This window comes from Eucyclogobius newberryi, unplaced genomic scaffold, assembly GCF_026437365.1.
Source record: "Eucyclogobius newberryi isolate DKJ021-1_F unplaced genomic scaffold, fEucNew1.0.hap1 SCAF_21, whole genome shotgun sequence".
Lineage (NCBI taxonomy): Eukaryota > Metazoa > Chordata > Actinopteri > Gobiiformes > Gobiidae > Eucyclogobius > Eucyclogobius newberryi.
The window spans coordinates 2,876,495-2,946,284 of record NW_027315846.1 but is presented as its reverse complement, the minus strand read 5'-3'; the positions used below and the strand labels follow the sequence as shown (position 1 = coordinate 2,946,284).

The window sequence follows — 69,790 nt, the reverse complement described above, 5'->3', positions numbered from 1 at the left end:
CCAGCAGGAGGCCGGTCCATGTTTAGTCCTGACTCTGGCACCAGCAGGAGGCCGGTCCATGTTTAGTCCTGACTCTGGCACCAGCAGGAGGCCGGTCCATGTTTAGTCTTGACTCTGGCACCAGCAGGAGGCCGGTCCATGTTTAGTCCTGACTCTGGCACCAGCAGGAGGCCAGTCCATGTTTAGTCCTGACTCTGGCACCAGCAGGAGGCCGGCCCATGTTTAGTCCTGACTCTGGCACCAGCAGGAGGCCGGTCCATGTTTAGTCCTGACTCTGGCACCAGCAGGAGGCCGGTCCATGTTTAGTCCTGACTCTGGCACCAGCAGGAGGCCGGTCCATGTTTAGTCTTGACTCTGGCACCAGCAGGAGGCCGGTCCATGTTTAGTCCTGACTCTGGCACCAGCAGGAGGCCGGTCCATGTTTAGTCCTGACTCTGGCACCAGCAGGAGGCCGGCCCATGTTTAGTCCTGACTCTGGGCACCAGCAGGAGGCCGGTCCATGTTTAGTCCTGACTCTGGGCACCAGCAGGAGGCCGGTCCCTGAGATCCTCAGAGTCTGAGATGGTTCATATGGCACTAACATATCCAAGATGTACTTTGGTGCTAGGCCATGGAGAGACTTGTACACAAGCAGAGCTGCTTTAAAGTCTATTCTCTGAGCCACAGGGGGCAGTGCAGAGACCTGAGCACAGGACTAATGTGATCATACTTCCTGGTTCTAGTCAGGACCCGAGCAGCAGCGTCCTGGATGAACTGCAGCTGTTTTACTGCTCGTTTGGAGAGACCAGTGAGCAGGCCGTTACAGTAGTCTAATCTACTGGAGACAAACGCATGGATAAGTCTCTCTAAATCTGGTTTAGACACTATATTTTTGATTTTGGCAATGTTTTTTAGATGGTAAAAAGCTGCTGATGTTATTGATTTGACGTGGCTATTAAAGTTCAAGTCTGAGTCCATTATTACCCCCAGATTTCTAACTTGGTTTGTAGGTTTTAGAGCGAGACTCTGGAGGTGACGCTAACACTTTCTCTTTGTTTCTGTGGGACAAAGATGATGATTTCAGTCTTGTCTGAGTTCAGCTGGAGAAAGTTGTTTTGCCTCCACACACTGACTCTGGCACCAGCAGGAGGCCGGTCCACACACTGATCTGTTGGATGCAGTGACAGAGTGAATCCACTGGTCCATATTCACCTGCCGACAGTGAAACATAGATCTGAGTGTCGTCTGCATAATTGTGATAGGACACATTTTCGCTGCGTATCAGCTGACCTAACGGCAGCATGTAGAGGTTGAACAGAAGGGGACCCAGGACTGACCCTTGGGGCACCCCACTGGTCAGGGGCATGTGGGCTGAGACACAGTTACCAATTTCAACAAAGTACTTCCTGTCTTCCACATAGGACCTTTACCAGTTTAGGGCGGGGCCAGTGATACCCACCCAGTCCTCTAGTCTCTGTAAGAGGATCCCATGATCGACAGTGTCAAAAGCAGCACTCAGATCTAACAGAATTAAGACTGAGGCTTTGCCCGTGTCAGTGTTCAGGCGGATGTCATTTGTCACCTTGACAAGAGCAGTCTCAGTGCTGTGATGAGGTCTAAAACCTGACTGAAAAACATCAAATGAGTTGTTTATTAAGAGGAAATCTATGAGCTGTTGTAAACAGACAGAGCAGCATCGACCACATTGACATTTGAAATATTTACCCCCTTTGTAATTATGAGATCTAGAGTGTGTCCTTTGCTGTGGGTGGGGCCTCTCACATGCTGAGTAAGACTGAAGGTTTCAAGGACAGCATCAAGCTCTTTAGCGTTTCTGTCACAAATGTTATCCACATGCACATTGAAATCACCTGTAATGACCAAACCATCAAAGTCTGTGCATATGACTGAAACATCTCAGTAAAATCATCAATAAAACTTTGGCAGTGCTGGGAGGCTTGTATAAAACAATGAAGAGAATGGATGAAGACTGTTTTAGCTCCATTTTAAAGGATACATACTCAAATGATGAAAACACCCCAAAAGACAACCTGCGGGTCATTATTGCATCCCTAAAGACAGCACAGACTCCACCCCCTTTTTTGTTTTCTTGTGTTTCAGATTCAAACTTGAAGTTAGGTGGAGCAGATTCTATCAGAACTACATTTCCTGTGTTTTTGTCAAGCCATGTTTCAGTTAAAAACATAAAATCAAGATTATAAGAAGAAATAAAATGATTAATTAAGAGTGATTTGTTACATATGGATCTGACATTTAGCACAGCAAGTTTCAGACTAGTTTCAGTGGGAGTTTCAGTGGGACTGGGCTTTATCTTTTCACAGGGAATATGAATCAAATTTGTTCCCAAGTTTGTTCCAAGAAACAGCCTGGTCTTTCTGGTTTTTAGACAGTTTTGGAAACGACACAGAGTCACTGCGGTTTAGGTTGAAAGTAGCAGTTTTTCTTGTAAAAGTGTGGACTTCTTACCACCGGTTGACACAGGAATTGTATCGTGAAGAACTTTTTCAGATTCCAAAATAAATATCCGTGTTTTCAGCTCAATCATTTCTTGTCATTTCCGACAGCGTTCACAGTCCTTCTCCCTTCTTCTCCCGGACATGTCGCTGGCATCAGATATGTCGTTAAAACTGTAAAAATGTTCTTAAAATCCTTGGTTGACTTGAAAAAGTCATAAGCAAAAATGTTTGGAATACAAAAAATGATTAAAAAGCGAAATAAAGAAAGAATGCAGCGATAGCAAGCTGGAGCGAGCAAGAAAGTGTCTGCACTCTTCGGAAGCAGGAAGTTAAATAGCTCTGACGACATTATTAAACAACACTTAATTCTAGTTTCATGTCCAACAACAGAAATTGTAAAAAAAATCATCTTAGAACCCTCTCTTTTGTTTCAGGCTCTCACATTCACCAGAAGATGTCCGGCTGTGAATGGGACGATGAGACTAATGAGACAAATGGATATTATCAGTTTGGTTTTGATGGAGAAGACTTTATCGCCTTTGACCTGAAGACTGAGACTTTTGTGGCTCCGAGATCAGAAGCCATCGCCACTAAACTCAAGTGGGAGAAGTTTGGAGAAGCTGCTCGAGTGAAAAACTACATTGAAAACCAGTGTGTCCAGTATTTGAAGAAACACCTGCGAAATGGCCAGAGCGTTCTCCTGAGGAAAGGTGACATGTTACAAACATCAACTTAAACAAAACAACTGCTTTGACAGGTTCAATAAAACAATCTATATGTTTTTCATATTTAAAACTATAATTGAAAATAATTGCATTCACTAAATTGACTTTAATCATATTTTTTAAACGTCAGTATAAATATGTGTAACCCCTCATTCGTCCAGGAGTGTTCCATTGTAGAAAAAAGATTCAGTTTCATCTGGACTCTTGGATGAGAGTCATTCTCAATCTGCAAATCAAGACCGAGAACTCAGATATTTATCCTACTCTGAGTAGGCCCTGCCCACTGGGCGGGACCTCCTGATAAATGGTGTTATTGGTTTCACCAGAAACTAGCCTCTACTATCTGTCCTTTAATGGGCCATTAGCCTCCCATTGTCCCTGGCTCACTCTCTCCTCACTGTGTAACTGATTAGCATCTGAATGCTCTGGGCGTCGACCTCTCCAGGGATTCAAAATGCCATTATGAACATCTTAACTCAATCTTAACCCCTTGTTTTTTGATGATGATTTAATGATGGTCTTTCTTTTTGAACACAGTTTTCCTCTTTAACTCTTTCTCTTCATCTTTTGTCCTGCTCAGAATCTCCTCCTCACTGTCTTTGATCGAGTGGTTTGTGTCTTTAAGATGCAGATGCACGGCGCTCTGTGGTCCTGAACTCCAGTGTCTTCTGCTGATAAAGCCTCTTGTGCAGTGGCTGTTTAGTCTCACTAGGTGGCGCTCAGTATAAATAATCATATGTATTTAATTACACAGTCAACATCAATATTTTATAAATTCTAGATGTTATTGTTTAATGATTGAGCTGCAGTTTAGAAGTGAGTGATATAAAATCAGAAAATAGATCTGATAATATTTATTGAAAGTGTTTTGTTATTTTAAAAAAGATAAGTGTCATATTTACTTTTACAGTTTATAATAAATTTTTTGTGCTTGACTTAAATCTCTACCAAGATTTTTACAAAGACATTTTAAGAAACTTGTCGTTAAACAGATGTTTTTTATGAATGTTACCAACCGTTTTCAGTTTATTATTGCTGTAAAATAAACTTTAAAATCAATTTACCTGATAAAAAAAGAAATGGAACGATTGCTCAATGGAAGTAGAAAAGAAGAATATAAAAGTTTGTGAACAAAAACAGACTAAACTCAGGAACAGAGGCAAATGTGAAGTGGAACATAATGTGATTTTAATGGAGAAACTGGGATTAAGCTCAGAATATCACAAAATATGAAAAATCATGGTGGTTTTGGCAAATGAAAACCACAATTTGGGATTATGACACTCATTTTGGACAAGTTACAAAATCCTTATTTTTGTGTTTTAATTTTGAGTTTTTTTGATTTTATCTTCAGATATAGTTCACATTTTACAGCAGATTATATGTTTTGTGAAGCTTAAATACAATTTTGAGGCTAGAAAACAACATCCTATAGTAAAAATAAAAATCTGACCCTGACAATTCGACACAAAATAAAGACTTAAAATCATGTTTGGATCTGAAGTCTGTTACTGTGTTTAGGGCTTCTTCATTTCACCTGCACTGAGCTTTTGAAGACTGATGATAATACTTTGAACTTGAGCATTAAAAACCAGGTGAACTCTGTGATTGAGCCTGTGTCTTGTGCCTGCTCCAGAGCTCCCCCTGGTGTCCTTCCTGCAGAAGTCTCCCTCGGCCCCCGTCACCTGCCACGCCACAGGCTTCTACCCCGACAGAGCTATGCTGTTCTGGACCAAAGACGGAGACGAGCTGTACGAGGACGTGGACCCCGGGGAGATACTGCCCAACCACGACGGGACTTTCCAGATGAGTGTGGACCTGGACGTGTCCTCTGTCCCACCTGAGGACTGGGGCCGCTACGAGTGCATATTTCAGATGTCTGGAGTGGAAGACATCCCCAACACGCTGCACCCGGACAAGATCAGGACCAACGGTGTCAACGGTGTCAACGGTGTCAACGGTGAGCACTTTAATGTCACTCACAGTGAGGTCAGGGCATTAATCACATCTGTGTCTTTTTAATCTCCTGTAGCGTTTGAGGATCTTTGTTTTCAGCAGCTTCAGTTTGTTCTGCAAATCCTTAATTTTTTTCTGCCTTTCTTTTTGGCCGAGGCAACAGCAATTATAATTTTTACATATTGTGGTCCATTAATAGTTCCTTTGACCAGAACAAATCTGCCATCTTTATCTTTGTGTTCAAAACTCTGATCAACATACAACACACAAACATATGAACTACAACAACTGAACACAATAGAACAAACAAAATGTAGAAAAAGAGCTCATGCCAGAGCCCACAGACCGATCCAATAAGAGATCAGAGGGAGGAGGGATGATCATCCTCTAGCTAAAAAAGGCCCTCATTTTTCACTTGGACATTCACAAACCAATGTTGGAACACACTGGCCCACATTGGTCAGATACTCACACGTCTCCAGTAAAGTCCAGGTCACTTTCATTGCAATAAAGAAAAATAAAGGGGGAGAATGTCAGACCAAATCCAGTCTTTAAGTGGAAAATGCCAACTCCTCTTCTGCTGTAGTGAATCTTTTTATTTTTCCATTCACATTGACCCTCAGTGTATTCCACGTTCTTCTCTCTCAGGCCGAGCTTCACCGGATCAAAAGCTTTATGTTTCTTGACCACTTGTGCTGTAGTAGTTGTTAAAGACAGAGACCTGGGGTTTGGATGATCCAAATTGTCCCACGGTGAGACGTCTGGATGTCAAATGGTTTGTCAATTCTGCCACTTTGGTTTGTAAAGTAGAGACGTGTCCCTCAGGTCAGAGACCTCCTCCTCGACCGCTGTGGCTCGGGTGTCCAGCTCGCCATTCTTGGATTTCAAATCATGTATTTCCACCATCTTTGTGTCCACTCTTTGTAATCTTGTCAGTAATCTCCTGTAAAGCCGCCATAATCACCAGGTCTATCCTGCACCGAGTCTCCTCCACAGATGAATCTGATCTGGAGCTGGAGCCATGGCGTGGTATAGTCTGAGTGGCAGTGGAGCCTGAGCGTGCGGTGGCTGGTGCCACAATAGCAGTGCTAGCCTGGTTCTCTTGTCATTTCATTCTTGTTTTTCTTAGACAATAAAGACTGACACGTCATCATCCCGGAAGTCCTAGTTTTAATCTCAAATGTTTGATACTTTTGACAACTTTAACACTGTGACCGATCCTTTTCCAGCAAACAAACAAATAAATGTGTTGTGTCTAGATATTTAAGTCTGCATTTCAGTAGTTTTATAGTTTGATCTTGTTCTTTATTTTAACAGTTAAGAAGCTCACAGGCCTCATCGCAGCTGCAGTGTCAGGTCTTGTTGTAGTTCTTCTTTCGGTCGCTGTTGTATTTGTTGTGTACAAAAGGTCCAAAGGTAAGATGAAATGTCATTTGTATAAAAATGGTTTTAAATTCGGCCCTAAAATGAAACTTAACATTTCATTGTCTTCTTTTTCAGCCATGTCTGTCCCTCCTCGTAAGTAACACATTTTAACATCTTTTACTGTACAACAATAAGACATAATATTTCAACTTCCTGTTTTATCGTACATAAAGTCACACGAGACGTTTAGTTTTAAAACCAGTCGACAGGAGCCAACATCACAACTCTCTTTAAATCTCTTGGTCTGTTCATCACTGAGTCGACTTTGCAGCACTTTTTACAGTGTTGGAGTCCAAACTGTTCAAATACTCATCAATATCAACTTCAAGACTAAATATTCACTTCATGAAAATAACAGATACTTTGATTAAGAGATCATTTGTACTTCACAGCAGTTGTTATATGTGATAAAATGTAAATATATGATTATATTTGTGTGTTAAAAGTTATCTGCATCATTAGCCTGGGGGGAGGGAAAGGCATGTTTTTCTAATAACATGTGCGAAGATGTGTAGAAGCAGCCGTGAGGAATGTTCCTCCCATCCTGGGGACCAGATGGGTAGAACATTCACCAAGGTTTTTATCTCTAAAGATAATACCAAAGAGTCGTAAAAGACAAGTGCCTTAATGTGAAGCTGACCAATGAGAAATGTGACCCGCCTTCTTTTCTATGTGTGATTTTAATAAAATGACTTGTAAGAGGGAGGAACGCTGAGAGTGATTTTGGAAAGTGGTTCAGGTTGCTTACAACATCTTGACTCGGCTAAGCCTTCCTCTCCCTTGCAAGCCACACAAAAGACTGACGTTTCTGTGCCGTTTAATATTCTAAGTTGAATTATGTTCTCTGACTGTTAAGTAATAGCATTGATTCATGTGTAATTTCTTGACATTATATTAATGTGCCTGATCTGTATTTATTACTCAATGGATCAATGTAACTGTGAAATGTCCATCTTCATTTCAGCTCCAGATGAAGCAGAGCCTGAAACTCAAGGTGAGAAATTATAACTTCACTTTGATCTGCTTTGAGTGACAGAAGAGATGGGGCTGTGATTAGATCAGGATTTTGGAGTTTAATCTTAACCGTTGGAAACAAAAGGAGAAACCTGTATAAATGTACACACAGAGGCCATCACACTTATAATTAACATGAATATGACAAAACAGGTCCTTTTGATGTGAGTGTGTTCATGGGTTTACACTGTTCACTCTCCAACACTGAAGAGGATCATTATTGTAAAGTAGTTGTGCAATATTCTAGTTGTACATTGAGACTATTTTAACATTATGAGTCAAATAAAGGTTGAAGAATTGTGACTGAACGTGTCTAGAAAGAGAATGTTGTGTGTTTTATTGTTGAAAATCAGAAATAGTTTGACATTTTATTGCAGTCATGTGTTTTAAAGTCTTTAGTCCAGAAAAAGATGAACAAAACACGACTCTGATTTTAATAAAGTTCCGTTTTTAGAACAACCACTGAATCCTGATCCAAAGTGACACGTGAGACGCTTTGAATGATCTGAAGAGACGAGCATTTTGTCTCAAGATTCATAATATTTTTGGCGTTTTTCCTGAACAGTTTATGACTTGTTTTCCAGTTTTAGCGTTGCAACACAAACAACAAAACATTGAACACTGAATACAAAATGGCATGATATGTACATAATATAGGGTAAAAATAGGCTTTATGTACACAAAATGTACAGTTGAGTTACAGATGTAGAAAGTGAACAGTGAGAGATAAAATGATGGTTAAAGTGTTTAAGAAGTGTTCATGAGTCCAGTAACAGAGGAAAGAAACTGTTCTTGTGGAGCAGGTTCTGGTCCAGATGGATGAAAGTATTTTCTTGATTATTATTGAATAATTAGATGTATTAATACATCTAATCAACTTTTAAAGAACATTTAAGTTAAGGAACAAAAGCAGCGTTTGATTCATTTAAAGCAGAAAATTATAAAATATATTTTTGTATTATTTATGTATTATTATATATATCTTTTTTATTATGTTATTTGTTGTTGTTATTGAAAAATCTATTTTGTTATTTTGTGATATGTCGGATTAGTTTTATTCAGAATTTTCAACCAAAATGACAATGTTTTTATTTCGCAGTGACTCACTCTCAAGTATTTTCAAACGAATGACACCGACAAAGTATTAATAGTTACATTTGTCTCATTGTATGTATAAATGTGTTTGTGTATTTATTCATTTTATGGTTTTATTTGTGTTTTGTTTCCCATGAGAAAGAAAAGTATTTGAATTTGTTCCTCAAATTTAATACAACACTTATGTTTTTTGGCTAATGCTACATTAATATCTCTTTCTGAAGTTAATTTGTAATTCATCACTTTTGAATCAATCAAATCAATGAAAGAAAGATGTATTAGTTTAATGTGTTTAATGAAATTGTGAATTACAGTATTGCACATAAAGTATTTTTCTATTACAAATATTAATCTAAAACTGCTGCCTTAATCTACTGCTGCCTAGAGTTAGAGAATACTTAATACTCTGTGGATGTATTTTGGATTTACTTTCAAATAAAAATAAGATAAGATAAGATATTCCTTTATTGTCCCACATGGGAAAATTTCATTGGTGCAACGCAGGTAGATACAGAGGTAGATACAGAAGAACAGATCACTTATAGGAAGTCTGAAAAACACTCTCAGTAGAAGATCTCCTATAAATAAATAAAAACTCCCATAGACAAATAAATACATAAATACATAAATACCATTGCATGTGATCACGACAGTAATTGCACATGAATATGTGTCACGACAGCACATAGATTGCACATGAATTGCACATGAATTCCAACAGCAATTGCACATATGACAGAATTGCACATCAGTATTAGGTCAGGTCAGTATTGCGAGTGTTCAGTACTAACAGTTTTTGTTATAAAGTCTGACAGCAGCAGGAAGGAAAGCCCTACGGAACCTTTCCTTCACTCATCGAGGGTGGATCAGTCTCTCACTGAAGCTGCTCTCCAGAGCGGACAGAGTGTCCTGCAGGGGGCGACACTCATGGTCCAGCATAGATGTGAATCTAGCCAGGACCCTCCTGTCCCCCACCTCCTGCACCGAGTCCAGAGCACAGCCCAGGACGGAGCTGGACTTCTTGATGACTCTGTCCAGCCTCTTCCTCTCCCTCTCTGTGATGCTGCTGCTCCAGCAGGCCACACCGTACAGGAGCTGATGCCACCACAGAGTCATAGAAGGTCTTCAGGAGTGGCCCTGTCACTCCAAAAGACCTGAGTCTCCTCAGGAGGTAGAGCCGACTCTGGCTCTTCCTGTATAGTGCGTCTGTGTTATGAGTCCAGTCCAGTTTGTGGTTCAGATGAACACCCAGGTACTTGTATGAGTCACTCTCTCAATGTCCCGTCCCTGGATGTTCACTGGTGAGGGGGCAGTGGGGTGGCGTCTGCGGAAATCCACCACCATCTCCTTGGTCTTCCCCGCGTTGATGAGGAGGTGGTTCCGCTGACACCAGTCCACAAAGTCCTGCGCCAGTCCTCTGTACTCCGCGTCATCGTCGTCCGTGATGAGTCCGATGATGGCAGAGTCGTCAGAGAACTTCTGCAGGACACAGCTGTCCGTGTCATGTCTGAAGTCTGCAGTGTAAAGGGTGAAGAGAAAGGGCGCGAGGACAGTGCCCTGGGGCGCCCCCACACTGCAGGTCCGAGTGTCAGACACACAGTCCCGTGCTCTCACAAACTGGGGTCGGTCTGTGAGGTAGTCCAGGATCCACTCTGCCAGGTCATACTCCACACCAGCCGTCTCCAGCTTGTCCCTCAGGAGCAGCGGCTGGATGGTGTTGAAGGCGCTGGAAAGATCGAAGAACAGAATCCTCACAGAGCTGCCAGGCTTTTCCAGGTGAGAGAGAGAGCAGTGCAGCAGGGAGATGACGGCGTCCTCCACTCCGATGCCAGACCGATATGCAAACTGCAGCGGGTCCATGGCTGAGCTCACGGTGGAGCGGAGGTGGTCCAGGACTAGCCGCTCCAGTGTCTTCATCAGGTGGGACGTGAGAGCCACTGGCCTGAAGCTGTTGAGGTCTTTGGGGCGCGGTGTCTTAGGCACAGGTACCAGACAGGAGGTCTTCCAGACCTGTGGTACCACCCTCAGCTTCAGGCTCATGTTGAAGACATGCTCCATAACTCCACACAGTTCATCTGCGCAGGACTTAAGGAGCCTGGGGCTGATGCCATCAGGTCCTGCTGCCTTCCTCACTTTAATCCTCTTCAGCTCACTCCTCACCTGTGCTGCTGTGACAGTCAGTGGTTGGCAGGGGGAATGTGTGCTGGGGGGATGGGTGAGTCCAGGCGAAGTGGGGAGCCGATGGTCCGGGACAGATAAGCGAAGAGGAACAGATGCAGGGCATTGTCCAGCTGTGGAAGAGGGAGCATGCAGCTGTGCAGGGGGAGGGGCGGGTGACCGATCAAACCTCAAGAAGTGAGCATTTAAATCATTCACCCACTGTAGATCCCCCTCTGTCTGGGCAGGGGGGATTTTGAAGCCCGAGATGGTTTTCAGGCTCCTCCACACTCCCTGAATGTTCTTTTGCTGCAGCTGCTCCTCCATCCTCCTCTTGTAGCCGGCCTCAGCCTGCCTGATCTTCCTCCTCAGCTCCTTCTGCACAGTCCTCAGCTCCTCCTTGTTCCCTGACCTGAAGGCTCTCTTCTTCTCCTTCAGCAGAGCCTTCAGTTCACGGTTAATCCATGGCTTGTTGTTTGGAAAACACCGCACCGTCCGGGAGGGAACAATGTTCTCAAAACAGAAGTTGATGTAGTCCGTGATGCACTCTGTGATGGTGTTGATGTCCTCCCCATGTGGGTCATAAAGCTCAGTCCCTCAGAGCCTCCTCGCTCTCAGCAGACCACATCCTCACCTCACGGGACACCACAGTTGGTAGAACAGAAGAGGGAGAAGCGTGGTTAAAGTCACCAGAGATGAGGAAGAGAGCCTGTGGATGCGGTGTTTGCAGCCTACAAGTGCAGGAGAGCAGTGCTTCACAAGCATTTTCAGCATTGGCAGACGGGGCCACATAGACTGCGATCAAAATCACATGTGAGAACTCCCGGGGCAGATAGTATGGCCTCATGCCAATAGCCAATAGTTCAATATCCTTGCTACATAGCTGCTCCTTCACTGTGCAGTGTTCGGGTTTGGACCAGCTCGTGTTCACATACACCGCCAGACCGCCTCCTCTTTTCTTCAAGCATTCTCTCGTTCTGTCCGCCCGCAGCAGATGAAAATTGTCCAAACCTACAATAGAGTCTGGCATTTCTGCTGTTAACCAGGTCTCTGTGAAAATCAAGACGCTGCTGTCCCTATAAATCCTCTGGGACCGCATGAGGCTCGCTATTTCCGTCATTTTATTTTGAAGGGACCTCACGTTACCCATGACTACGGCGGGAACCAACTTCCTGTTTGTCCCTCTCTTCTCTCGGAGTTTACGTCCAGCCCGTCTGCCTCGTTGCGTTTTCCTTAGGATGTCCGCCGGGATAACGTGACGATCTCCGGGTAAGACGACTGTTCTCCGCAGTTTCATGAGTTTCTCCTTTGTGTAAACGCGGTACGGCGCCGGCCGGGGGGCGGGGCCGGAGATGGGGGACTCAGAGCCAAGACACATCGCAACGACACGACGAAAACACTCAATCCAGCCGAATAAAGTCAAAACAAGTTAATTTAAAGCGATTCCAGTGCGTGTCCCGATCGTTGGTGAAGTTCCTCTTTCATATAAACGTGTACATAAACGTGTACCAACGACACGCCGTACTTTAGCGCGGCCGGAGGGCGCGGGGGGGGGGGGGGGGGCTGGTGGGCTCGCTCGGAGCTAGCTCACGTCACAACAACACAACGAACGCAACGAAAAACGCTACAAAATATAGGAGATAAAGCACAATAAGTGTGAGAAAGAAGAGAGAGCGTTTACACCGGGCTGCCAGCTGTACCAGCGCCTTATGACGTATTATATGTAAATGTGTAACATGTACATTTGATAGTAATAGTGTTTTTTCCACATTTGAGCTCAGAATGTTCACATCAGTTCACGACAACTGGATCAACAGAGGCTTTTGAGGACGAGCTGCTGGACAAACGTGAAAAGTTGTTGGTTCAATTCCTGTTCAGGTCATTTGGCAAAGCACAGCGTTCACAATAACATCCTGAACGTGTCAGAACTTTATGTCTGGATAAGAGTCTCAACAAATCATCCATCCATCCATCCATCTTCTGCCGCTTTATCCGGGGCCGGGTCGCGGGGGCAGCAGTCTGAGCAGGGACTCCCAGACTTCCTTCTCCCCAGACACTTCCTCTAACTCCTCCGGGGGGATCCCGAGGCGTTCCCAGGCCAGCCGAGAGACATAGTCTCTCCAGCGTGTCCTGGGTCTTCCCCGGGGCCTCTTCCCGGTGGGACATGCCTGAAACACCTCCCGAGGGAGGCGCCCAGGAGGCATCCGGAACAGATGCCCGAGCCACCTCAGCTGGCTCCTCTCGACGTGGAGGAGCAGCGGCTCTACTCCGAGCTCCCCCCGTGTGGCCGAGCTCCTCACCTTATCTCTAAGGGAGCGCCCAGCCACCCGGCGGAGGAAACTCATTTCGACCGCTTGTATCCGCGATCTTGTTCTTTCGGTCACTACCCAAAGCTCATGACCATAGGTGAGGGTAGGAACGTAGACCGACCGGTAAATAGAGAGCTTTGCCTTTCGGCTCAGCTCCCTCTTTACCACAACGGTCCGATGCAGCGACTGCATCACTGCAGCCGCTGCACCGATCCGCCTGTCGATCTCACGCTCCATCCTTCCCTCACTCGTGAACAAGACCCCGAGATACTTGAACTCCTCCACTTGGGGCAAGGACACCCCACCCACCTGGAGAGGGCAACCCACCTTTTTCCGGTCGAGAACCATGGCCTCGGATTTGGAGGTGCTGATTCTCATCCCAGCCGCTTCACACTCGGCTGCAAACCGTCCCAGTGCATGTTGCAGGTCCGGGTTTGATGGAGCCATCAGGACAACATCGTCTGCAAACAGCAGAGATGAGATCCTGTGGTCCCCAAACCGGACCCCCTCCGACCCCTGACTGCGCCTAGAAATTCTGTCCATAAAAATTATGAACAGAACCGGTGACACAGGGCAGCCCTGGCGGAGTCCAACATGCACTGGGAACAGGTCTGACTTACTGCCGGCAATGCGAACACAGCTCCTGCTCCGGTCATACAGGGACCGGACAGCCCTGAGCAAAGGGCCCCGGACCCCGTACTCCCGGAGCACCCCCCAAAGGACACCCCGAGGGACACGGTCAAAAGCCTTCTCCAGATCCACAAAGCACATGTGGACTGGTTGGGCAAACTCCCATGAACCCTCGAGCACCCGATGGAGGGTATAGAGCTGGTCCAGTGTTCCACGACCGGGACGAAAACCACTCTGCTCCTCCTGAATACGAGGTTCGACTATCGGTCGGATTCTCCTCTCCAGTACCTTGGAATAGACCTTACCCGGGAGGCTGAGGAGTGTGATCCCTCTGTAGTTGGAACACACCCTCCGGTCCCCCTTCTTGAACAGAGGGACCACCACCCCGGTCTGCCAGTCCAGAGGCACGGTGCCCGAACGCCACGCGATGTTGCAGAGACGTGTCAACCAAGACAGTCCTACAACATCCAGATACTTTAGGTACTCAGGGCGGATCTCATCCACCCCCGGAGCCCTGCCACCGAGGAGTTTGCGGACAACCTCAGTGACTTCAGCTTGGGTGATGGATGAGCCAGCCTCCGAGTCCCCGGTCTCTACTTCCTCTTCAGAAGACGTGACTGAGGGATTAAGGAGATCCTCAAAGTATTCCTTCCACCGTCCGACGACATCCCCAGTCGAGGTCAGCAGGCCTCCACCCGCACCGTAAACGGTGTTTGTGAGACACTGCTTCCCCTTCCTGAGGCGCCGGACGGTTTGCCAGAATTTCTTTGGTGCCGACCGATAGTCCTCCTCCATGGCCTCCCCGATCTCCTCCCAGGCCCGGGTTTTTGCCTCTGCGACAGCACGAGCCGCGGCTCGCTTGGCCTGCCGATACCCGTCGATGACCTCCGGAGACCTACAAGCCAGAGTGGCCTGATAGGCCTCCTTCTTTAGTCTGACGGCATCCCTTACTTCCGGTGTCCACCACCGGGTTCGGGGGTTGCCGCCACGACAGGCACCGGAGACCTTGCGACCACAGCTCCGAGCAGCCGCATCAACAATGGAGGCGGAGAACATGGTCCACTCGGACTCAATGTCCCCAGCCTCCCCCGGGACATGGGAGAAGCTCTCCCGGAGGTGCGAGTTGAATACCCTACTGACAGAGGGCTCCACTAGACGTTCCCAACAGACCCTCACAATGCGCTTGGGTCTGCCAAGTCTGTCCGGCTTCCTCCTCCGCCAGCGGATCCAACTCACCACCAGGTGGTGATCGGTTGACAACTCTGCCCCTCTCTTCACCCGAGTGTCCAAGACACGCGGCCGGAGGTCTGATGACACAACTAAGTCGATCATTGACCTCCGGCCTAGGGTGTCCTGGTGCCACGTGCACTGATGGACACCCTTGTGCTTGAACATGGTGTTCGTTATGGACAATCCGTGGCTAGCACAGAAGTCCAATAACTGAACACCGCTCGGGTTCAGATCGGGGAAGCCGTTCTTCCCGATCACCCCTCTCCAGGTGTCACTGTCATTGCCCACGTGGGCGTTGAAGTCCCCCAGTAGAACAACGGAGTCCCCGGTCGGTGCACTGTCCAGTACCCCTCCCAAGGACTCCAAGAAGGCCGGGTACTCTGCACTGCTGTTCGGCCCGTAGGCCGCCACAACAGTGAGAGACCTGTCCCCCACCCGAAGGCGGAGGGACGCGACCCTCTCGTTCACCGGGGTAAACTCCAACACGTGGCGGCTGAGCTGAGGGGCTATCAGCAAGCCCACACCAGCCCGCCGCCTCTCCCCGCGGGCAACACCAGAGAAGTGGAGCGTCCAGCCCCTCTCGAGGAGATGGGTTCCAGAGCCCAAACTGTGCGTGGAGGTGAGGCCGACTATATCTAGTCGGTATCGCTCAACCTCCCGCACAAGCTCAGGCTCTTTCCCCCCCAGCGAGGTGACATTCCATGTCCCCAGAGTTAGTCTCTGTGTCTGGAGATCTGGTCGCCGAGGCCCCTGCCGTCGACTGCCGCCCAGATCTCTCTGCACCGGCCCCTTATGGATCCTCCTGCGGGTGGTGGGCCCACGGGAGGGCGGCCCCACGTCGCTCTTTCGGGCTGTGCCCGGCCGGGCCCCGTGGGGTAAGACCCGGCCACCAGGCGCTCGCCATGGAGCACCCATCCCAGGCCTGGCTCCAGGATGGGGCCCCGGTGACGCCGATCCGGGCGACGTGAACTGCCTTGATTGTGTCGTCGTCATAAGAGGCTTCTGAACCGATCTTTGTCTGACCCGTCACCTAGGACCTGTTTGCCTTGGGAGACCCTACCAGGGGCATGAAGCCCCCGACAACATAGCTCCCGGGATCATTCGGGCACTCAAACCCCTCCACCACGTTAAGGTGTCGGTTCAAGGAGGAGTCAACAACAAATCATGTCATATTAATGTGTTCAGTGCATCCATAAATCATCAACATTTACCTCTTAATAATTCAAACCTTTTAGGCCCATAATTTGTTACAACATCTAGAAAATAACCTTTAATTGAGTTACATCAGATTAAAACAACAGTCAAGTTTAGTAAATAAGCGCTTCATGTCAAACAGAGTCAGTTATTGAAATGACACTGATGTAACTCCTAAAACACACAAAGAACACACACTTTAAGACAGTTTCTCACGGCTATAAGTTCAAAACTCTCAAAAGCAGAAGAACCAAATGGAGAAAACAATGATAAACTGACTCTTGTTTGAATATTAAAAGAAGATGTGACTCATTTTGTACTAATTTGATGACGTGACCACACACTGAGAGACATTATATCACTAGTGTAGTCTAAATGTATTCTTTGCTTTTCCATTTCCATTGAAACGATCACATTTAAAACGGTGTGTGGCCAGGTACAGGTCAGAACAGATTCATGGCTCTGTAATATTGCATTGTAGTAATAATAATAAAGTTGGTCCGATGACTAGAGTCAGAAAGAGGAGAAAACAGCACGAGCTGGAGAAGCCAGAAGAACGACTGGAGCCACAGGTCAAGTTTACTTTGTTTATTGAACTCAATATTCAGTAGAAAACACAATGAAACCCCAATGTCCCATCTGAGCTCAGACGATGTCCTCTTCAGTCCCGCTCTGTGTCGTTCGTCCAATCAGAACTCCTGGACGTGTGGTTGGCTCCTCCCACACTCGTCTGTCCTCTTCTTCAGGTCAAATGTGAAGTCCAGATCCAAGGGCCACTAAAGCTGCCTCTGACTTACTTTATGGCCATATTATTATTATTATTATTCATGTTTGTGCTTTCACAACATCAACAATCATTTCTATCAATCATGTTCTTCAAAACATTTTTACAGTGCAGCTCATAATCATGGAATATGAAAGAAATAAAAGCAATTATCACAGTTCATATGTTCAACAACCGTCATGAAATAAAGCTCAATATGTCGAGTGCAGCAGCTTTAGATTGTTCCATTGATATGAAGCAGCAGCAAGAGAAAATCATATTCACATTTATTCATGTAAGAGTCAAGTTTGGAAAAAATAAAGCTTTGGAATAAACTCAAAACTATTAAATCTCTCACTCTTTTCCAGTGTAATATAACTAAGGACAGCGGTGATGTCACATTTTGAATTAAAACACTTTAGTGCAAAATAAGTTGAATTAAAATAGTTTTGCTTCAATGTTGCATTTAGTCTGTTTCCTGTCTTAAGTTCTCATGTCGCAGAGTTAAATAGTCTCTAAACTCACAGTAAGATGGGCCCCTGCTACATCACGGAGGGAAACCCTGTGCAATAACTCTTATGGAGTCTTAAAATATACTTTTGGTCTTATTTTGTCATCAGCCTGGTGTAACTTTAGTACTTTGGCAGCATCTAGAGGAGACTTTGAGAACTGCAGCTTTGTCAGGACAAACAGCTCCATTTGAATCTTTACACGTTTATCACGTTTGTTTGTAACGATGTTGGTCGTGTGAGTGTTAAACGTGGAGTTGTAGAAGGTGTTTCCTCCACAAAGTGTTAAAACTGTTAAACGCACAGATCCGAGTGGTTTCACGCACTTTTACCACAGCCACAAACTGAATCTGACAAGCCTGTTCACTGTGGTAAATGTCTAAGATAGGAGTTATTTCTGTGTTTTACATGAAGCTAGTCCCTCACATTTGTTTACTCGTTGCTATGGTGATGGCCACAGCGCAGTGACATAGCTGCGTTTTAACTGTCGCTGGAACTACTGCAAAACCAACACACGACAGTTAGTGTCAAACTCGTCATCGAGCGCGGCGTAAAGAACATTCACGCTCCGTATGCGCACGCTTACGGATTTTCATTACATTTGATGAATTTGTCTGACTGCTCAGGTGCGCCAGGACGACGGTGGTTATTCACCTGGGACGTCCCCAGGACACTTCGGCTGAGCCTGTCCAGAGCCTCCCTCTTGGTGCTGCTGTAGGTGCACAGGTTCTCCCCCCTCACAGCCTCCTCATCAGGCCGTCCAGGAGATAGGCCTGGAAGTGCACGTCACTGGCACTTGTCCCTGGTTAAAACAAACAAAGAACATTTACATCATCAATTCAGATTGAAAATAAGAGAAAACTTTGCCTAAAAGTGATGACCCACCGGGAATGAAGCGGTTAAGGTGGAGGTGGAAGGACTCCAGGGAGGTGCAGCCGCGGGCGCAGCGATAGGTGCTGAGCTCCACACCTCCCTTCTTCAGGCTGCCTGTCCTCATGTACAGGGAGACGCCCTGAGGGTCCTGGATACAGGCAATGTGCCTCTGCTGGTCCTTCCAGATCTGCTGGATGTGCTCATGGTCCAGCAGTGGAACACCCAGCATGTCCCGCCCTGCATCACTGTCCAGCTCATCGATGAGCGCCTTGATCTCCCTGGTGGTCACCTCCACTCCCCTCGTCCTCCTCTTGCAGTGCAGCGCCAGCTCCCTCCTGCTGATCCGCTTATTGATGGCCGCCTCCGCCACAGCTCCCATCCCCGCGGCCAGGAGCTCCTCCTGCTTTGCCCGGCGCAGAGCTGCCACATCCTCCTGGTCCCACTCGAAGATGCAGCTCGAGAGCCGAGCCATGAAAAGTCCGTAGAGCGGATGAGCCTCCGAGTTGACTCCAGCGGCGAAACGCTGCATGAAGTGCCAGATGTCGAGGCGAACTTGGAGCTCATCCCACTCTAGGAACATGGCTCTGACCTGGGACTGACCGTGGGGGCTGCAGCAGTGTCTGTCCACGTACATGACGGCAGGTGGAGCCAGCGGGAGGAGCAGAAGTGGAGGTCTCTCTGGCTGCATCAGAAGTCGTCCTCTGCAGCACATACTGACTGAAGAGGGCCATGTTGGTGCTGAACCTGTTTCAAGTGATGAGGTCCTGGTCCTCACACACCTCCTTCATGGACCTGAAGGCCCCTGACCTCCTCCAGCAGACCCCCGGTCTCCTCTGAGCCTCCAGCCACAAACCATCTGGAGCTCGCAGTGGTCCAGCTCCAGGAACAGAAGCTCGGCTGTAAACAGGCTCTGCACATGATCTGAGAGAAACACAAACAGAGAAGTGCATTTAGAGACTTTTACAAGACCATCATCACAATGCTTCATATAAAAACTCACCTTTGTCATTTTACTGTTTATTTCATCTGGTTTTGTATAAAAGACTGATTTAAAATTATGACATTTGTACTTTTTACTTTTACTTAAGTACAATTTTGGCAGCAGAACTTGTACTTGTGACTGAGTACACTTTTAGCCATGTAACAGTGTTTTTACTTCAGTACAAATACTCAGGACTCTTACTCTTTCCACCACAACTTTGCTTCTGAAGTATTTGAATTGGCCGTGGCTACAGAATACAGAAAATAATCAAAAGTAGCCTCATGGCTAACCTAACCCTAACCGTGACCTTAACCCGGCGCGGTCAAATAGCGCAGCAGTTTCACGAGCCGCGGCACAACCACCACAACTAGTTCCGTGCGTCCCAGCGTCCCCACCACGCCCCGCCCCCCGTCCCCGTCCCGTCCCCGCCCCCCGACCCCGCCCCCCGTCCCCGTCCCGTCCCCGCCCCCCGACCCCGCCCCCCGTCCCCGTCCCGACCCCGCCCCCCGTAGATCCAGACCGTGTGGCACTCACCTCATTCTTTTATTGCTCGTGCAAGTGAAAACCTCATTATTCTGCCTCCGTTTTTACAGAAAGAAACACCTCTGAAAACTTCTACAATGGATTTGGTCTCTTTTCTTGTAGCAGTCTGGTTTATACCCGGCGCAGAATCAGGTGAGGAAACTCATTTATCTTGTAGAAAAAGGTTCAGTTGTATCATTTTTTTTACTGGGTCCAGATGATACAACTGAACTTTTTCCTACAATAGAACACTTCAGGACGAATAACTGATTACACCGACTGTAACATGCCTCGTAATAAATACACATGAATGATCTGTGTTTAGCACCAACTAATAACATGAGCTTTGGTTACACAAAACGCAACAATTGTGCTTTAATGCAACGTAAAACCTCTTGTGCCTCTTCAGAGGGGCAGCTACTACAAGAAACCGATCGCGTTGATTGTGCTCAGTGATAACTTTCTTTTCCTCCCGTTTGACCGTCTTTTTCTGTCTTGTCTGCCCTAACGCATCACGCTAATGGACAGGACAAGTCCATTATTTTGAAGAGTTTGCACTCGCTAAAACTCTCTAAAAATGTGACTTCCAAATTTACATTGAAATGTTTTGTCAAAAGAAAATACACAATTGGTTCTTTACACAGTCATTTATCTTGTGTTTTTACACGTCACGTGGGTCAGTTTAAATGTAATTTAATTGTATGAAAGTTCTGTTACTTTGTTTTTTCAGTTGTCGAGTTAAACTGCGTTGCACACCAGGTACATTCACATCTGTGGCACACGCCCGCAACGCGGAAAACTAGCACGGAGCGGAACCGACCAAACGTGGACGAGGCGGGACACAGCGGGACACAGCGGGACACAGCGAGACACAGCGGGACACAGCGGGACACAGGAGCTACAATAAGACTCGTATCAATATAACGGAAACATGGGTCGAATAAAGCTAACATGGGATATCATAGTTTAACACGAAAATCACCGCAATAAACGAAATGTCCGCGCGAAACGTCGCCTGTGTGAGGCCCTCGAAGCGACGGTTTAGGCAAGGAACCAATGGGATACTTGCATAATGTTATACTTTACGGTGCTGCATCCATAGTAATCAATTCAAATAGTCCAATATAAGCGAATATTTACCCCTCATATCTGTGAAGGACGGAGAGCCCAACCAGACCAACGCAGCACAAACCCGGAAACTGCAACAGTGTCGACACTAGATCATACACTTCCAACTCACGGAAGTCCCAATTTGGAAGTTACAGAATCCAATATGTGAGGTATATTTTCTGTCTTGCAGCGGTAAATTTTCAGATCTAATGGCCCAGCTCCATTTTAGAGGTTTTTGGTTCGACTCCCGCTCCTTTAATTTTTTTGTGTTTAACTTTTTTTATCTTATAGATTGCACAGTCTAGTTTGTTACATTTGTTTCACTCGTCTCGTAACTACTATAACAACGTGGGGTTAAGGGTTAAATACACTACGTGTGAAGTGGAACAGACTGACAATGAAAAAAAGCTTTTTAGAGAGAGAAAATTATTGCCTGAGCTGTATCAGTGGGACCGAATTCGTCACTTCCGTGAGTTATGAGTGTATGATCTAGTGCTGATCATCGTGGACGTCGTTGTCTAATGGCAGTTGGCCCCGCTCTCAGGGAACGAGCAGATGGCGCACGCGCACTGCCACATTATGGCAGAATCAGAAAAGGTTTAATGTCATTTGTCAATGAAGAGAATTCACAGACATAAGAACTTGTCCTGGTGATTCGGTGCAACACAAACAACAAAACATTGAACACTGAATACAAAATGCCATGATATGTACATAATATAGGGTACAACTAAAAATAGGCTTTATGTACACAAAATGTACAGTTGAGTTACAGATGTAGAAAGTGAACAGTGAGAGATAAAATGATGGTTAAAGTGTTTAAGAAGTGTTCATGAGTCCAGTAACAGAGGAAAGAAACTGTTCTTGTGGAGGAGGTTCTGCTCCAGATGGATGGAAGTATTTTCTTGATTATTATTGAATAATTAGATGTATTAATACATCTAATCAACTTTGAAAGAACATTAAAGTTAAGGAGCAAAAGCAGCGTTTGATTCATTTAAAGCAGAAAATTATAAAACCTACATTTGTTATTATTTGTTGTTATTGAAAAATCTATGTTCTTTTGTGATGTGTAAGATTAGTTTAATTCTGTATTTTCAACTAAAATGACAATGTTTTTCTTTCGCAGTGACTCACTCTCTGATGTATTTTCAAACTTTTTCAAATGGTGTGAAAAACTTCCCAGAATACATTTCTGCTGGTTATGTGGATGGGCTCCAGATCGATCATTATGACAGTGACACAAAAAGAGCAGAGCCTAAACAGGAGTGGATGAAGAAGATCACAGAGTATGATCCTCAGTACTGGAAGAAAGAGACTCGGATCGGTTTAATTAATTATCATTTGTTCAAAGACAACACTGAAATAGTAAAACGCCGCCTCAACCAGACTGAAGGTTTGTCTGATTTCACTTTTTACTCCTCATCTTAGGAAGTTTCCTGTTTTATTAAACATATTGTATTAACATTAGTTTTATCAGTACAGTATTATATGATAAAAATCATCTTAAACCCTCTCTTTTGTTTCAGGCTCTCACATTCACCAGAAGATGTCCGGCTGTGAATGGAACGATGAGACTAATGAGATAAATGGATATTATCAGTTTGGTTTTGATGGAGACGACTTTATCACCTTTGACCTGGAGACTGAGACTTTTGTGGCTCCGAGACCAGAAGCTTTCATCACTAAACACAAGTGGGAGAAGAATGGAGAAGTTTATCGAGTGAAACACTACATCATCCACCAGTGTGTCCAGTATCTGAAGAAACACCTGCGAAATGGCCAGAGCGTTCTCCTGAGGAAAGGTGACATGTTACAAACATCAACTTAAACAAAACAACTGCTTTGACAGGTTCAATAGAACAATCTATATGTTTATCATGGTTAAAACTGTCATTTAAAATAGTGTTTTATTACAAACACATTCAACATCAATGTTTTCTAAATTCTAGATGTTATCGTTGAATGTTTGAGCTGCAGTTTAGAAGTGATATAAATATAATAATGTTGTAAAAGTTGTTTTGGAGTTTTGCAAAATTAAGTATGTTTCAAATAACAAGGATAAACAGAAAATAGATCTGATCATATTTATTGAAAGTGTTATGTTAATATTAAAAAAGATTTAAAAAGTGACATTTTTTACTTTTATCATTTATTTATTGTGCAATATTTGAACCTCTACCAAGATTTTTCTGAATACATTTTTAGACACTTATTATTGTTAGAAAACTGAGAGGTTTTTTAAAATCAATGTTACCAACTCTTTTCAGTTTATTATTTACCTGATAAAAAAAGTAATCAATGGAAGTAGAAAAGAGCAATATAAAAGTTTGGATAAAACTAAGCTGGGATTAACCTCATGTTTTTGAAGCGTAAATAACATTTTGAGGCTAGAAAACAACATCCTTTGTAAAAATAAATATAAAGCAAATTAACTGACCCTGACAATTCGACTCAAAATAAAGACTTAAAACCATGTTTGGATCTGAAGTCTGTTACTGTGTTTAGGGCTTCTTCATTTCACCTGCACTGAGCTTTTGAAGACTGATGATAATACTTTGAACTTGAGCATTATAATCCAGGTGAACTCTGTGATTGAGCCTGTGTCTTGTGCCTGCTCTAGAGCTCCCCCTGGTGTCCTTCCTGCAGAAGTCTCCCTCGGCCCCCGTCACCTGCCACGCCACAGGCTTCTACCCCGACAGAGCTATGCTGTTCTGGACCAAAGACGGAGACGAGCTGCACGAGGACGTGGACCCCGGGGAGATACTGCCCAACCACGACGGGACTTTCCAGATGAGTGTGGACCTGGACGTGTCCTCTGTCCCACCTGAGGACTGGGGCCGCTACGAGTGCATATTTCAGATGTCCGGAGTGGAAGACATCCCCAACACGCTGCACCCGGACAAGATCAGGACCAACGGTGTCAACGGTGTCAACGGTGTCAACGGTGTCAACGGTGTCAACGGTGAGCACTTTAATGTCACTCACAGTGAGGTCAGGGCATTAATCACATCTGTGTCTTTTTAATCTCCTGTAGCGTTTGAGGATCTTTGTTTTCAGCAGCTTTAGTTTGTTCTACAAATCATACATTTTTTTCTGCCTTTGTTTTTGGCCGAGGCGACAGCAATTATAATTTTTTATAATCTTAACATATTGTGGTCCATTAATAGTTCCTTTGACCAGAACAAATCTGCCATCTTTATCTTTGTGTTCAAAACTCTGATCAACATACAACACACAAACATATGAACTACAACAGCTGAACACAATAGAACAAACAAAATGTAGAAAAAGAGCTCATGCCAGAGCCCACAGACCGATCCAATAAGAGATCAGAGGGAGGAGGGATGATCATCCTCTAGCTAAAAAAGGCCCTCATTTTTCACTTGGACATTCACAAACCAATGTTGGAACACACTGGCCCACATTGGTCAGATACTCACACGTCTCCAGTAAAGTCCAGGTCACTTTCATTGCAATAAAGAAAAATAAAGGGGGAGAATGTCAGACCAAATCCAGTCTTTAAGTGGCAAATGCCAACTCCTCTTCTGTTGTAGTGAATCTTTTTATTTTTCCATTCACATTGACCCTCAGTGTATTCCACGTTCTTCTCTCTCAGGCCGAGCTTCACCGGATCAAAAGCTTTATGTTTCTTGACCACTTGTGCTGTAGTAGTTGTTAAAGAAAGAGACCTGGGGTTTGGATGATCCAAATTGTCCCACGGTGAGACGTCTGGATGTCAAATGGTTTGTCAATTCTGCCACTTTGGTTTGTAAAGTAGAGACGTGTCCCTCAGGTCAGAGACCTCCTCCTCGACCGCTGTGGCTCGGGTGTCCAGCTCGCCATTCTTGGATTTCAAATCATGTATTTCCACCATCTTTGTGTCCACTCTTTGTAATCTTGTCAGTAATCTCCTGTAAAGCCGCCATAATCACCAGGTCTATCCTGCACCGAGTCTCCTCCACAGATGAATCTGATCTGGAGCTGGAGCCATGGCGTGGTATAGTCTGAGTGGCAGTGGAGCCTGAGCGTGCGGTGGCTGGTGCCACAATAGCAGTGCTAGCCTGGTTCTCTTGTCATTTCATTCTTGTTTTTCTTAGACAATAAAGACTGACACGTCATCATCCCGGAAGTCCTAGTTTTAATCTCAAATGTTTGATACTTTTGACAACTTTAACACTGTGACCGATCCTTTTCCAGCAAACAAACAAATAAATGTGTTGTGTCTAGATATTTAAGTCTGCATTTCAGTAGTTTTATAGTTTGATCTTGTTCTTTATTTTAACAGCCAAGAAGCTCACAGGCCTCATCGCTGGTGCAGTGACAGGTCTTGGTGTAGTTCTTCTTTCGGTCGCTGTTGTATTTGTTGTGTACAAAAGGTCCAAAGGTAAGATGAAATGTCATTTGTATAAAAATGGTTTTAAATTCGGCCCTAAAATGAAACTTAACATTTCATTGTCTTCTTTTTCAGCCATGTCTGTCCCTCCTCGTAAGTAACACATTTTAACATCTTTTACTGTACAACAATAAGACATAATATTTCAACTTCCTGTTTTATCGTACATAAAGTCACACGACACGTTTAGTTTTAAAACCAGTCGACAGGAGCCAACATCACAACTCTCTTTAAATCTCTTGGTCTGTTCATCACTGAGTCGACTTTGCAGCACTTTTTACAGTGTTGGAGTCCAAACTGTTCAAATACTCATCAATATCAACTTCAAGACTAAATATTCACTTCATGAAAATAACAGATACTTTGATTAAGAGATCATTTGTACTTCACAACAGTTGTTATATGTGATAAAATGTAAATATATGATTATATTTGTGTGTTAAAAGTTATCTGCATCATTAGCCTGGGGGGAGGGAAAGGCATGTTTTTCTAATAACATGTGCGAAGATGTGTAGAAGCAGCCGTGAGGAATGTTCCTCCCATCCTGGGGACCAGATGGGTAGAACATTCACCAAGGTTTTTATCTCTAAAGATAATACCAAAGAGTCGTAAAAGACAAGTGCCTTAATGTGAAGCTGACCAATGAGAAATGTGACCCGCCTTCTTTTCTATGTGTGATTTTAATAAAATGACTTGTAAGAGGGAGGAACGCTGAGAGTGATTTTGGAAAGTCGTTCAGGTTGCTTACAACATCTTGACTCGGCTAAGCCTTCCTCTCCCTTGCAAGCCACACAAAAGACTGACGTTTCTGTGCCGTTTAATATTCTAAGTTGAATTATTTTCTCTGACTGTTAAGTAATAGCATTGATTCATGTGTAATTTCTTGACATTATATTAATGTGCCTGATCTGTATTTATTACTCAATGGATCAATGTAACTGTGAAATGTTCATCTTCATTTCAGCTCCAGATGAAGCAGAGCCTGAAACTCAAGGTGAGAAATTATAACTTCACTTTGATCTGCTTTGAGTGACAGGAGAGATGGGGCTGTGATTAGATCAGGATTTTGGAGTTTAATCTTAACCGTTGGAAACAAAAGGAGAAACCTGTATAAATGTACACACAGAGGCCATCACACTTATAATTAACATGAATATGACAAAACAGGTCCTTTTGATGTGAGTGTGTTCATGGGTTTACACTGTTCACTCTCCAACACTGAAGAGGATCATTATTGTAAAGTAGTTGTGCAATATTCTAGTTGTACATTGAGACTATTTTAACATTATGAGTCAAATAAAGGTTGAAGAATTGTGACTGAACGTGTCTAGAAAGAGAATGTTGTGTGTATTATTGTTGAAAATCAGAAATAGTTTGACATTTTATTGCAGTCATGTGTTTTAAAGTCTGTTTAGTCCAGAAAAAGATGAACAAAACACGACTCTGATTTTAATAAAGTTCCGTTTTTAGAACAACCACTGAATCCTGATCCAAAGTGACACGTGAGACGCTTTGAATGATCTGAAGAGACGAGCATTTTGTCTCAAGATTCATAATATTTTTGGCGTTTTTCCTGAACAGTTTATGACTTGTTTTCCAGTTTTAGCGTTGCAACACAAACAACAAAACATTGAACACTGAATACAAAATGGCATGATATGTACATAATATAGGGTAAAAATAGGCTTTATGTACACAAAATGTACAGTTGAGTTACAGATGTAGAAAGTGAACAGTGAGAGATAAAATGATGGTTAAAGTGTTTAAGAAGTGTTCATGAGTCCAGTAACAGAGGAAAGAAACTGTTCTTGTGGAGCAGGTTCTGGTCCAGATGGATGGAAGTATTTTCTTGATTATTATTGAATAATTAGATGTATTAATACATCTAATCAACTTTTAAAGAACATTTAAGTTAAGGAACAAAAGCAGCGTTTGATTCATTTAAAGCAGAAAATTATAAAATATATTTTTGTATTATTTATGTATTATTATATATATCTTTTTTATTATGTTATTTGTTGTTGTTATTGAAAAATCTATTTTGTTATTTTGTGATATGTCGGATTAGTTTTATTCAGAATTTTCAACCAAAATGACAATGTTTTTATTTCGCAGTGACTCACTCTCAAGTATTTTCAAACGAATGACACCGACAAAGTATTAATAGTTACATTTGTCTCATTGTATGTATAAATGTGTTTGTGTATTTATTCATTTTATGGTTTTATTTGTGTTTTGTTTCCCATGAGAAAGAAAAGTATTTGAATTTGTTCCTCAAATTTAATACAACACTTATGTTTTTTGGCTAATGCTACATTAATATCTCTTTCTGAAGTTAATTTGTAATTCATCACTTTTGAATCAATCAAATCAATGAAAGAAAGATGTATTAGTTTAATGTGTTTAATGAAATTGTGAATTACAGTATTGCACATAAAGTATTTTTCTATTACAAATATTAATCTAAAACTGCTGCCTTAATCTACTGCTGCCTAGAGTTAGAGAATACTTAATACTCTGTGGATGTATTTTGGATTTACTTTCAAATAAAAATAAGATAAGATAAGATATTCCTTTATTGTCCCACATGGGAAAATTTCATTGGTGCAACGCAGGTAGATACAGAGGTAGATACAGAAGAACAGATCACTTATAGGAAGTCTGAAAAACACTCTCAGTAGAAGATCTCCTATAAATAAATAAAAACTCCCATAGACAAATAAATACATAAATACATAAATACCATTGCATGTGATCACGACAGTAATTGCACATGAATATGTGTCACGACAGCACATAGATTGCACATGAATTGCACATGAATTCCAACAGCAATTGCACATATGACAGAATTGCACATCAGTATTAGGTCAGGTCAGTATTGCGAGTGTTCAGTACTAACAGTTTTTGTTATAAAGTCTGACAGCAGCAGGAAGGAAAGCCCTACGGAACCTTTCCTTCACTCATCGAGGGTGGATCAGTCTCTCACTGAAGCTGCTCTCCAGAGCGGACAGAGTGTCCTGCAGGGGGCGACACTCATGGTCCAGCATAGATGTGAATCTAGCCAGGACCCTCCTGTCCCCCACCTCCTGCACCGAGTCCAGAGCACAGCCCAGGACGGAGCTGGACTTCTTGATGACTCTGTCCAGCCTCTTCCTCTCCCTCTCTGTGATGCTGCTGCTCCAGCAGGCCACACCGTACAGGAGCTGATGCCACCACAGAGTCATAGAAGGTCTTCAGGAGTGGCCCTGTCACTCCAAAAGACCTGAGTCTCCTCAGGAGGTAGAGCCGACTCTGGCTCTTCCTGTATAGTGCGTCTGTGTTATGAGTCCAGTCCAGTTTGTGGTTCAGATGAACACCCAGGTACTTGTATGAGTCACTCTCTCAATGTCCCGTCCCTGGATGTTCACTGGTGAGGGGGCAGTGGGGTGGCGTCTGCGGAAATCCACCACCATCTCCTTGGTCTTCCCCGCGTTGATGAGGAGGTGGTTCCGCTGACACCAGTCCACAAAGTCCTGCGCCAGTCCTCTGTACTCCGCGTCATCGTCGTCCGTGATGAGTCCGATGATGGCAGAGTCGTCAGAGAACTTCTGCAGGACACAGCTGTCCGTGTCATGTCTGAAGTCTGCAGTGTAAAGGGTGAAGAGAAAGGGCGCGAGGACAGTGCCCTGGGGCGCCCCCACACTGCAGGTCCGAGTGTCAGACACACAGTCCCGTGCTCTCACAAACTGGGGTCGGTCTGTGAGGTAGTCCAGGATCCACTCTGCCAGGTCATACTCCACACCAGCCGTCTCCAGCTTGTCCCTCAGGAGCAGCGGCTGGATGGTGTTGAAGGCGCTGGAAAGATCGAAGAACAGAATCCTCACAGAGCTGCCAGGCTTTTCCAGGTGAGAGAGAGAGCAGTGCAGCAGGGAGATGACGGCGTCCTCCACTCCGATGCCAGACCGATATGCAAACTGCAGCGGGTCCATGGCTGAGCTCACGGTGGAGCGGAGGTGGTCCAGGACTAGCCGCTCCAGTGTCTTCATCAGGTGGGACGTGAGAGCCACTGGCCTGAAGCTGTTGAGGTCTTTGGGGCGCGGTGTCTTAGGCACAGGTACCAGACAGGAGGTCTTCCAGACCTGTGGTACCACCCTCAGCTTCAGGCTCATGTTGAAGACATGCTCCATAACTCCACACAGTTCATCTGCGCAGGACTTAAGGAGCCTGGGGCTGATGCCATCAGGTCCTGCTGCCTTCCTCACTTTAATCCTCTTCAGCTCACTCCTCACCTGTGCTGCTGTGACAGTCAGTGGTTGGCAGGGGGAATGTGTGCTGGGGGGATGGGTGAGTCCAGGCGAAGTGGGGAGCCGATGGTCCGGGACAGATAAGCGAAGAGGAACAGATGCAGGGCATTGTCCAGCTGTGGAAGAGGGAGCATGCAGCTGTGCAGGGGGAGGGGCGGGTGACCGATCAAACCTCAAGAAGTGAGCATTTAAATCATTCACCCACTGTAGATCCCCCTCTGTCTGGGCAGGGGGGATTTTGAAGCCCGAGATGGTTTTCAGGCTCCTCCACACTCCCTGAATGTTCTTTTGCTGCAGCTGCTCCTCCATCCTCCTCTTGTAGCCGGCCTCAGCCTGCCTGATCTTCCTCCTCAGCTCCTTCTGCACAGTCCTCAGCTCCTCCTTGTTCCCTGACCTGAAGGCTCTCTTCTTCTCCTTCAGCAGAGCCTTCAGTTCACGGTTAATCCATGGCTTGTTGTTTGGAAAACACCGCACCGTCCGGGAGGGAACAATGTTCTCAAAACAGAAGTTGATGTAGTCCGTGATGCACTCTGTGATGGTGTTGATGTCCTCCCCATGTGGGTCATAAAGCTCAGTCCCTCAGAGCCTCCTCGCTCTCAGCAGACCACATCCTCACCTCACGGGACACCACAGTTGGTAGAACAGAAGAGGGAGAAGCGTGGTTAAAGTCACCAGAGATGAGGAAGAGAGCCTGTGGATGCGGTGTTTGCAGCCTACAAGTGCAGGAGAGCAGTGCTTCACAAGCATTTTCAGCATTGGCAGACGGGGCCACATAGACTGCGATCAAAATCACATGTGAGAACTCCCGGGGCAGATAGTATGGCCTCATGCCAATAGCCAATAGTTCAATATCCTTGCTACATAGCTGCTCCTTCACTGTGCAGTGTTCGGGTTTGGACCAGCTCGTGTTCACATACACCGCCAGACCGCCTCCTCTTTTCTTCAAGCATTCTCTCGTTCTGTCCGCCCGCAGCAGATGAAAATTGTCCAAACCTACAATAGAGTCTGGCATTTCTGCTGTTAACCAGGTCTCTGTGAAAATCAAGACGCTGCTGTCCCTATAAATCCTCTGGGACCGCATGAGGCTCGCTATTTCCGTCATTTTATTTTGAAGGGACCTCACGTTACCCATGACTACGGCGGGAACCAACTTCCTGTTTGTCCCTCTCTTCTCTCGGAGTTACGTCCAGCCCGTCTGCCTCGTTGCGTTTTCCTTAGGATGTCCGCCGGGATAACGTGACGATCTCCGGGTAAGACGACTGTTCTCCGCAGTTTCATGAGTTCCTCCTTTGTGTAAACGCGGTACGGCGCCGGCCGGGGGGCGGGGCCGGAGATGGGGGACTCAGAGCCAAGACACATCGCAACGACACGACGAAAACACTCAATCCAGCCGAATAAAGTCAAAACAAGTTAATTTAAAGCGATTCCAGTGCGTGTCCCGATCGTTGGTGAAGTTCCTCTTTCATATAAACGTGTACATAAACGTGTACCAACGACACGCCGTACTTTAGCGCGGCCGGAGGGCGCGGGGGGGGGGGGGGGGCTGGTGGGCTCGCTCGGAGCTAGCTCACGTCACAACAACACAACGAACGCAACGAAAAACGCTACAAAATATAGGAGATAAAGCACAATAAGTGTGAGAAAGAAGAGAGAGCGTTTACACCGGGCTGCCAGCTGTACCAGCAGCGCCTTATGACGTATTATATGTAAATGTGTAACATGTACATTTGATAGTAATAGTGTTTTTTCCACATTTGAGCTCAGAATGTTCACATCAGTTCACGACAACTGGATCAACAGAGGCTTTTGAGGACGAGCTGCTGGACAAACGTGAAAAGTTGTTGGTTCAATTCCTGTTCAGGTCATTTGGCAAAGCACAGCGTTCACAATAACATCCTGAACGTGTCAGAACTTTATGTCTGGATAAGAGTCTCAACAAATCATGTCATATTAAATGTGTTCAGTGCATCCATAAATCATCAACATTTACCTCTTAATAATTCAAACCTTTTAGGCCCATAATTTGTTACAACATCTAGAAAATAACCTTTAATTGAGTTACATCAGATTAAAACAACAGTCAAGTTTAGTAAATAAGCGCTTCATGTCAAACAGAGTCAGTTATTGAAATGACACTGATGTAACTCCTAAAACACACAAAGAACACACACTTTAAGACAGTTTCTCACGGCTATAAGTTCAAAACTCTCAAAAGCAGAAGAACCAAATGGAGAAAACAATGATAAACTGACTCTTGTTTGAATATTAAAAGAAGATGTGACTCATTTTGTACTAATTTGATGACGTGACCACACACTGAGAGACATTATATCACTAGTGTAGTCTAAATGTATTCTTTGCTTTTCCATTTCCATTGAAACGATCACATTTAAAACGGTGTGTGGCCAGGTACAGGTCAGAACAGATTCATGGCTCTGTAATATTGCATTGTAGTAATAATAATAAAGTTGGTCCGATGACTAGAGTCAGAAAGAGGAGAAAACAGCACGAGCTGGAGAAGCCAGAAGAACGACTGGAGCCACAGGTCAAGTTTACTTTGTTTTATTGAACTCAATATTCAGTAGAAAACACAATGAAACCCCAATGTCCCATCTGAGCTCAGACGATGTCCTCTTCAGTCCCGCTCTGTGTCGTTCGTCCAATCAGAACTCCTGGACGTGTGGTTGGCTCCTCCCACACTCGTCTGTCCTCTTCTTCAGGTCAAATGTGAAGTCCAGATCCAAGGGCCACTAAAGCTGCCTCTGACTTACTTTATGGCCATATTATTATTATTATTATTCATGTTTGTGCTTTCACAACATCAACAATCATTTCTATCAATCATGTTCTTCAAAACATTTTTACAGTGCAGCTTATAATCATGGAATGTGAAAGAAATAAAAGCAATTATCACAGTTCATATGTTCAACAACCGTCATGAAATAAAGCTCAATATGTCGAGTGCAGCAGCTTTAGATTGTTCCATTGATATGAAGCAGCAGCAAGAGAAAATCATATTCACATTTATTCATGTAAGAGTCAAGTTTTGAAAAAATAAAGCTTTGGAATAAACCATAAACTATTAAATCTCTCACTCTTTTACAGTGTAATATAACTAAGGACAGCGGTGATGTCACATTTTGAATTAAAACACTTTAGTGCAAAATAAGTTGAATTAAAATAGTTTAGCTGATGTAGCTTTGCTTCAATGTTGCATTTAGTCTGTTTCCTGTCTTAAGTTCTCATGTCGCAGAGTTAAATAGTCTCTAAACTCACAGTAAGATGGGCCCCTGCTACATCACGGAGGGAAACCCTGTGCAATAACTCTTATGGAGTCTTAAAATATACTTTTAGTCTTATTTTGTCATCAGCCTGTTGTAACTTTAGTACTTTGGCAGCATCTAGAGGAGACTTTGAGAACTGCAGCTTTGTCAGGACAAACAGCTCCATTTGAATCTTTACACGTTTATCACGTTTGTTTGTAACGATGTTGGTCGTGTGAGTGTTAAACGTGGAGTTGTAGAAGGTGTTTCCTCCACAAAGTGTTAAAACTGTTAAACGCACAGATCCGAGTGGTTTCACGCACTTTTACCACAGCCACAAACTGAATCTGACAAGCCTGTTCACTGTGGTAAATGTCTAAGATAGGAGTTATTTCTGTGTTTTACATGAAGCTAGTCCCTCACATTTGTTTACTCGTTGCTATGGTGATGGCCACAGCGCAGTGACATAGCTGCGTTTTAACTGTCGCTGGAACTACTGCAAAACCAACACACGACAGTTAGTGTCAAACTCGTCATCGAGCGCGGCGTAAAGAACATTCACGCTCCGTATGCGTACGCTTACGGATTTAGTTTACATTTGACAAATTTGTCTGACTGCTCAGGTGCGCCAGGACGACGGTGGTTATTCACCAGGGACGTCCCCAGGACACTTCGGCTGAGCCTGTCCAGAGCCTCCCTCTTGGTGCTGCTGTAGGTGCACAGGTTCTCCCCCCTCACAGCCTCCTCATCAGGCCGTCCAGGAGATAGGCCTGGAAGTGCACGTCACTGGCACTTGTCCCTGGTTAAAACAAACAAAGAACATTTACATCATCAATTCAGACTGAAAATAAGAGAAAACTTTGCCTAAAAGTGATGACCCACCGGGAATGAAGCGGTTCAGGTGGAGGTGGAAGGACTCCAGGGAGGTGCAGCCGCGGGCGCAGCGATAGGTGCTGAGCTCCACACCTCCCTTCTTCAGGCTGCCTGTCCTCATGTACAGGGAGACGCCCTGAGGGTCCTGGATACAGGCAATGTGCCTCTGCTGGTCCTTCCAGATCTGCTGGATGTGCTCATGGTCCAGCAGTGGAACACCCAGCATGTCCCGCCCTGCATCACTGTCCAGCTCATCGATGAGCGCCTTGATCTCCCTGGTGGTCACCTCCACTCCCCTCGTCCTCCTCTTGCAGTGCAGCGCCAGCTCCCTCCTGCTGATCCGCTTATTGATGGCCGCCTCCGCCACAGCTCCCATCCCCGCGGCCAGGAGCTCCTCCTGCTTTGCCCGGCGCAGAGCTGCCACATCCTCCTGGTCCCACTCGAAGATGCAGCTCGAGAGCCGAGCCATGAAAAGTCCGTAGAGCGGATGAGCCTCCGAGTTGACTCCAGCGGCGAAACGCTGCATGAAGTGCCAGATGTCGAGGCGAACTTGGAGCTCATCCCACTCTAGGAACATGGCTCTGACCTGGGACTGACCGTGGGGGCTGCAGCAGTGTCTGTCCACGTACATGACGGCAGGTGGAGCCAGCGGGAGGAGCAGAAGTGGAGGTCTCTCTGGCTGCATCAGAAGTCGTCCTCTGCAGCACATACTGACTGAAGAGGGCCATGTTGGTGCTGAACCTGTTTCAAGTGATGAGGTCCTGGTCCTCACACACCTCCTTCATGGACCTGAAGGCCCCTGACCTCCTCCAGCAGACCCCCGGTCTCCTCTGAGCCTCCAGCCACAAACCATCTGGAGCTCGCAGTGGTCCAGCTCCAGGAACAGAAGCTCGGCTGTAAACAGGCTCTGCACATGATCTGAGAGAAACACAAACAGAGAAGTGCATTTAGAGACTTTTACAAGACCATCATCACAATGCTTCATATAAAAACTCACCTTTGTCATTTTACTGTTTATTTCATCTGGTTTTGTATAAAAGACTGATTTAAAATTATGACATTTGTACTTTTTACTTTTACTTAAGTACAATTTTGGCAGCAGAACTTGTACTTGTGACTGAGTACACTTTTAGCCATGTAACAGTGTTTTTACTTCAGTACAAATACTCAGGACTCTTACTCTTTCCACCACAACTTTGCTTCTGAAGTATTTGAATTGGCCGTGGCTACAGAATACAGAAAATAATCAAAAGTAGCCTCATGACTAACCTAACCCTAACCGTGACCTTAACCCGGCGCGGTCAAATAGCGCAGCAGTTTCACGAGCCGCGGCACAACCACCACAACTAGTTCCGTGCGTCCCAGCGTCCCCACCACGCCCCGTCCCCGCCCCCCGACCCCGCCCCCCGTCCCCGCCCCCCGACCCCGCCCCCCGTCCCCGTCCCGACCCCGCCCCCCGTCCCCGTCCCGACCCCGCCCCCCGTAGATCCAGACCGTGTGGCACTCACCTCATTCTTTTATTGCTCGTGCAAGTGAAAACCTCATTATTCTGCCTCCGTTTTTACAGAAAGAAACACCTCTGAAAACTTCTACAATGGATTTGGTCTCTTTTCTTGTAGCAGTCTGGTTTATACCCGGCGCAGAATCAGGTGAGGAAACTCATTTATCTTGTAGAAAAAGGTTCAGTTGTATCATCTGTTTTACTGGGTCCAGATGATACAACTGAACTTTTTCCTACAATAGAACACTTCAGGACGAATAACTGATTACACCGACTGTAACATGCCTCGTAATAAATACACATGAATGATCTGTGTTTAGCACCAACTAATAACATGAGCTTTGGTTACACAAAACGCAACAATTGTGCTTTAATGCAACGTAAAACCTCTTGTGCCTCTTCAGAGGGGCAGCTACTACAAGAAACCGATCGCGTTGATTGTCTCAGTGATAACTTTCTTTTTCTCCCGTTTGACCGTCTTTTTCTGTCTTGTCTGCCCTAACGCATCACGCTAATGGACAGGACAAGTCCATTATTTTGAAGAGTTTGCACTCGCTAAAACTCTCTAAAAATGTGACTTCCAAATTTACATTGAAATGTTTTGTCAAAAGAAAATACACAATTGGTTCTTTACACAGTCATTTATCTTGTGTTTTTACACGTCACGTGGGTCAGTTTAAATGTAATTTAATTGTATGAAAGTTCTGTTACTTTGTTTTTTCAGTTGTCGAGTTAAACTGCGTTGCACACCAGGTACATTCACATCTGTGGCACACGCCCGCAACGCGGAAAACTAGCACGGAGCGGAACCGACCAAACGTGGACGAGGCGGGACACAGCGGGACACAGCGGGACACAGCGAGACACAGCGGGACACAGCGGGACACAGCGGGACACAGGAGCTACAATAAGACTCGTATCAATATAACGGAAACATGGGTCGAATAAAGCTAACATGGGATATCATAGTTTAACACGAAAATCACCGCAATAAACGAAATGTCCGCGCGAAACGTCGCCTGTGTGAGGCCCTCGAAGCGACGGTTTAGGCAAGGAACCAATGGGATACTTGCATAATGTTATACTTTACGGTGCTGCATCCATAGTAATCAATTCAAATAGTCCAATATAAGCGAATATTTACCCCTCATATCTGTGAAGGACGGAGAGCCCAACCAGACCAACGCAGCACAAACCCGGAAACTGCAACAGTGTCGACACTAGATCATACACCTCCAACTCACGGAAGTCCCAATTTGGAAGTTACAGAATCCAATATGTGAGGTATATTTTCTGTCTTGCAGCGGTAAATTTTCAGATCTAATGGCCCAGCTCCATTTTAGAGGTTTTTGGTTCGACTCCCGCTCCTTTAATTTTTTTGTGTTTAACTTTTTTTATCTTATAGATTGCACAGTCTAGTTTGTTACATTTGTTTCACTCGTCTCGTAACTACTATAACAACGTGGGGTTAAGGGTTAAATACACTACGTGTGAAGTGGAACAGACTGACAATGAAAAAAAGCTTTTTAGAGAGAGAAAATTATTGCCTGAGCTGTATCAGTGGGACCGAATTCGTCACTTCCGTGAGTTATGAGTGTATGATCTAGTGCTGATCATCGTGGACGTCGTTGTCTAATGGCAGTTGGCCCCGCTCTCAGGGAACGAGCAGATGGCGCACGCGCACTGCCACATTATGGCAGAATCAGAAAAGGTTTAATGTCATTTGTCAATGAAGAGAATTCACAGACATAAGAACTTGTCCTGGTGATTCGGTGCAACACAAACAACAAAACATTGAACACTGAATACAAAATGCCATGATATGTACATAATATAGGGTACAACTAAAAATAAGCTTTATGTACACAAAATGTACAGTTGAGTTACAGATGTAGAACGTGAACAGTGAGAGATAAAATGATGGTTAAAGTGTTTAAGAAGTGTTCATGAGTCCAGTAACAGAGGAAAGAAACTGTTCTTGTGGAGGAGGTTCTGCTCCAGATGGATGGAAGTATTTTCTTGATTATTATTGAATAATTAGATGTATTAATACATCTAATCAACTTTGAAAGAACATTAAAGTTAAGGAGCAAAAGCAGCGTTTGATTCATTTAAAGCAGAAAATTATAAAACCTACATTTGTTATTATTTGTTGTTATTGAAAAATCTATGTTCTTTTGTGATGTGTAAGATTAGTTTAATTCTGTATTTTCAACTAAAATGACAATGTTTCTCTTTCGCAGTGACTCACTCTCTGAAGTATTTTCAAACTTTTTCAAATGGTGTGAAAAACTTCCCAGAATACATTTCTGCTGGTTATGTGGATGGGCTCCAGATCGATCATTATGACAGTGACACAAAAAGAGCAGAGCCTAAACAGGAGTGGATGAAGAAGATCACAGAGGACGACCCTCAGTACTGGAAGAAAGAGACTCGGATCGGTTTAATTAATTATCATTTGTTCAAAGACAACACTGAAATAGTAAAACGCCGCCTCAACCAGACTGAAGGTTTGTCTGATTTCACTTTTTACTCCTCATCTTAGGAAGTTTCCTGTTTTATTAAACATATTGTATTAACATTAGTTTTATCAGTACAGTATTATATGATAAAAATCATCTTAAACCCTCTCTTTTGTTTCAGGCTCTCACATTCACCAGAAGATGTCCGGCTGTGAATGGAACGATGAGACTAATGAGATAAATGGATATTATCAGTTTGGTTTTGATGGAGACGACTTTATCACCTTTGACCTGGAGACTGAGACTTTTGTGGCTCCGAGACCAGAAGCTTTCATCACTAAACACAAGTGGGAGAAGAATGGAGAAGTTTATCGAGTGAAACACTACATCATCCACCAGTGTGTCCAGTATCTGAAGAAACATGTGCGAAATGGCCAGAGCGTTCTCCTGAGGAAAGGTGACATGTTACAAACATCAACTTAAACAAAACAACTGCTTTGACAGGTTAAATAGAACAATCTATATGTTTATCATGGTTAAAACTGTCATTTAAAATAGTGTTTTATTACAAACACATTCAACATCAATGTTTTCTAAATTCTAGATGTTATCGTTGAATGTTTGAGCTGCAGTTTAGAAGTGATATAAATATAATAATGTTGTAAAAGTTGTTTTGGAGTTTTGCAAAATTAAGTATGTTTCAAATAACAAGGATAAACAGAAAATAGATCTGATCATATTTATTGAAAGTGTTATGTTAATATTAAAAAAGATTTAAAAAGTGACATTTTTTACTTTTATCATTTATTTATTGTGCAATATTTGAACCTCTACCAAGATTTTTCTGAATACATTTTTAGACACTTATTATTGTTAGAAAACTGAGAGGTTTTTTAAAATCAATGTTACCAACTCTTTTCAGTTTATTATTTACCTGATAAAAAAAGTAATCAATGGAAGTAGAAAAGAGCAATATAAAAGTTTGGATAAAACTAAGCTGGGATTAACCTCATGTTTTTGAAGCGTAAATAACATTTTGAGGCTAGAAAACAACATCCTTTGTAAAAATAAATATAAAGCAAATTAACTGACCCTGACAATTCGACACAAAATAAAGACTTAAAACCATGTTTGGATCTGAAGTCTGTTACTGTGTTTAGGGCTTCTTCATTTCACCTGCACTGAGCTTTTGAAGACTGATGATAATACTTTGAACTTGAGCATTAAAAACCAGGTGAACTCTGTGATTGAGCCTGTGTCTTGTGCCTGCTCCAGAGCTCCCCCTGGTGTCCTTCCTGCAGAAGTCTCCCTCGGCCCCCGTCACCTGCCACGCCACAGGCTTCTACCCCGACAGAGCTATGCTGTTCTGGACCAAAGACGGAGACGAGCTGCACGAGGACGTGGCCCCCGGGGAGATACTGCCCAACCACGACGGGACTTTCCAGATGAGTGTGGACCTGGACGTGTCCTCTGTCCCACCTGAGGACTGGGGCCGCTACAAGTGCATATTTCAGATGTCCGGAGTGGAAGACATCCCCAACACGCTGCACCCGGACAAGATCAGGACCAACGGTGTCAACGGTGTCAACGGTGAGCACTTTAATGTCACTCACAGTGAGGTCAGGGCATTAATCACATCTGTGTCTTTTTAATCTCCTGTAGCGTTTGAGGATCTTTGTTTTCAGCAGCTTCAGTTTGTTCTACAAATCATACATTTTTTCTGCCTTTCTTTTTTATTATAATTTTTACATATTGTGGTCCATTAATAGTTCCTTTGACCAGAACAAATCTGCCATCTTTATCTTTGTGTTCAAAACTCTGATCAACATACAACACACAAACATATGAACTACAACAACTGAACACAATAGAACAAACAAAATGTAGAAAAAGAGCTCATGCCAGAGCCCACAGACCGATCCAATAAGAGATCAGAGGGAGGAGGGATGATCATCCTCTGGGTAAAAAAGGCTCTCCTTTTTTACTTGGACATTCTCAAACCAATGTTGGAACACACTGGCCCACATTGGTCAGATACTCACACGTCTCCAGTAAAGTTGTAACAATCTGCTCCTCAGAGCCCCAGTCACCATTATCTGTTTAGGGTGAAATAGTGATGCCCAATGCTTTTGTGCCTGTTTACGCTGACCATAATGTTAGGAAATGTATAACTTATAACATAAAATGTTCACGTCCAAAATCTTGCGTTGTGGCCTCGTGCCTTTTACTTTAACCAAACATAAATCAAAGTCACATGTAACACAACTGATAACTTAAGTCTACAGTTTTGAGGGTCCCAAACCTTCACGGCGTTCCCGGAGATGAGTCATTAAATCCAAATATGAAAACATATTCCATCAAGCCGGGTAATTCACATGGAAAAAGTCTTATCAAATGTCTTGTTAATATGATCCAGGCGTGCTGCACTCTCAGGTGCGCGCTTCCACCTGCCCGTGCGAGCGCGTTCTCCGCCGCTAAATAAACGCCTGTATCCGAATTGGCAGCAAGGTTCGCTACGCGGGTTTCGCCCCGGTGGTCCTCACAGTCCGGTTCCACTGACTTTAGTCTCACGGGGAGTTTAGGCGGCCGCCGCTCGTCTCTCACGATCCGGCCCGAGCGGTGCCAAATTCCCAAAACGGAGGCTCCACCCCCACCTGTAGTAACTGTTGGCGTGCTCGTTTATGAAAGAAAGGGCAAGAATCAAAAAGAGTTAGAATGAATGAAATGTTTAACAATATGTGTACATGTACAATAATAATACAAATAAACAGAGCGCTTACCTAAAATGTCATACCTAAAAAATGTCAAATCCAGTCTTTAGGTGGCAAATGCCAACTCCTCTTCTGCTGTAGTGAATCTTTTTATTTTTCCATTCACATTGACCCTCAGTGTATTCCACGTTCTTCTCTCTCAGGCCGAGCTTCACCGGATCAAAAGCTTTATGTTTCTTGACCACTTGTGCTGTAGTAGTTGTTAAAGAAAGAGACCTGGGGTTTGGATGATCCAAATTGTCCCGCGGTGAGACGTCTGGATGCAGCCATGACACGCTATTTATCACTGAAGTTGTTTCTTCAGTGATAAAGGGTCTTGGACGCTGGTTCGGAGCTGGTTTGGCTCCAGAGAGCCAGCTTTTGTTGGAAGTTTGAGATTGAGGATCTAGGTCTGCATTAACTTGACCACATCTTTACCTTCAGTGTCTCTGGAATGCAGTCTGCATATCACATCTGTGCTCTCGGTTCTCCAGGTCGTCCAATTCTGCCACTTTGGTTTGTAAAGACGGGTTATTTCCACGGGTACGACCGCAGACAGACACGGTCGCAAATGTTTTATTCTTTTGACAACTTTAACTTTAACAATCTTTTCCCATCAAATCATAACAAATAAATGTGTTGTGTCTAGATATTTAAGTCTGCATTTCAGTAGTTTTATAGTTTGATCTTGTTCTTTATTTTAACAGCCAAGAAGCTCACAGGCCTCTTCGCAGGTGTAGTGACACTTGTTGGTGTAGCTCTTTTGGTCGTTGTCGGATTTGCTGTGTACAAATGGCGCAAAGGTAAGATGAAATGTAATTTATATTAAAATGTTTTTAAAATAAAGAATAAAACTTAACATTTTACTGTCTTCTTTTTCAGCCAAGTCTGTCCCACCTCGTAAGTAACACATTTTAACGTCTTTTACTGCTCAGTGGTCCCTCGCTATAACGCGCTTCACATTCCGCTGCCTCCCAGTTTCACAGACTTTTTTCATTGCGCTTTATTTTTTCCAGCACATTATTTTCTGCGTCCTGATTGGCTAAGAGACTGTAGACTATTGTCAATCAATCCCCTCCATACCGTGTCTCTTGTACAGTAGCTACAGAATGCGTTCAGCTTGCCAGATTCATGGCTTGCAGTTTGACTGAAATGCTGTATGTCTAAGTTTTCGCTCACCCACGATGTCGACGAAGCGTTCTGCACCGCTCTTCGCCCTTCGCCTGTGTACATTATCGTTGTAAGCAGGCGAAGAGCGCTTTACATGGAGGAAAAGCGATTGTTTGTGCTAAGTAGCTCACTAGTGCGTTCCCCAAAGCATCCTCACGACGCATGTGAGGGAATGTTAACGCCTGTCTGAGAAAAGTGTATAAAGTGTGTAGTGGGGGGTTTTGCAACCTTAAAACACTTATAATTGTAAAAAAAATAATAATAATGCTGACTACTTTGTGGATTTTGCTTAGTGCAGTTTATTTTTAGAATGTAACTCCTGCGATAAAATCAACTTCAAGACACTTCATGAAAATAACAGATGCTTTCATTAAGAGATCATTTGTATTTCACAACAGTTGTTATATTAATGTGCCTCATCTGTATTTATGACTGAATGGATCAATGTAACTGTGAAATGTTCATCTTCATTTCAGCTCCAGATGAAGCAGAAAGACCCACTGTTCAAGGTGAGAAAATATAACTTCACTTTGATCTGCTTTGAGTGACAGAAGAGCTGATGCTGTGATTAGATCAGGGTTTTAGAGTTTAATCTTAACCTTTGAAATGCAAAAGGAGAAACCTGTATAAATGTACACACAGAGGCCATCACACTTTTAATTAACTTGTAACCATAAACTTGTTACACTTTTTTACTGAACCCAATTCTAGCTTTTAAAACATGAATATGACAAAACAGGTCCTTTTGATGTGAGTGTGTTCATGGGTTTACACTGTTCACTCTCCAACACTGAAGAGGATCATTATTGTAAAGTAGTTGTGCAATATTCTAGTTGTACATTGAGACTATTTTAACATTATGAGTCAAATAAAGGTTGAAGAATTGTGACTGAACGTGTCTAGAAAGAGAATGTTGTGTGTTTTATTGTTGAAAATCAGAAATAGTTTGACATGTTATTGCAGTCATGTGTTTTAAAGTCTGTTTGAACTGTTTAGTCCGGTAAACGATGAAGAAAATATTCCTCTGATTTTAATAAAGTTATGTTTTGTTTTTCAGAAGTGGAACAACCACTGAATCCTAAACAAGAGTGACACGTGAGACGCTTTGAATGATCTGATGTCAAGAAATTACACATGAATCAATGCTATTCTTTAACAGTCAGAGAACATAATTCAACTTAGAATATTAAACGACACAGAAACGTCAGTCTTTGCATGGCTTGCAAGGAAGAGGAAGGCTTAGCCAAGTCAAGCTGTTGTAAGCAACCTGAACCACTTTCCAAATTCACTCTTAGTGTTCGTCCCTCTTACAAGTCTTTTATTAGAATTTCACACATAATAGGCGGGTCACTTTTCTCATTGGTCAGCTCCACATCAAGCATTTTACTTTTACAACTGTCTCTGGTATTGTCTTTAAAGATAAGAGCTTTGGGGGATGTTTACCTATTCTCGTTCCTGGGGACAATATGGCAATATCTTCACACATGTCATTAGAAATACATGGCGTTTCCTCCTCTTGGGCTAATGATGCAGATAACATTTAACACAGAAATATAATCATATATTTACATTTTATCACATCTGAAGAGACGAGCATTTAGATCCATAATATTTTTGGGGGTTTTCCAGTTTTAGCATTAGCTTGTTTGAGAGTGAAACATCAGCGTGAACATTTAATCTGCCGCAATTTTTGTATTATTATTATTTTTTAAATTTGTGATTCACTTTTTTTATTCAGTCCCACTAAAACTTAAAGGAATAATTGAGGATTTTTTGGCGCCAAATCTGCGTCTCATTTCTTGGTGGCGTCGACAGCCGAGTAGTTCTCCCACATGTCAATCATTCCCTGCGTGCTACTGCACACCTGCAGCCTCGTTACCATAGCAGCACGTTTCCCTGGCTGCACATGCGTGGTTGATGTGCCAGTGTGTGTTTAGTGAGTTCCTTCAGTGACAGGACAAAATGACACTGAGAAAGACTGAGTTCGAGCTCAGAAGAGACAGAAATCTGTGGAGACGAGAGATGATGTTTGTGCTAATAAACAAACACACGTGTAGCAGCGGGACTGTTGTGTTCCTCTGCACAGGGTGAGTGTGCGCGTGCACACTTTTCAGAAAGGGACTAACAGTCGCTTGAGTTCTCAAATTGGCAAAAAATCCTCTATTATTCCTTTAAACCAGATCAAGAACAATATATTCATGTGTTAATCATTACAAAAAATTAAATAAATAAAAGTGGCTTTCAGGAGCGACACTGTGACGGAGCTGCCTAAGTCAGCTGACGGCACGCACAACCCCGCACACACCCGCACACAGAACGCGTAAACCGCTTAAACCGGCCGAGATACGCGTTTGTCACAAGCGCATTTACCTTACCTTTCACTCTCCCCATTTCATAACAGTTTTCATCTATTTTGGTAGGATCCCGGCTGCACACTGGGTCCTGCCGAGAGCCCGGCTCCTCACTGTTCACTTCCGCACACGCTCCCGTACCGGTTTACCCCCCCCCCCCCCCCCCCCCCCCCCCCGAGTCCGAAGGTTCGCTAGTCCGAAGGTTTTAAAGGTTCACTAGTCCGAAGGTTTTAAAGGTTCACTAGTCCGAAGGTTTTAAAGGTTCACTAGTCCGAAGGTTTTAAAGGTTCACTAGTCCGAAGGTTTTAAAGGTTCACTAGTCCGAAGGTTTTAAAGGTTCACTAGTCCGAAGGTTCACAAGTCCGAAGGTTCGCTGGTCCGAAGGTTCCTCAGGCTAAAGTGAAGGTGCAGACGGCATCGGGATGTAGTCAGTCTGTAAAATGCGCACGAAGACACGCACTGGGGCTCGTCACGTTTAATGTACCAGCTGCTCACAACTATACACAGCAAGTTGTACTGTGTATATAAAAATAACAAGGGAACATCTCGAATCCTCCGCTTTATGCCTTCATTTGATCATCATGTGCGTGATCTGATCACAGTAGGATTGGTTGTCAAAAAGGTAATTCAGCTGGCCAAGACGGGAGTGTCTTCAGAGCCGCGGCGCGCGGCCGAAACTGCTGGGCTATTTGAGTTAATTCATTCATTAATAATACGATAAGGAGCTCAGGCTGTGCACAGAAACAAGTCGGTTATGGAAAATACATGAGTTTAATCATAAAAAGTGCATCAACACTAGAAAAGTCTTAAAAGCCAGTGTGTGGGGCAAAGGGAGAAGAGGAGAGCCTGCTGCGCCGACACACACCTTCGGACTAGTGAACCTTAAAATTTCGGGGAAATTTCGGACCGTGAATATCCGGACCAGTGAACCTTCGGACTTGTGGGCAGCCACCCCCGTACCGCACACTGATTGGCATTTTATGGTCCCGTTGCGCGCGGTAACAATGATCAGGTGATCATAGGGGATTATTTTTTGGTATTTTGTTATTTGTAGTGGGACCGCCCATTCGGCGAAGGAATGGTGGGGTAATCCATCCATCCATCCATCCATCCATCTTCTGCCGCTTTATCCGGGGCCGGGTCGCGGGGGCAGCAGTCTGAGCAGGGACTCCCAGACTTCCTTCTCCCCAGACACTTCCTCTAACTCCTCCGGGGGGATCCCGAGGCGTTCCCAGGCCAGCCGAGAGACATAGTCTCTCCAGCGTGTCCTGGGTCTTCCCCGGGGCCTCTTCCCGGTGGGACATGCCTGAAACACCTCCCGAGGGAGGCGCCCAGGAGGCATCCGGAACAGATGCCCGAGCCACCTCAGCTGGCTCCTCTCGACGTGGAGGAGCAGCGGCTCTACTCCGAGCTCCCCCCGTGTGGCCGAGCTCCTCACCTTATCTCTAAGGGAGCGCCCAGCCACCCGGCGGAGGAAACTCATTTCGACCGCTTGTATCCGCGATCTTGTTCTTTCGGTCACTACCCAAAGCTCATGACCATAGGTGAGGGTAGGAACGTAGACCGACCGGTAAATAGAGAGCTTTGCCTTTCGGCTCAGCTCCCTCTTTACCACAACGGTCCGATGCAGCGACTGCATCACTGCAGCCGCTGCACCGATCCGCCTGTCGATCTCACGCTCCATCCTTCCCTCACTCGTGAACAAGACCCCGAGATACTTGAACTCCTCCACTTGGGGCAAGGACACCCCACCCACCTGGAGAGGGCAAGCCACCTTTTTCCGGTCGAGAACCATGGCCTCGGATTTGGAGGTGCTGATTCTCATCCCAGCCGCTTCACACTCGGCTGCAAACCGTCCCAGTGCATGTTGCAGGTCCGGGTTTGATGGAGCCATCAGGACAACATCGTCTGCAAACAGCAGAGATGAGATCCTGTGGTCCCCAAACCGGACACCCTCCGACCCCTGACTGCGCCTAGAAATTCTGTCCATAAAAATTATGAACAGAACCGGTGACACAGGGCAGCCCTGGCGGAGTCCAACATGCACTGGGAACAGGTCTGACTTACTGCCGGCAATGCGAACACAGCTCCTGCTCCGGTCATACAGGGACCGGACAGCCCTGAGCAAAGGGCCCCGGACCCCGTACTCCCGGAGCACCCCCCAAAGGACACCCCGAGGGACACGGTCAAAAGCCTTCTCCAGATCCACAAAGCACATGTGGACTGGTTGGGCAAACTCCCATGAACCCTCGAGCACCCGATGGAGGGTATAGAGCTGGTCCAGTGTTCCACGACCGGGACGAAAACCACTCTGCTCCTCCTGAATCCGAGGTTCGACTATCGGTCGGATTCTCCTCTCCAGTACCTTGGAATAGACCTTACCCGGGAGGCTGAGGAGTGTGATCCCTCTGTAGTTGGAACACACCCTCCGGTCCCCCTTCTTGAACAGAGGGACCACCACCCCGGTCTGCCAGTCCAGAGGCACGGTCCCCGAACGCCACGCGATGTTGCAGAGACGTGTCAACCAAGACAGTCCTACAACATCCAGATACTTTAGGTACTCAGGGCGGATCTCATCCACCCCCGGAGCCCTGCCACCGAGGAGTTTGCGGACAACCTCAGTGACTTCAGCTTGGGTGATGGATGAGCCAGCCTCCGAGTCCCCGGTCTCTACTTCCTCTTCAGAAGACGTGACTGAGGGATTAAGGAGATCCTCAAAGTATTCCTTCCACCGTCCGACGACATCCCCAGTCGAGGTCAGCAGGCCTCCACCCGCACCGTAAACGGTGTTTGTGAGACACTGCTTCCCCTTCCTGAGGCGCCGGACGGTTTGCCAGAATTTCTTTGGTGCCGACCGATAGTCCTCCTCCATGGCCTCCCCGAACTCCTCCCAGGCCCGGGTTTTTGCCTCTGCGACAGCACGAGCCGCGGCTCGCTTGGCCTGCCGATACCCGTCGATGACCTCCGGAGACCTACAAGCCAGAGTGGCCTGATAGGCCTCCTTCTTTAGTCTGACGGCATCCCTTACTTCCGGTGTCCACCACCGGGTTCGGGGGTTGCCGCCACGACAGGCACCGGAGACCTTGCGACCACAGCTCCGAGCAGCCGCATCAACAATGGAGGCGGAGAACATGGTCCACTCGGACTCAATGTCCCCAGCCTCCCCCGGGACATGGGAGAAGCTCTCCCGGAGGTGCGAGTTGAATACCCTACTGACAGAGGGCTCCACTAGACGTTCCCAACAGACCCTCACAATGCGCTTGGGTCTGCCAAGTCTGTCCGGCTTCCTCCTCCGCCAGCGGATCCAACTCACCACCAGGTGGTGATCGGTTGACAACTCTGCCCCTCTCTTCACCCGAGTGTCCAAGACACGCGGCCGGAGGTCTGATGACACGACAACTAAGTCGATCATTGACCTCCGGCCTAGGGTGTCCTGGTGCCACGTGCACTGATGGACACCCTTGTGCTTGAACATGGTGTTCGTTATGGACAATCCGTGGCTAGCACAGAAGTCCAATAACTGAACACCGCTCGGGTTCAGATCGGGGAAGCCGTTCTTCCCGATCACCCCTCTCCAGGTGTCACTGTCATTGCCCACGTGGGCGTTGAAGTCCCCCAGTAGAACAACGGAGTCCCCGGTCGGTGCACTGTCCAGTACCCCTCCCAAGGACTCCAAGAAGGCCGGGTACTCTGCACTGCTGTTCGGCCCGTAGGCCGCCACAACAGTGAGAGACCTGTCCCCCACCCGAAGGCGGAGGGACGCGACCCTCTCGTTCACCGGGGTAAACTCCAACACGTGGCGGCTGAGCTGAGGGGCTGGGTGGGGTAATATTTTGTGTTATTTGGGGTATATTTTTATGTATTCATTTGGGGGAAATTGTGTGTAGTATTTTGATTGGCTCATGTATGTTCGTGGGAGGGGCATAGGGGTATTTGAGCAGGGCGGTTTTGGCAGCACCAGCTCTCTGAAAGCGAGAACTTTAAAGCCTGGACGACCAGTGTAAATATACTTTATCCTATTGCTTTAGTTTGAACACTTTGGTGCCCAATAGCACGGGGATTTTTGTTTCCATCCATCCATCCATTTTCTACCGCTTGTTCCCTTTCGGGGTCGCGTGTGACTGGAGCCTATCCCAGTGACTTTGGGCCTTAGGGGGTACACCCTGGACAGTGGCCAACACAGAGACATAGACATTACAGAAATTACATTCACTCTAGGGCCACTTTAGAGTCACCTAACACATGCATGTCTTTGGACGGTGGGAGGAGCCGAAGAACCCGGAGAGAACCCACGGTAACGACATGCAGACTCCACCCAGAGAGATCATGTGATGTTGGTCTGGTTCGGGAATCGAACTCATGATCTCCTTCTTCTTGGGAGGCAACAGCGCTAACCGCCTTTGCCACCGTCCACCCCGGTTTTTCGTTTATGCTTCTTATTTGTTGTTGCACTTAAATAAACCGTCAAAAACTGGATCTTTCTTTTTAAAAACAAGCCCACCACAGACACCTTTAAGAAATTTAAAAGAAAACAGCACAAATCTTGATAAATGTATATGGTAACTATTAATATTTTATCTCATATTGTGTATAGGAATTATGTATTGAATGTTTTATTTGTGTTTTAATATCCTGTGTTTGCTGTTTATTTTGTGTTGTGTTTTAACCTATGAGAAAAAGTCTTTGAACGTGTTCCTCAAATTCACAAATGTAATACAACGCTTAAGTTTTACTGGCTAATGCTACATTAATATCTCTGCCACTCTCTGGAAATTAATCTGTAATTTGAATCAATGAAATCACTGATGGAAACTTATTTGTTTAATTTTGTTTTGAATGAAATTGTGAATTGCACTATTGCACAATGTATTTTTCTGTTACAAATATTAATGTAAAAACTTGGTACTTGGTTACAGCTGGTTAGGGTTAGGGGGATATGGAATACTCAATGTATTTTGGATTTACTTTCAAATAAAAATGACATGTACATTTGATAGTAATAGTGTTTTTTCCACATTTGAGCTCAGTGTTTTGGCTTCTAGTCAATCTTCGCTCAAAAACTGCTTAGTAGCCTCCTTTGGGTGTCCGTTTCTTGACTCACACAAAATCCTCACGAACAAAAACTCACATAGTCCGTGGTGCGTTTATTTCTTATTTCAAAAAGATGCTGCGATGTTCTGCGATGTGCCGATGTGCGCGGTCAAAGACCGTGTCGGTCGCCCTCTGACTTCCATCTCGACCCGTCTCACCTGTTCCCCTTTTACCAATTAAGTTTGGCCTACTTCTCTGGCCCCGCCCTCTCCCGCTCCAGACTGAAGCATGACATAAATTATACATTTAACTTAAGGATTAGACTTTGTTAATAATTAGAAAATTAGGAATTTATACTAAAGATTCAGATTGTAATTACATTAATTTGATACTTATTTATACTTAAACAAAAAATTACTTTTCTTAATTAATTCCATTATTGCTCTAACACTCAGAATGTTCACATCAGTTCACAACAACTGGATCAACAGAGGCTTTTGAGGACGAGCTGCTGGACAAACGGGAAAAGTTGTTGGTTCAATTCCTGTTCAGGTCATTTGGCAAAGCACAGCGTTCACAATAACATCCTGAACGTGTCAGAACTTTATGTCTGGATAAGAGTCTCAACAAATCATGTCATATTAAATGTGTTCAGTGCATCCATAAATCAGCAACATTTACCTCTTAATAATTCAAACCTTTTAGGCCCATAATTTGTCACATCTAGAAAATAACCTTTAATTTAGTTACATCAGATTAAAACAAAAGTCAAGTTTAGTAAATAAGTGCTTCATGTCAAACAGAGTCAGTTATTGAAACGTGTCCTTCCACTAGAGACTTGTTGCATGGGTTTGTCAGATCAAATCAAACTTTCTGAGAGACTCGACTTCCAGTTTCACTCGAGTTCCAAAACCGGGCTTGGACTTAGCGGCTAATTTAGCTGCTAAATGCTAAGCTAACGAGCTCCTGCATAAACAAAGCCTAAAGCCACTCGCCGAGACACTTCAGTCGGTGTAATTCGTGCGGTGGTCAGTTCCCTCAGCCCGGTCCTCTCAGATCTAGGAGGACAAATTAGTTATTTCATTTTGTGGACATGGTCGACCTGACCATGAACTCTCTGAAGTCTGCTCTTGATGTTGCAGCTCCCTTAGAACAGAAGGTTATTAGTCCAAAACGCGCCTCCCCCTGGTACAACGAATAACTGCATTCACATAAAAAAAAGAGTTAGAAGGATCATTTGGTCGCTCTCACGTCCCTAAAAGACTGGAAAAGCTGCTACTGTCCTAAAAGGCCTCAGATATTTTATTACTTGGTTTACGGATCCGCCGCACTTAGATTATTGATTTATACAATATAAATAAAATAAATAGCATTAAATTAAATGTAAAAAGCGTATTAAGTCAAAAGACAAGAGCGCGTGAAGACATTTCTCGCCAAACTCCTGCGGAAGTCTGTGACGGAGCTGCTCTGTCCCTGCGCGGCCCCGGGGAGAGCCGTAACTGGGTGGGGGAGTGTGCACACTTAAGCGTCAGTTCTGTCTGTCTCAAACACGCTAAATCTACAGTTATACGCTCCTGCGCGCCGCATCTCTCCCCCTCTCTCCTCCCGTGGTGCGTTTTGGGCAAACCCGGAAGAAAACCTTTTGAAATTCCGCCTGTGCAATATATTTAATTTAAAAAGCCGTAAACCAAGTAATAAAATAACTGCGGCCTAAGCAGGCTCTGCGTAAGGCCCAAACCAGATACTATTAAAATCTAATACAAGTCAACAAAAGTAACACTAAATTTATTTTCAGCGCTGTAGCCATGGTAACAAACTGTCACAGCAGTAGAGCCCTCACTCCCAGCTTCTCTCAGCTCTGATGATTTCCTCCTATTTTTTACATTACGTAGCGGAGAGACCAACGTCACCTCGACTCCTGCGCTCGACTCCGGCGCTCGACTCCGGCGCTCGACTCCGGCGCTCGACTCCTGCGCTCGACTCTCCTGCGCTCGACTCCCCTGCGCTCGACACCCCTGCGCTCGACTCCTGCGCTCGACTCCCCTCCGCTCGACTCTCCTGCGCTCGACTCCTCCCCTGCGCTCGACTCCTCCCCTGCGCTCGACTCCTCCCCTGCGCTCGACTCCTCCCCTGCGCTCGACTCCCCTGCGCTCGACACCCCGGCGCTCAACACCCCGGCGCTCAACACCCCGGCGCTCGACTCTCCTGCGCTCGACTCCTGCGCTCGACTCCAAGACTGAGTCAAAACATACATTTTGACAAACTATTATTAGTTTTGCCTCCATTAAAGTCCGACGAAAGGTGTTGTTTTCGTAGAATGACCTGGAAATAGCTCAAAAGTCAGCAGTTAGTTAGGAAAATACACTCAAGCTCGGCTCTGTCCACACGAAATCACCATGGAAACAGGCAGAAAACGTGTTACGTGAACCTTAAAATACAGAGACATCTTACATTCAAGTTCCAGAGATATTACAGTAGAAGGAGCAGCAGGAGGAGGAGCAGCAGGAGGAGGAGGAGCAGCATCAGGAGGAGGAGCAGCAGGAGGAGGAGGAGCAGCAGGAGGAGGAGGAGCAGCATCAGGAGGAGCAGCAGGAGGAGCAGCAGGAGGAGGAGCAGCAGGAGGAGAAGGAGCAGCAGGAGGAGCAGCAGGAGGAGGAGGAGCAGCATCAGGAGCAGCAGTAGGAGGAGCAGCATCAGGAGCAGCAGGAGGAGCAGGAGGAGGAGCAGCAGGAGGAGCAGGAGGAGGAGCATCAGGAGGAGCAGCAGTAGGAGTGTACTGAGGCTGCCCCTGGTGGACAGAGGAGTGTACTGAGCCTGCCCCTGGTGGACAGAGGAGTGTACTGAGGCTGCCCCTGGTGGACAGAGGAGTGTACTGAGGCTGCCCCTGGTGGACAGAGGAGTGTACTGAGGCAGTAAAGGTGAGAAATAGAAGTCGCAGAGAGTTGGAGAAAACACACAATTTCCAGAAGCTACTAGAATATAAAAGAGCTCAGGCACAAGTAAGGAAAGTAATTAAACAGGCAAGAAAGGGAAGTTGGAGAGGATATTGCGACACAACAGGCAGGACAACTCCTCTGGGAAATGTGTGGGGAATGATTAGAAAGATGAGAGGGATTAGAAGAGAGAGGACATATGCAATTCTTAAACAAGGGGAAGTAACTGCTGTGTCTAATGTGGAGAAGGCGAAGCTTATGGTCCGAGCATTGGCCAAAATTCATAGTTCGGATAATTTGTCAGAAGTAGGGAAACGTGGAAAGGATTAAACCAGGATGGCAAACGGTAATATCTTGGAGGAAGGTTAAATAAAACGTTAATGTTAGTGGGGAAACATCCTTCAGGATTGTGTGGATGTGGAGCTGAAAGTGAGTCAGTGGAACATGTCCTTTTACAATGCAGCAGGTTTGAGGCAAAGAGGGCGGTTTTTAAGCTGCATTTGATCAGGAACAGAGAAGAAGTTTAAAAAATATATTGAAAACCACGGAATGCAATGACTTAGTAAGATTCTTAAGGGAAACAAAGCTGATCAATAGAATTTGAGGTGTAGATACAGAAGTGTAGATACTCTGACCCACACTCCAGCACAGCAGGGGCGGAAATGCACCTAACGTTGGTGCCACCCGCCAAAAAAAAGTGGAAGTGGAAGTGGATTCTGGTCGACTCTGGGGCGGAAGACATGTGCTTCAGTGATCGCTCTTATCTTATTATGCTGGTGCTGTTGTTGTGACAGAGTTCAGTCAAACCGCATTATTCTGCCTCCGTCTTTGCGGAAATGAACACTTCTGAAAACGTCTACAATGTTTTAAATATGATACTTTTGGTCTCTTTTCTTGGAGCAGTCTTGTTTATACACGATGCAGAATTAGGTGAGCAAACTCATTTATCTTGTGTTCTTATGTTGATTTATAATACAAATGAAATGCCCAAATATAAAAGTAAAGGTCGATTCAGAAGAAAGTAATCGGATTCAGAATAGGGTTTATTGCCATTTGTGGATAAACAAAATTCACAGAAATATTAACTTGTCCTGGACGTCGGGCGGGGCTGACCTTTTAAAGAAGTAAAGAAGTAATCTGTCAAAACCAAAACCCATGGTCAAAACATGTTGGGAATGGCTGGTCTGTTGCAACACAAACAACAGAAAAGAGAATCACCGAGGCAGCCATCTTGATACTAAAGAATTACTTTCGTTTTCAGATGATGATGATGATGATGATGATGACTACAACTGAACCTTTTTCTACAACAACAGATGATGTTGATATCTGGTTTAAAACGACCTTAGACAACATTGAGTAGAAAAATCCAAGCTATATAAGATAAAATAATCCTTTAATATCCACACGAGGGGTAGAAACAGCAGTAGAAACAGGAGGAAAGGACAGATTATAAGAAGTTTCAGAAACACACTCTTAAAGGCGGTATGGACGATTTTTCGGCGATTTGAGAACGCGGGCGGAAGTGCACATGCCACTCCCCCGTGCGACTGATACAACACACACGTGCGTTTGTTTATTAGCGCAACGGAGCGCATCGCATCTCTCGTCTCCCGTAGATTTCTGTCCACTTCTGTGTCAGCTCGAACTGTCTTTCTCCGTCTTCATTTTGCCTCGTACACTGAGGGAACTATATTATGATAGATCCATGTGCTTAGGCACGCGGAAACGTGGGGACGAGCCTGACGCGGCTGCAGGTGAGCGGTAGGTGCGTTTTATGATTGATACGTGGCAGGACAAATGATTTATCCACGCCACCAGGAAATATGATCAAAAATTTGCTGAAAAAAATCGTCCATACCACCTTTAATAGAACTCTTATTAACAAAACAAAAAACTCTTATTAACAAAACTCCTCTCCTATCTTAATAGGGAATGGAGGGGGGAAATAAAAAAAAATGGATAAATAAAAATATAAAGATAAAAATCAGATAATATTAATAAAATAATGATAATGATAATAAAATAAAATAAAGTAAAAATAGCTAGCACAAGACTAGGTAATACTATTAGCAGGTAAGTAAACCGAATAAAAACAAAATAGAACACTCTTATTTACAGGTTATTGCACATGGTTAATTCATTCAAACTACTGAGAGGAATTATCAATAAATAATAAATAAAGAACTATTTTGAGATCCACGTTTGAAATAAGTTTAGGGACTGATGGTGTAATTTGGACAAAGACATGTAATAATCTCCCTCAGATTTGTACTTGATCGTTTAGTTTGATCACAATGCACTTACATCTTCTTTTTACCGGTAAATCTATTTGCTCAATAATGCTTTAGTTTGACAGAAATTAAGCTAAAATCCTTAGTAATTGTCAGTGTTTGTTTGGCCTTGTTCTGTTTGTTTTATTTCAATGACAACGTTAAAAACATAAAATCCATGTGTGATTCAGAACAGAAAAACAAAAGAGAGAACTCACATGATTTAAAACAACGTATAACTTAAAATGTTTTTAAGTTGCTTTGAAAGGATTGTATTAAGTATTTACTTGATCATTATTGAATATATTAATACATCTAATAGAATTTTAAAACACATTTAAGTTAAGGAGCATAAGCAGCGTTTGATTCATATAAAGCAGAAAATTATAAAACCTACATTTGTTATTATTATTATTTGTTGTTGTTGTTGTCGAAAAATCTATTATATTAATTTGTGATGTGTAAGATTAGTTTAATTCTGTATTTTCAACTAAAATGACAATGTTTTTCTTTCGCAGTGACTCACTCTCTGATGTATTTTCAAACTTTTTCAAATGGTGTGAAAAACTTCCCAGAATACATTTCTGTTGGTTATGTGGATGGGCTCCAGATCGATCATTATGACAGTGACACACAGAGAGCAGAGCCTAAACAGGAGTGGATGAAGAAGATCACAGAGTATGATCCTCAGTACTGGGACAAACAGACTCAGATCAGTTTAATTAATCATCATTTGTTCAAGGCCAACGCTGAAATAGTAAAACGCCGCCTCAACCAGACTGAAGGTTTGTCTGATTTCACTTTTTACTTTTTTTTTTTTTTAATTTTGAGTTTCCTGTTTTATATTAATATTTTAAATATTTTATTAATATATGTTTCATTAGTTCAGTATTTTATGATAATTATTTTCTGTCTTCTCTTTCAACTCCATTTTGTTCATGAGAAAACACATTTGTTTTGACGTTATATTGATTATTTTTTTTAAGGCGAGCCAAGTTTATTTGTAGAGCACATTTCATACACAAGGCAAATCAAAGTGCTTCAGACAACAGGAAAAATGCATTAAAATCACAAAGAAATTACAGAAACAGAGTCTAAACTAATTAAATCACAAAACAATTTAAGACATAAAAGAAAAGAGTGCAAAGAAAATCCTTTCAGTCAAACACAGCTAAACAAAACAGTTTTTATCTTAGATTTGAACATTGTCAGAGTAGAACCTGTCTCACATCTTCAGGAAGAATGTTCCAGATTTTAGCTGCATAAAACTGAAACACAGATTCCCCATGTTTAGTCCTGACTCTGGCACCAGCAGGAGGCCGGTCCATGTTTAGTCCTGACTCTGGCACCAGCAGGAGGCCGGTCCATGTTTAGTCCTGACTCTGGCACCAGCAGGAGGCCGGTCCATGTTTAGTCCTGACTCTGGCACCAGCAGGAGGCCGGTCCATGTTTAGTCCTGACTCTGGCACCAGCAGGAGGCCGGTCCATGTTTAGTCCTGACTCTGGCACCTGCAGGAGGCAGGTCCATGTTTAATCCTGACTCTGGCACCTGCAGGAGGCCGGTCCATGTTTAGTCCTGACTCTGGCACCAGCAGGAGGCCGGTCCATGTTTAGTCCTGACTCTGGCACCAGCAGGAGGCTGGTCCATGTTTAGTCCTGACTCTGGCACCAGCAGGAGGCCGGTCCATGTTTAATCCTGACTCTGGCACCAGCAGGAGGCCAGTCCATGTTTAGTCCTGACTCTGGCACCAGCAGGAGGCCGGTCCATATTTAGTCCTGACTCTGGCACCAGCAGGAGGCCGGTCCATGTTTAGTCCTGACTCTGGCACCAGCAGGAGGCCGGTCCATGTTTAGTCCTGACTCTGGCACCAGCAGGAGGCTGGTCCATGTTTAGTCCTGACTCTGGCACCAGCAGGGGGCCGGTCCATGTTTAGTCCTGACTCTGGAACCAGCAGGAGGCCGGTCCATGTTTAGTCCTGACTCTGGCACCAGCAGGAGGCCGGTCCATGTTTAGTCCTGACTCTGGCACCAGCAGGAGGTTGGTCCATGTTTAGTCCTGACTCTGGCACCAGCAGGAGGCCGGTCCATGTTTAATCCTGACTCTGGCACCAGCAGGAGGCCGGTCCATGTTTAGTCCTGACTCTGGCACCAGCAGGAGGCCGGTCCATGTTTAGTCCTGACTCTGGCACCAGCAGGAGGCCGGTCCATGTTTAGTCTTGACTCTGGCACCAGCAGGAGGCCGGTCCATGTTTAGTCCTGACTCTGGCACCAGCAGGAGGCCGGTCCATGTTTAGTCCTGACTCTGGCACCAGCAGGAGGCCGGCCCATGTTTAGTCCTGACTCTGGGCACCAGCAGGAGGCCGGTCCATGTTTAGTCCTGACTCTGGGCACCAGCAGGAGGCCGGTCCCTGAGATCCTCAGAGTCTGAGATGGTTCATATGGCACTAACATATCCAAGATGTACTTTGGTGCTAGGCCATGGAGAGACTTGTACACAAGCAGAGCTGCTTTAAAGTCTATTCTCTGAGCCACAGGAGCCAGTGCAGAGACCTGAGAACAGGACTAATGTGCTCATACTTCCTGGTTCTAGTCAGGACCCGAGCAGCAGCGTCCTGGATGAACTGCAGCTGTTTTACTGCTCGTTTGGAGAGGCCAGTGAGCGGCCGTTACAGTCTAATCTACTGGAGACAAATGCATGGATAAGTCTCTCCAAATCTGGTTTAGACACTGTATTTTTGATTTTGGCAATGTTTTTTAGATGGTAAAAAGCTGCTGATGTTATTGATTTGACGTGGCTATTAAAGTTCAAGTCTGAGTCCATTATTACCCCCAGATTTCTAACTTGGTTTGTAGGTTTTAGAGCGAGACTCTGGAGGTGACCGCTAACACTTTCTCTTTGTTTCTGTGGGACAAAGATGATGATTTCAGTCTTGTCTGAGTTCAGCTGGAGAAAGTTGTTTTGCCTCCACACACTGACTCTGGCACCAGCAGGAGGCCGGTCCACACACTGATCTGTTGGATGCAGTGACAGAGTGAATCCACTGGTCCATATTCACCTGCCGACAGTGAAACATAGATCTGAGTGTCGTCTGCATAATTGTGATAGGACACATTTTCGCTGCGTATCAGCTGACCTAACGGCAGCATGTAGAGGTTGAACAGAAGGGGACCCAGGACTGACCCTTGGGGCACCCCACTGGTCAGGGGCATGTGGGCTGAGACACAGTTACCAATTTCAACAAAGTACTTCCTGTCTTCCACATAGGACCTTTACCAGTTTAGGGCGGGGCCAGTGATACCCACCCAGTCCTCTAGTCTCTGTAAGAGGATCCCATGATCGACAGTGTCAAAAGCAGCACTCAGATCTAACAGAATTAAGACTGAGGCTTTGCCCGTGTCAGTGTTCAGGCGGATGTCATTTGTCACCTTGACAAGAGCAGTCTCAGTGCTGTGATGAGGTCTAAAACCTGACTGAAAAACATCAAATGAGTTGTTTATTAAGAGGAAATCTATGAGCTGTTGTAAACAGACAGAGCAGCATCGACCACATTGACATTTGAAATATTTACCCCCTTTGTAATTATGAGATCTAGAGTGTGTCCTTTGCTGTGGGTGGGGCCTCTCACATGCTGAGTAAGACTGAAGGTTTCAAGGACAGCATCAAGCTCACAAATGTTATCCACATGCACATTGAAATCACCTGTAATGACCAAACCATCAGTCTGTGCATACGACTGAAACATCTCAGTAAAATCATCAATAAAACTTTGGCAGTGCTGGAGAGGCTTGTATAAAACAATGAAGAGAATGGATGAAGACTGTTTTAGCTCCATTTTAAAGGATACATACTCAAATGATGAAAACACCCCAAAAGACAACCTGCGGGTCATTATTGCATCCCTAAAGACAGCACAGACTCCACCCCCTTTTTTGTTTTCTTGTGTTTCAGATTCAAACTTGAAGTTAGGTGGAGCAGATTCTATCAGAACTACATTTCCTGTGTTTTTGTCAAGCCATGTTTCAGTTAAAAACATAAAATCAAGATATAAGAAGAAATAAAATGATTAATTAAGAGTGATTTGTTACATATGGATCTGACATTTAGCACAGCAAGTTTCAGACTAGTTTCAGTGGGAGTTTCAGTGGGACTGGGCTTTATCTTTTCACAGGGAATATGAATCAAATTTGTTCCCAAGTTTGTTCCAAGAAACAGCCTGGTCTTTCTGGTTTTTAGACAGTTTTGGAAACGACACAGAGTCACTGCGGTTTAGGTTGAAAGTAGCAGTTTTTCTTGTAAAAAGTGTGGACTTCTTACCACCGGTTGACACAGGAATTGTATCGTGAAGAACTTTTTCAGATTCCAAAATAAATATCCGTGTTTTCAGCTCAATCATTTCTTGTCATTTCCGACAGCGTTCACAGTCCTTCTCCCTTCTTCTCCCGGACATGTCGCTGGCATCAGATATGTCGTTAAAACTGTAAAAATGTTCTTAAAATCCTTGGTTGACTTGAAAAAGTCATAAGCAAAAATGTTTGGAATACAAAAAATTATTAAAAAGCGAAATAAAGAAAGAATGCAGCGATAGCAAGCTGGAGCGAGCAAGAAAGTGTCTGCACTCTTCGGAAGCAGGAAGTTAAATAGCTCTGACGACATTATTAAACAACACTTAATTCTAGTTTCATGTCCAACAACAGAAATTGTAAAAAAAATCATCTTAAACCCTCTCTTTTGTTTCAGGCTCTCACATTCACCAGAAGATGTCCGGCTGTGAATGGGACGATGAGACTAATGAGATAAATGGATATTATCAGTTTGGTTTTGATGGAGACGACTTTATCGCCTTTGACCTGAAGACTGAGACTTTTGTGGCTCCGAGATCAGAAGCCATCGCCACTAAACTCAAGTGGGAGAAGTTTGGAGAAGCTGCTCGAGTGAAAAACTACATTGAAAACCAGTGTGTCCAGTATTTGAAGAAACATGTGCGAAATGGCCAGAGCGTTCTCCAGAGGAAAGGTGACATGTTACAAACATCAACTTAAACAAAACAACTGCTTTGACAGGTTCAATAAAACAATCTATATGTTTTTCATATTTAAAACTATAATTGAAAATAATTGCATTCACTAAATTGACTTTAATCATATTTTTTAAACGTCAGTATAAATATGTGTAACCCCTCATTCGTCCAGGAGTGTTCCATTGTAGAAAAAAGATTCAGTTTCATCTGGACTCTTGGATGAGAGTCATTCTCAATCTGCAAATCAAGACCGAGAACTCAGATATTTATCCTACTCTGAGTAGGCCCTGCCCTCTGGGCGGGACCTCCTGATAAATGGTGTTATTGGTTTCACCAGAAACTAGCCTCTACTATCTGTCCTTTAATGGGCCATTAGCCTCCCATTGTCCCTGGCTCACTCTCTCCTCACTGTGTAACTGATTAGCATCTGAATGCTCTGGGCGTCGACCTCTCCAGGGATTCAAAATGCCATTATGAACATCTTAACTCAATCTTAACCTCTTGTTTTTTGATGATGATTTAATGATGGTCTTTCTTTTTGAACACAGTTTTCCTCTTTAACTCTTTCTCTTCATCTTTTGTCCTGCTCAGAATCTCCTCCTCACTGTCTTTGATCGAGTGGTTTGTGTCTTTAAGATGCAGATGCACGGCGCTCTGTGGTCCTGAACTCCAGTGTCTTCTGCTGATAAAGCCTCTTGTGCAGTGGCTGTTTAGTCTCACTAGGTGGCGCTCAGTATAAATAATCATATGTATTTAATTACACAGTTAACATCAATATTTTCTAAATTCTAGATGTTATTGTTTAATGATTGAGCTGCAGTTTAGAAGTGAGTGATATAAAATCAGAAAATAGATCTGATAATATTTATTGAAAGTGTTTTGTTATATTAAAAAAGATAAGTGTCATATTTACTTTTACAGTTTATAATAATTTTTTTGTGCTTGACTTAAATCTCTACCAAGATTTTTACAAAGACATTTTAAGAAACTTGTTGTTAAACAGATGTTTTTTATGAATGTTACCAACCGTTTTCAGTTTATTATTGCTGTAAAATAAACTTTAAAATCAATTTACCTGATAAAAAAGAAATGGAACGATTGCTCAATGGAAGTAGAAAAGAAGAATATAAAAGTTTGTGAACAAAAACAGACTAAACTCAGGAACAGAGGCAAATGGGAAGTGGAACATAATGTGATTTTAATGGAGAAACTGGGATTAAGCTCAGAATATCACAAAATATGAAAAATCATGGTGGTTTTGGCAAATGAAAACCACAATTTGGGATTATGACACTCATTTTGGACAAGTTACAAAATCCTTATTTTTGTGTTTTAATTTTGAGTTTTTTTGATTTTATCTTCAGATATAGTTCACATTTTACAGCAGATTATATGTTTTGTGAAGCTTAAATACAATTTTGAGGCTAGAAAACAACATCCTATAGTAAAAATAAAAATCTGACCCTGACAATTCGACACAAAATAAAGACTTAAAATCATGTTTGGATCTGAAGTCTGTTACTGTGTTTAGGGCTTCTTCATTTCACCTGCACTGAGCTTTTGAAGACTGATGATAATACTTTGAACTTGAGCATTAAAAACCAGGTGAACTCTGTGATTGAGCCTGTGTCTTGTGCCTGCTCCAGAGCTCCCCCTGGTGTCCTTCCTGCAGAAGTCTCCCTCGGCCCCCGTCACCTGCCACGCCACAGGCTTCTACCCCGACAGAGCTATGCTGTTCTGGACCAAAGACGGAGACGAGCTGTACGAGGACGTGGCCCCCGGGGAGATACTGCCCAACCACGACGGGACTTTCCAGATGAGTGTGGACCTGGACGTGTCCTCTGTCCCACCTGAGGACTGGGGCCGCTACGAGTGCATATTTCAGATGTCTGGAGTGGAAGACATCCCCAACACGCTGCACCCGGACAAGATCAGGACCAACGGTGTCAACGGTGAGCACTTTAATGTCACTCACAGTGAGGTCAGGGCATTAATCACATCCTGTGTCTTTTTAATCTCCTGTAGCGTTTGAGGATTTTTGTTTTCAGCAGCTTCAGTTTGTTCTGCAAATCCTTAATTTTTTTCTGCCTTTCTTTTTGGCCGAGGCAACAGCAATTATAATTTTTACATATTGTGGTCCATTAATAGTTCCTTTGACCAGAACAAATCTGCCATCTTTATCTTTGTGTTCAAAACTCTGATCAACATACAACACACAAACATATGAACTACAACAACTGAACACAATAGAACAAACAAAATGTAGAAAAAGAGCTCATGCCAGAGCCCACAGACTGATCCAATAAGAGATCAGAGGGAGGAGGGATGATCATCCTCTTGCTAAAAAAGGCCCTCATTTTTCACTTGGACATTCACAAACCAATGTTGGAACACACTGGCCCACATTGGTCAGATACTCACACGTCTCCAGTAAAGTCCAGGTCACTTTCATTGCAATAAAGAAAAATAAAGGGGGAGAATGTCAGACCAAATCCAGTCTTTAAGTGGAAAATGCCAACTCCTCTTCTGCTGTAGTGAATCTTTTTATTTTTCCATTCACATTGACCCTCAGTGTATTCCACGTTCTTCTCTCTCAGGCCGAGCTTCACCGGATCAAAAGCTTTATGTTTCTTGACCACTTGTGCTGTAGTAGTTGTTAAAGACAGAGACCTGGGGTTTGGATGATCCAAATTGTCCCACGGTGAGACGTCTGGATGTCAAATGGTTTGTCAATTCTGCCACTTTGGTTTGTAAAGTAGAGACGTGTCCCTCAGGTCAGAGACCTCCTCCTCGACCGCTGTGGCTCGGGTGTCCAGCTCGCCATTCTTGGATTTCAAATCATGTATTTCCACCATCTTTGTGTCCACTCTTTGTAATCTTGTCAGTAATCTCCTGTAAAGCCGCCATAATCACCAGGTCTATCCTGCACCGAGTCTCCTCCACAGATGAATCTGATCTGGAGCTGGAGCCATGGCGTGGTATAGTCTGAGTGGCAGTGGAGCCTGAGCGTGCGGTGGCTGGTGCCACAATAGCAGTGCTAGCCTGGTTCTCTTGTCATTTCATTCTTGTTTTTCTTAGACAATAAAGACTGACACGTCATCATCCCGGAAGTCCTAGTTTTAATCTCAAATGTTTGATACTTTTGACAACTTTAACACTGTGACCGATCCTTTTCCAGCAAACAAACAAATAAATGTGTTGTGTCTAGATAATTAAGTCTGCATTTCAGTAGTTTTATAGTTTGATCTTGTTCTTTATTTTAACAGTTGAGAAGCTCACAGGCCTCATCGCAGCTGCAGTGACAGTTCTAGGTGCTCTTTTTGTCGCTGTTTTGTTGTTTTGTTCTGTATTTGTTTTGTACAAAAGGCGCATAGGTAAGATGAAATGTTATTTATATAAAAATGATTTTAAATTGGGCCCTAAAATGAAACTTAACATTTCATTGTCTTCTTTTTCAGCCATGTCTGTCCCTCCTCGTAAGTAACACATTTTAACAATTTTACTGTGCAACAATAAGACATAATATTTCAACTTCCTGTTTTATCGTACATAAAGTCACACGACACGTTTAGTTTTAAAACCAGTCGACAGGAGCCAACATCACAACTCTCTTTAAATCTCTTGGTCTGTTCATCACTGAGTCGACTTTGCAGCACTTTTTACAGTGTTGGAGTCCAAACTGTTCAAATACTCATCAATATCAACTTCAAGACTAAATATTCACTTCATGAAAATAACAGATACTTTGATTAAGAGATCATTTGTACTTCACAACAGTTGTTATATTAATGTGCCTCATCTGTATTTAATACTCAATGGATCAATGTAACTGTGAAATGTCCATCTTCATTTCAGCTCCAGATGAAGCAGAGCCTGAAACTCAAGGTGAGAAATTATAACTTCACTTTGATCTGCTTTGAGTGACAGAAGAGATGGGGCTGTGATTAGATCAGGATTTTAGAGTTTAATCTTAACCGTTGGAAACAAAAGGAGAAACCTGTATAAATGTACACACAGAGGCCATCACACTTATAATTAACATGAATATGACAAAACAGGTCCTTTTGATGTGAGTGAGTTCATGGGTTTACACTGTTCACTCTCCAACACTGAAGAGGATCATTATTGTAAAGTAGTTGTGCAATATTCTAGTTGTACATTGAGACTATTTTAACATTATGAGTCAAATAAAGGTTGAAGAATTGTGACTGAACGTGTCTAGAAAGAGAATGTTGTGTGTATTATTGTTGAAAATCAGAAATAGTTTGACATTTTATTGCAGTCATGTGTTTTAAAGTCTGTTTAGTCCAGAAAACGATGAAGAAAACACGACTCTGATTTTAATAAAGTTCTGTTTTGTTTTTCAGAAGTCGAAGAACCACTGAATTTTAAACTAAAGTGACACGTGAGACGCTTTGAATGATCTGAAGAGACGAGCATTTTGTCTCAAGATTCATAATATTTTTGGCGTTTTTCCTGAACAGTTTATGACTTGTTTTCCAGTTTTAGTGTTAGTTTGTTTTAATGTGAAACATCAGCGTGAACTAAATGTTCACGCTGATGTTTCACTCTAAAACAATTTATTTAATTTAGTTTATTTATTTAAACTTGTGATTCACTTTTTCACTCAGTTCCACTGAAACTTAAACCAGAACAAGAACAATATTCATGTGTTAATCATGACTTGATAAGTATTAATAGTAGAAAAAGGTTCAGTTGTTTCATCTGGACTCAGTTTTAGAAAAAACAAAACGTTTGGACTCTCATCCAAGAATTATTGTCAATTTGCGAATTTAGACCGAGAACTCAGATATTTATTTTGTTCTAAAACTGAGTCCAGATGAAACAACTGAACCTTTTTCCACAGTGGAACTCTGCTGGACGAATGAGGAATTACACTTCAAAGCTTCAGAATCAGAAAAGGTTTAATGTGATTTGTCCATGAACAGAATTCACAGACATAAGAACTTGTCCTGGTGATTCGGTGCAACACAAACAACAAAACATTGAACACTGAATACAAAATGGCATGATATGTACATAATATAGGGTACAAATAAAAATAGGCTTTATGTACACAAAATGTACAGTTGAGTTACAGATGTAGAAAGTGAACAGTGAGAGATAAAATGATGGTTAAAGTGTTTAAGAAGTGTTCATGAGTCCAGTAACAGAGGAAAGAAACTGTTCTTGTGGAGGAGGTTCTGCTCCAGATGGATGGAAGTATTTTCTTGATTATTATTAAATAATTAGATGTATTAATACATCTAATCAACTTTTAAAGAACATTTAAGTTAAGGAACAAAAGCAGCGTTTGATTCATTTAAAGCAGAAAATTATAAAATATATATTTGTATTATTTATGTATTATTATATATATCTTTTTTATTATGTTATTTGTTGTTGTTATTGAAAAATCTATTTTGTTATTTTGTGATATGTCGGATTAGTTTTATTCAGAATTTTCAACCAAAATGACAATGTTTTTATTTGGCAGTGACATTTTATGGTTTTATTTGTGTTTTGTTTCCCATGAGAAAGAAAAGTATTTGAATTTGTTCCTCAAATTTAATACAACACTTATGTTTTTTGGCTAATGCTACATTAATATCTCTTTCTGAAGTTAATTTGTAATTCATCACTTTTGAATCAATCAAATCAATGAAAGAAAGATGTATTAGTTTAATGTGTTTAATGAAATTGTGAATTACAGTATTGCACATAAAGTATTTTTCTATTACAAATATTAATCTAAAACTGCTGCCTTAATCTACTGCTGCCTAGAGTTAGAGAATACTTAATACTCTGTGGATGTATTTTGGATTTACTTTCAAATAAAAATAAGATAAGATAAGATATTCCTTTATTGTCCCACATGGGAAAATTTCATTGGTGCAACGCAGGTAGATACAGAGGTAGATACAGAAGAACAGATCACTTATAGGAAGTCTGAAAAACACTCTCAGTAGAAGATCTCCTATAAATAAATAAAAACTCCCATAGACAAATAAATAAATAAATACATAAATACCATTGCATGTGATCACGACAGTAATTGCACATGAATATGTGTCACGACAGCACATAGATTGCACATGAATTGCACATGAATTCCAACAGCAATTGCACATATGACAGAATTGCACATCAGTATTAGGTCAGGTCAGTATTGCGAGTGTTCAGTACTAACAGTTTTTGTTATAAAGTCTGACAGCAGCAGGAAGGAAAGCCCTACGGAACCTTTCCTTCACTCATCGAGGGTGGATCAGTCTCTCACTGAAGCTGCTCTCCAGAGCGGACAGAGTGTCCTGCAGGGGGCGACACTCATGGTCCAGCATAGATGTGAATCTAGCCAGGACCCTCCTGTCCCCCACCTCCTGCACCGAGTCCAGAGCACAGCCCAGGACGGAGCTGGACTTCTTGATGACTCTGTCCAGCCTCTTCCTCTCCCTCTCTGTGATGCTGCTGCTCCAGCAGGCCACACCGTACAGGAGCTGATGCCACCACAGAGTCATAGAAGGTCTTCAGGAGTGGCCCTGTCACTCCAAAAGACCTGAGTCTCCTCAGGAGGTAGAGCCGACTCTGGCTCTTCCTGTACAGTGCGTCTGTGTTATGAGTCCAGTCCAGTTTGTGGTTCAGATGAACACCCAGGTACTTGTATGAGTCACTCTCTCAATGTCCCGTCCCTGGATGTTCACTGGTGAGGGGGCAGTGGGGTGGCGTCTGCGGAAATCCACCACCATCTCCTTGGTCTTCCCCGCGTTGATGAGGAGGTGGTTCCGCTGACACCAGTCCACAAAGTCCTGCGCCAGTCCTCTGTACTCCGCGTCATCGTCGTCCGTGATGAGTCCGATGATGGCAGAGTCGTCAGAGAACTTCTGCAGGACACAGCTGTCCGTGTCATGTCTGAAGTCTGCAGTGTAAAGGGTGAAGAGAAAGGGCGCGAGGACAGTGCCCTGGGGCGCCCCCACACTGCAGGTCCGAGTGTCAGACACACAGTCCCGTGCTCTCACAAACTGGGGTCGGTCTGTGAGGTAGTCCAGGATCCACTCTGCCAGGTCATACTCCACACCAGCCGTCTCCAGCTTGTCCCTCAGGAGCAGCGGCTGGATGGTGTTGAAGGCGCTGGAAAGATCGAAGAACAGAATCCTCACAGAGCTGCCAGGCTTTTCCAGGTGAGAGAGAGAGCAGTGCAGCAGGGAGATGACGGCGTCCTCCACTCCGATGCCAGACCGATATGCAAACTGCAGCGGGTCCATGGCTGAGCTCACGGTGGAGCGGATGTGGTCCAGGACTAGCCGCTCCAGTGTCTTCATCAGGTGGGACGTGAGAGCCACTGGCCTGAAGCTGTTGAGGTCTTTGGGGCGCGGTGTCTTAGGCACAGGTACCAGACAGGAGGTCTTCCAGACCTGTGGTACCACCCTCAGCTTCAGGCTCATGTTGAAGACATGCTCCATAACTCCACACAGTTCATCTGCGCAGGACTTAAGGAGCCTGGGGCTGATGCCATCAGGTCCTGCTGCCTTCCTCACTTTAATCCTCTTCAGCTCACTCCTCACCTGTGCTGCTGTGACAGTCAGTGGTTGGCAGGGGGAATGTGTGCTGGGGGGATGGGTGAGTCCAGGCGAAGTGGGGAGCCGATGGTCCGGGACAGATAAGCGAAGAGGAACAGATGCAGGGCATTGTCCAGCTGTGGAAGAGGGAGCATGCAGCTGTGCAGGGGGAGGGGCGGGTGACCGATCAAACCTCAAGAAGTGAGCATTTAAATCATTCACCCACTGTAGATCCCCCTCTGTCTGGGCAGGGGGGATTTTGAAGCCCGAGATGGTTTTCAGGCTCCTCCACACTCCCTGAATGTTCTTTTGCTGCAGCTGCTCCTCCATCCTCCTCTTGTAGCCGGCCTCAGCCTGCCTGATCTTCCTCCTCAGCTCCTTCTGCACAGTCCTCAGCTCCTCCTTGTTCCCTGACCTGAAGGCTCTCTTCTTCTCCTTCAGCAGAGCCTTCAGTTCACGGTTAATCCATGGCTTGTTGTTTGGAAAACACCGCACCGTCCGGGAGGGAACAATGTTCTCAAAACAGAAGTTGATGTAGTCCGTGATGCACTCTGTGATGGTGTTGATGTCCTCCCCATGTGGGTCATAAAGCTCAGTCCCTCAGAGCCTCCTCGCTCTCAGCAGACCACATCCTCACCTCACGGGACACCACAGTTGGTAGAACAGAAGAGGGAGAAGCGTGGTTAAAGTCACCAGAGATGAGGAAGAGAGCCTGTGGATGCGGTGTTTGCAGCCTACAAGTGCAGGAGAGCAGTGCTTCACAAGCATTTTCAGCATTGGCAGACGGGGCCACATAGACTGCGATCAAAATCACATGTGAGAACTCCCGGGGCAGATAGTATGGCCTCATGCCAATAGCCAATAGTTCAATATCCTTGCTACATAGCTGCTCCTTCACTGTGCAGTGTTCGGGTTTGGACCAGCTCGTGTTCACATACACCGCCAGACCGCCTCCTCTTTTCTTCAAGCATTCTCTCGTTCTGTCCGCCCGCAGCAGATGAAAATTGTCCAAACCTACAATAGAGTCTGGCATTTCTGCTGTTAACCAGGTCTCTGTGAAAATCAAGACGCTGCTGTCCCTATAAATCCTCTGGGACCGCATGAGGCTCGCTATTTCCGTCATTTTATTTTGAAGGGACCTCACGTTACCCATGACTACGGCGGGAACCAACTTCCTGTTTGTCCCTCTCTTCTCTCGGAGTTTACGTCCAGCCCGTCTGCCTCGTTGCGTTTTCCTTAGGATGTCCGCCGGGATAACGTGACGATCTCCGGGTAAGACGACTGTTCTCCGCAGTTTCATGAGTTTCTCCTTTGTGTAAACGCGGTACGGCGCCGGCCGGGGGGCGGGGCCGGAGATGGGGGACTCAGAGCCAAGACACATCGCAACGACACGAAGAAAACACTCAATCCAGCCGAATAAAGTCAAAACAAGTTAATTTAAAGCGATTCCAGTGCGTGTCCCGATCGTTGGTGAAGTTCCTCTTTCATATAAACGTGTACATAAACGTGTACCGACGACACGCCGTACTTTAGCGCGGCCGGAGGGCGCGGGGGGGGGGGGGGGCTGGTGGGCTCGCTCGGAGCTAGCTCACGTCACAACAACACAACGAACGCAACGAAAAACGCTACAAAATATAGGAGATAAAGCACAATAAGTGTGAGAAAGAAGAGAGAGCGTTTACACCGGGCTGCCAGCTGTACCAGCGCCTTATGACGTATTATATGTAAATGTGTAACATGTACATTTGATAGTAATAGTGTTTTTTCCACATTTGAGCTCAGAATGTTCACATCAGTTCACGACAACTGGATCAACAGAGGCTTTTGAGGACGAGCTGCTGGACAAACGTGAAAAGTTGTTGGTTCAATTCCTGTTCAGGTCATTTGGCAAAGCACAGCGTTCACAATAACATCCTGAACGTGTCAGAACTTTATGTCTGGATAAGAGTCTCAACAAATCATCCATCCATCCATCCATCTTCTGCCGCTTTATCCGGGGCCGGGTCGCGGGGGCAGCAGTCTGAGCAGGGACTCCCAGACTTCCTTCTCCCCAGACACTTCCTCTAACTCCTCCGGGGGGATCCCGAGGCGTTCCCAGGCCAGCCGAGAGACATAGTCTCTCCAGCGTGTCCTGGGTCTTCCCCGGGGCCTCTTCCCGGTGGGACATGCCTGAAACACCTCCCGAGGGAGGCGCCCAGGAGGCATCCGGAACAGATGCCCGAGCCACCTCAGCTGGCTCCTCTCGACGTGGAGGAGCAGCGGCTCTACTCCGAGCTCCCCCCGTGTGGCCGAGCTCCTCACCTTATCTCTAAGGGAGCGCCCAGCCACCCGGCGGAGGAAACTCATTTCGACCGCTTGTATCCGCGATCTTGTTCTTTCGGTCACTACCCAAAGCTCATGACCATAGGTGAGGGTAGGAACGTAGACCGACCGGTAAATAGAGAGCTTTGCCTTTCGGCTCAGCTCCCTCTTTACCACAACGGTCCGATGCAGCGACTGCATCACTGCAGCCGCTGCACCGATCCGCCTGTCGATCTCACGCTCCATCCTTCCCTCACTCGTGAACAAGACCCCGAGATACTTGAACTCCTCCACTTGGGGCAAGGACACCCCACCCACCTGGAGAGGGCAACCCACCTTTTTCCGGTCGAGAACCATGGCCTCGGATTTGGAGGTGCTGATTCTCATCCCAGCCGCTTCACACTCGGCTGCAAACCGTCCCAGTGCATGTTGCAGGTCCGGGTTTGATGGAGCCATCAGGACAACATCGTCTGCAAACAGCAGAGATGAGATCCTGTGGTCCCCAAACCGGACCCCCTCCGACCCCTGACTGCGCCTAGAAATTCTGTCCATAAAAATTATGAACAGAACCGGTGACACAGGGCAGCCCTGGCGGAGTCCAACATGCACTGGGAACAGGTCTGACTTACTGCCGGCAATGCGAACACAGCTCCTGCTCCGGTCATACAGGGACCGGACA

At 44.6% G+C, this 69,790-nt stretch overlaps 6 protein-coding genes across 7 annotated transcripts in view; 4 read left to right on the top strand and 2 right to left on the bottom strand.

Annotated features, from left to right (window-relative positions):
* Positions 1–7,585, top strand: part of LOC140371029 (class I histocompatibility antigen, F10 alpha chain-like) — a 10,027-nt gene extending 2,442 nt beyond the window's left edge. Inside the window, exons 3-7 of the mRNA XM_072458312.1 lie at positions 2,891–3,166; positions 4,818–5,114; positions 6,455–6,553; positions 6,638–6,655; positions 7,527–7,585. Coding sequence (XP_072314413.1) covers positions 2,891–3,166; positions 4,818–5,114; positions 6,455–6,553; positions 6,638–6,655; positions 7,527–7,570 — 734 coding nt within the window. The 3' untranslated portion in view covers positions 7,571–7,585. The remainder of the gene's footprint in view (positions 1–2,890; positions 3,167–4,817; positions 5,115–6,454; positions 6,554–6,637; positions 6,656–7,526) is intronic.
* A 9,214-nt stretch (positions 7,586–16,799) lies between these two features.
* Positions 16,800–21,038, bottom strand: LOC140370926 (uncharacterized). Its single transcript, XM_072458212.1, has 3 exons — positions 20,981–21,038; positions 18,349–19,257; positions 16,800–18,265 (listed from the first exon to the last, which is right to left on the bottom strand). Exons 2-3 carry the CDS (start codon positions 19,046–19,048, stop codon positions 18,201–18,203), a joined length of 765 nt encoding a protein of 254 aa, XP_072314313.1. The 5' UTR covers positions 19,049–19,257; positions 20,981–21,038; the 3' UTR covers positions 16,800–18,200.
* Positions 21,039–22,082: 1,044 nt separating this feature from the next.
* Positions 22,083–26,477, top strand: LOC140370575 (class I histocompatibility antigen, F10 alpha chain-like). Its single transcript, XM_072457757.1, has 6 exons — positions 22,083–22,346; positions 22,480–22,755; positions 23,574–23,870; positions 25,239–25,337; positions 25,422–25,439; positions 26,311–26,477. Exons 1-6 carry the CDS (start codon positions 22,094–22,096, stop codon positions 26,352–26,354), a joined length of 987 nt encoding a protein of 328 aa, XP_072313858.1. The 5' UTR covers positions 22,083–22,093; the 3' UTR covers positions 26,355–26,477.
* A 5,736-nt stretch (positions 26,478–32,213) lies between these two features.
* On the bottom strand, positions 32,214–36,471 carry LOC140371077 (uncharacterized). The gene is made up of 3 exons (XM_072458368.1): positions 36,414–36,471; positions 33,778–34,686; positions 32,214–33,694 (listed from the first exon to the last, which is right to left on the bottom strand). Exons 2-3 carry the CDS (start codon positions 34,475–34,477, stop codon positions 33,630–33,632), a joined length of 765 nt encoding a protein of 254 aa, XP_072314469.1. The 5' UTR covers positions 34,478–34,686; positions 36,414–36,471; the 3' UTR covers positions 32,214–33,629.
* A 1,039-nt stretch (positions 36,472–37,510) lies between these two features.
* Positions 37,511–43,556, top strand: LOC140371076 (class I histocompatibility antigen, F10 alpha chain-like). Of its 2 annotated transcripts, none has more exons than XM_072458366.1 (7): positions 37,511–37,779; positions 37,913–38,188; positions 39,007–39,321; positions 41,189–41,284; positions 41,364–41,381; positions 42,128–42,160; positions 42,709–43,556. In XM_072458366.1, exons 1-7 carry the CDS (start codon positions 37,656–37,658, stop codon positions 42,741–42,743), a joined length of 897 nt encoding a protein of 298 aa, XP_072314467.1. In that variant the 5' UTR covers positions 37,511–37,655; the 3' UTR covers positions 42,744–43,556. The 2 variants fall into 2 exon arrangements, with proteins under 2 accessions (XP_072314467.1, XP_072314468.1); XM_072458367.1 differs by having other exon boundaries at positions 37,512–37,779; positions 39,007–39,303.
* A 9,230-nt stretch (positions 43,557–52,786) lies between these two features.
* On the top strand, positions 52,787–62,349 carry LOC140370942 (class I histocompatibility antigen, F10 alpha chain-like). Its single transcript, XM_072458226.1, has 5 exons — positions 52,787–52,896; positions 54,758–55,024; positions 58,978–59,253; positions 60,904–61,209; positions 62,336–62,349. The coding sequence occupies exons 1-5, from the start codon at positions 52,803–52,805 to the stop codon at positions 62,347–62,349; spliced, it is 957 nt and encodes a 318-aa protein (XP_072314327.1). The 5' UTR covers positions 52,787–52,802.
* Positions 62,350–69,790: the final 7,441 nt, after the last annotated feature.

Bases quoted from the DNA above. Each gene is read 5' to 3' on its own strand.
- LOC140370926 (XM_072458212.1), bottom strand. From the start codon at position 19,048: ATGTGCTGCAGAGGACGACTTCTGATGCAGCCAGAGAGACCTCCACTT. The intron at 18,266-18,348 runs GTGGGTCATCAC...TGTTTTAACCAG, and splicing joins CCTTAACCGCTTCATTCCCG to GGACAAGTGCCAGTGACGTG.
- LOC140370575 (XM_072457757.1), top strand. From the start codon at position 22,094: ATGTATTTTCAAACTTTTTCAAATGGTGTGAAAAACTTCCCAGAATAC. The intron at 22,756-23,573 runs GTGACATGTTAC...TGCCTGCTCTAG, and splicing joins GAGCGTTCTCCTGAGGAAAG to AGCTCCCCCTGGTGTCCTTC. The intron at 23,871-25,238 runs GTGTCAACGGTG...TTATTTTAACAG, and splicing joins GGACAAGATCAGGACCAACG to CCAAGAAGCTCACAGGCCTC.
- LOC140371077 (XM_072458368.1), bottom strand. From the start codon at position 34,477: ATGTGCTGCAGAGGACGACTTCTGATGCAGCCAGAGAGACCTCCACTT. The intron at 33,695-33,777 runs GTGGGTCATCAC...TGTTTTAACCAG, and splicing joins CCTGAACCGCTTCATTCCCG to GGACAAGTGCCAGTGACGTG.
- LOC140371076 (XM_072458366.1), top strand. From the start codon at position 37,656: ATGAAGAAGATCACAGAGGACGACCCTCAGTACTGGAAGAAAGAGACT. The intron at 37,780-37,912 runs GTTTGTCTGATT...CTTTTGTTTCAG, and splicing joins CCGCCTCAACCAGACTGAAG to GCTCTCACATTCACCAGAAG. The intron at 38,189-39,006 runs GTGACATGTTAC...TGCCTGCTCCAG, and splicing joins GAGCGTTCTCCTGAGGAAAG to AGCTCCCCCTGGTGTCCTTC.
- LOC140370942 (XM_072458226.1), top strand. From the start codon at position 52,803: ATGAACACTTCTGAAAACGTCTACAATGTTTTAAATATGATACTTTTG. The intron at 55,025-58,977 runs GTTTGTCTGATT...CTTTTGTTTCAG, and splicing joins CCGCCTCAACCAGACTGAAG to GCTCTCACATTCACCAGAAG. The intron at 59,254-60,903 runs GTGACATGTTAC...TGCCTGCTCCAG, and splicing joins GAGCGTTCTCCAGAGGAAAG to AGCTCCCCCTGGTGTCCTTC.